General features: G+C 42.7%; 1 protein-coding gene and 1 non-coding gene across 2 annotated transcripts; one reads left to right on the top strand and one right to left on the bottom strand.

Annotated features, from left to right (window-relative positions):
- Positions 1 to 32,410: 32,410 nt before the first annotated feature.
- LOC133793255 (small nucleolar RNA R71) lies at positions 32,411 to 32,517 on the bottom strand. The gene has a single exon (XR_009874708.1). It is a non-coding gene; the product is annotated as a small nucleolar RNA R71 (small nucleolar RNA).
- Positions 32,518 to 46,426: 13,909 nt separating this feature from the next.
- On the top strand, positions 46,427 to 47,524 carry LOC133791997 (uncharacterized). The gene is made up of 3 exons (XM_062229906.1): positions 46,427 to 46,855; positions 46,928 to 47,274; positions 47,362 to 47,524. Exons 1-3 carry the CDS (start codon positions 46,427 to 46,429, stop codon positions 47,522 to 47,524), a joined length of 939 nt encoding a protein of 312 aa, XP_062085890.1.
- Positions 47,525 to 72,089: the final 24,565 nt, after the last annotated feature.

The following is a 72,089-nucleotide window of genomic DNA, read 5'->3' as shown; positions in this document are numbered from 1 at the left end:
GCCCTAGCGCCTCGCGCGCCATGACCCTCAGCAGGCGGCCTCGCGAGCCCCAGAGCCTCGCGCGCCACGGCCCTCAGCAGGCGGCCTCGCGAGCCCCAGCGCCTCGCGTGCCACGGCCCTCAGCAGGCGGCCTCGCGAGCCCCAGCGCGTCGCGCACCACGGCCCTCAGCAGGCGGCCTCGCGAACCCCAGCGCCTCGCGCGCCACGACCCTCAGCTGGCGGCCTCGCGAGCCCCAGTGCCTCGTGCACCATGGCCCTCAGTAGGCGGCCTCACGAGCCCCAGCGCCTCGCGCGCCACGACCCTCAGCAAACGGCTCGCCTAGCCTCGCACAGCTGCGTCATGAGGGCCTCGTAGGGGAGCATCTTGCACCCTTCACCTCGAGATGCATCTTTTATGGAGACCAATGGATACCCCACCATCTAGAAGTGAAAGCCCAAGTAGGATTCAGAGAGGTGATGTTAGTCCAATCTTGTACGGGTATGACTTTTAAGACTCCGTACGCCTGACCATGGCACTCCTGCTAGACAAGTAGTTGGAACACTGAGAGAGAGGACATGGCCTGCATGCTCCTAACTAGATGTCAGAGTCGACACCACTATCACCTGCACCACTCCTCTGACATTCGTACGGTCAAGTAGTGGAGACATTCTCATGGTACCTGGCCATGTACTAGTGTCAACACCACTACCTCTGAGACCACTCACCTAGCAGTGTACTAGCGTACTACCTGGTCCCCTGGACCACATTGTATCAGGGGCCATTAGAGCCCACTATAAAATAAACCCCACTTCCATTTGGAAGGGGGTTGGAAAATTTACTGTAGCAAGTGCATGATAGTGAATGAAAAACTGATTTCACCATTGTTCTTCTGCAATTATTCTTAGAGTTGATACTTAAATTTCCAAGGCTTTTCGATTGATAATATCTATCTTGCAATTCTTTCCAACTTAACTTAGTTGACGAGTTCTCACCGTCAACACATATCATTAGCTTGACTAGGATAGGTGCATGGTGACTGGTCACCAACATAACCTTCCTCATGACCATAGAGTCATAACCCTGGAACATTGTTCCCTAGCCATGTGACAAGTAGTCACCTGGGCCTTATGCCCTGGCTCTCAGTAACTAGTCTTAGACTAGCCAAGCGCTTATAAGTTCATTGACCTTAGGGTCGGTCCAGTGTTAATGCCTTAGAGCCATTCAACACTGATATCGATTAGATCTAATCTTCATTCGGCCCTGCGTTCAACACGCTTATGCCGTTTCTGACTCTTAGGTCAGTGTCCCTGACTAGTCAGTGCCATATACAGGTAATCAACATTCACTAGCATTTAATATGCAATCCATGTCCACATTTATCAATCAACATGCCTCAATAACAATCACGCATGTCATATATACACAGGGTGCAGTTTTCTTACCTCAGATTCGAGCTAGAACGATTAAAAGAACGACCCTTGAGAACGATCAACCTTTAGTCCTTTAGCGGTCACCTAGTCATAACCAAATACAGTACATCATTAATAATAATGATCGACATAGGTTTCCAAACCATTATCTAGCCTCCAGGAGATCAATCCAAACTAATCCAAGTAGTAGGAATGAACCCGAGGCCTAAAGCTATGTTCCCAGGGTCAAAACATGCAATCGAGATGAAAACTGAGCAAGGGCTGTGGCCTTAGCACCTTGGGCCGCGACCCTCAGAACTACCTGAATCAAGGACTGCGGTGCCTAGCAGGCATAACTTCCCCACCTGCTTCTTCAAGGAAGGGTCGCGACTCTCCAAGAACAGGGTCGTGGCCCCCAACCCTGGCTCTTAGTAACTAGTGATATCGATTAGATCTAATCTTCATTCGGCCCTGCGTTCAAGACGCTTATACTGTTTCTGACTCTTAGGTCAATGTCCCTGACTAGTCAGCGCCATATACAGGTAATCAACATTCACTAGCATTTAATAGGCAATCCATGTCCACATTTATCAATCAACATGCCTCAATAACAATCACGCATGTCATATATACACAGGGTGCAATTTTCTTACCTCAGATTCGAGTTAGAACGATTAAAAGAACGGCCCTTGAGAACGATCAACCTTTAGCCCTTTAGCGGTCACCTAGTCATAACCTAATACGGGACATCATTAATAATAATGATCAACATAGGTTTCCAAACCAATATCTAGCCTCCGGGACATCAATCCAAACTAATCCAAGTAGTAGGAATGAACCCGAGGCCTAAAGTTATGTTCCCGGGGTCAAAACATGCAATCGGGGTGAAAACTGAGCAAGGGCTGCAGCCCTAGCACCTTGGGCCGCGGCCCCCATAACTACCTGAAGCAAGGGCCGCAGCGCCCTTCATCAAGGGCCGCGGTGCCCAGCAGGCACAACTTCCCCACCTACTTCTTCAAGCAAGGGCCGCAGCTCTCCAAGAACAGGGTCGCGGCCCCCAACCCTGGGCCATTCCCAACCACGTTTTCAACACTCCAAAGCCTCCAAAATCATACCTAAACATTCCCAATCATCAAATCAAAGTTTCCAAGCTTCCCAATGGTGCAAAACCCTCAAAACCCAAGGTTCAAACGAACCAAAAACTCAACAATTCACAAAGCTTAGAAACTCTAAAAACTCAAAAATTTAAACTTAGATTACCTTCGATTAGGTTGTTTCTCGTCAAATCCTTCGGTCAAGAAGCTTCTAATCTTTCCTAGGATCGCTATGCCTCGATCCTCGCTTGATTCCGACTCCTAGAACTCGAGATTTCTTCGAAAAGGCTCAAACGGTAAAACGAACTGACGAAAGGGAGAACGAGAGGTTTTCTAACGTACGTTCTATCTGACAAGCTACTTCAAGATTAAGTAGCCTCAAATAAAACCTAGTGCCCGGGGTCCCAAAAACCTCCCCGTGGACATTATAGTCAAAACTTCCATAATTCCATCCTGATCTCAAATACTCCCAATTTATCATCAAATAACATTCCTATTACCTAATAATTGACCCTGTTATGACAAAACTGCTAATCCACTATATAGGACCGTTTCACGCCGAATAGCTCGAATATATCTCCATAATAATGGATTCTCATTCACAAATAACAATATGCCCCCAAATATACAATTATACCCTTAACGGGCCAAATTATCAAAATTTCATAATATTCAAATGTGGACCCACATGTATGCATATAAATCATATTATAATATAATTCACATAAACATGCATATTATCATTTAATGGCATGATTAAACAGTTATGGCCCTCCCGACCTACTAATCCCACCATTAAACCACATCAGAGAATTCGGGGCATTACAACTATCCCCTCCTTACAGAAATTTCGTCATCGAAATTTACTTGAACAGCTCGGGGTACTGACTTTGCATATCTGACTCCAGCTCCTAGGTCGCTTCCTCGACCTTGTTGTTCCTCCACAATACCTTAACTAAAGGTATCATCTTAGTCCTGAGGACCTTATCTTTTCTGTCAAGTATCTGAACTGGCTGCTCCTCAAAGGAGAGATCTGACTCAAGCTCCAAATCCTCATAACTCAAAATATGGCTCACATCAGATACATATCTCCGAAGAGCTGAAACATGAAACACATTATGCTCGGCTGACAATGCCAGAGGCAAAGCTAATCTGTAAGCCACCTGACCAATCCTTTCCAGGATCTCAAATGGACCTACAAATCTAGGGCCCAGCTTGCCCTTCTTCCTAAACCTTCTCACCCCTTTCCAAGGCGAGACTCTAAGGAAGACATAGTCTCCCACTTGGAACTCCACGTTCCTGCGCTAGGGATTTGCATAACTCTTCTGCCTACTTTAAGAAGCGAGCATCCGGGCTCTAATCTTCTCAATGGCCTCACTGGTCCTCTGAACTGCCTCAGGACCTAAGTATCTCCTTTCACCTGTCTCATCCCAATGAATGGGAGATATGCACTTCCTACCATACAACATCTCATAAGGTGCAACTCCAATGGTAGACTGATAACTGTTATTGCAGGAGAACTCTATCAAAGGCAAATACTTATTCCAAGATCCACCAAAGTCCAGCACACACGCTCTCAGCATGTCTTCTAATATTTGGATCGTCCTCTCAGATTTCCCATTTGTATGAGGATGATAAGCAGTACTGAACTTCAATTGTGTACCCATGGCCTTCTGCAAACTTCCCCAGAACTTGGAAGTAAAAGTAGGGTCCCGATCTGACACAATCGACCTAGGCGCTCCATGGAGGCGCACTATCTCTCTCACATAGAGATCTGCATACTGGTCAACTATATAAGTAGTCCTCACTGGCAGAAAGTGAGCTGACTTGGTGTAGCGATCCACTATCACCCAAATAAATTCATGCTGACCAACAGTCCTGGGTAAGCCCACCACAAAATCCATTGTGATGTCTTCCCACTTCCACTCTAGGATATCCAGAGGCTGCAATAACCCTGCCGGCCTCTGATGCTTAGCCTTGACCAGTTGACATGTCAAGCACTTAGCCACATACTCCACTACATGTCTCTTCATCCCTGGCCACCAATACAACGATCTCACATCCTGATACATCTTCGTGGTGCCTGGATGCAAAGAGTAAGGTGTAGTATGAGATTCATCCAGAATCTCTCGCCTCAATGCAGTGTCTAATGGAACACATATCCGCCCTTTGTATCTCAACAAACCTATCTCAGACATTGTATAATCTCTGTACACTCCAGCCAGAACATCCTCTCTGATCTTGATCAGCTGTGGATCACTCAGCTGACCCTCCTTAATTCTCTCCAACAGCGTAGACTGTAGCGTAATATTAGCCAACTAGCCCACCAGCAACTCTATACCAGCTCTGGTCATATCATCTGCTAACTCCCTGGCTATCAGCCTCATACCATAAATCTGTCCTGGACCTTTCCGGCTTAAAACATCAGCTACCATGTTGGCTTTTCCAGGATGATACAAAATCTCACAATCATAATCTTTCACTAACTCCAGCCAACGCCTTTGTCTCATATTAAGATCTTTCTGAGTGAAGAAGTACTTCAGGCTCTTGTGGTCTATATAGATCTCACACTTCTCTCCATAGAGATAATGTAACGCCCTACCACCTTAGAGCCGTTACTAAGTAAGTTTAAAATGTGCAATCAGCCCGCTAAACGAGGTTTTAATAATAAAAGTGTAATTAAATAGAAATCTAGGCTGTAATCTTTGAAAATCCCTTAATTCATTGAAAATTCCAAGTGTCTTACATTTGGGATCCCAAAACATGGTTTATAAAATATTTACATCTCAAAACAAGTCTATAAGAAGTTAACCACCAAAATTAGGGTTTATACAGCCATTTCTCAAAAATACCCCCAAACCAAAGCAGTCGGGCAGGCCAAACATGTACTCGCCGCCCCCACACTCTCCGTACTCATGGCTGGTTGACTTTCTCTTTGCCTTTACCTGCAACACAGATCACTTGTGAGCCGAAGCCCAGCAAGAAAACTCACACAACATATAAATATGCATATCATATAATCAACACATTAGATAATCCACAGACAAAACAGATAGCCCATCAGCCTAAACAAGTACGGCCATGCCGTCCCGGAAGCGTTACCAAAGCCCGAGATCTCGGTCCTCACCGTAAGGATATCCCATGTATCCATTGGGGTCTCACCCTAACCATAAGCACTCTATGTACTAAGTGATATTCTCGGCCCCACTGCCGTTCTCGGCCCTTCGCCGTTCTTGGCACCTTGCCATTTCCGGCTCCTCTGTCGTTCATTCTACTATAACCACATATAGCATACTAACATATAATAACTCAATCAAGATTACATCCTAACAACAACACAACTTAGGGCCACGCTCTGAAACAATACTATGGGCCCGTGCCCTGCTCTACGGGTGCTACAGTTTTCTTACCTGTATCCCGAGCTTTCCGATGCGCCAAGGTCACAAGCACGGTCCTCTATCACGGGCCTCTCCGAAATCCTAGTCACAACACATATAAAACACTTTTAATACTAACCAATCCAAAAACCACTTCCCGGGACCAATCCCGTACTCTCGAGACCTCTAATTTCCTAGAACAATGTATTGGAACCATCCCCGAGCCCCCGGGAAAAAGCCCTTAAAATGCAAAATTACACTGTCAAAATTTTCCTAGGGCCGCGGCACTCCCATCAAGGGCCTAGCCGCCCAGAAACTTTTCCTGATCCTGATCCTAATGCAAGCCTGCGCCGCGGCACCAAAGAACAGGGCCGTGGCGCCCCTACGCGAACCCAGATTTCTGGGTTTTCCCCTGCATTTTTCCTGAGCCAAAACAACTCCAATTCAACCCAAACAAGTACCTAAGCCCCAAAATCAATTTAAAACCCCAAATGAACCCTTTAACAACCTATAAACATAAAAAAAAAAAATCTCAATTGCACAATCACACTCAAAATCCACTCTTGAGTTTCAAATTTCAGAAACTCAAACCATGGCTTCTAAGACCTAAACCAGAGCTTGAAAAATATAATCCATGCCTCTAAAATCTCAAATCATACCAGATACGAAATTCAAACATGATAAAAACCCTTACCTCAATCAAGAATTTAGCTTGAATTCACCTCAATCCCAACTTCAAGCCATTCACCCCTTGATTATCCAAACTAAATTTTCCAAGCCAAACCAGCCATATTTCCTTTAAATTCAACACTTAATCTCTGAAAATCAAACTTAAATTTAAACAACAACAGTGCATAACTCTTACCTCTGAATAATCCCAGCTTAAGCTTGATTTTGGTTGCCTCAAACCCCTTGTTTCTCCTCCTAGGTCTCAAATTCAACTTTCTCCTTTTTCTTCTCTTTTCTTCTAGCTTCCACTTCTAAATTCCAGCATAAACCATCTATAATCAAGTGTAATACGTAATTCCCCTTTCCTTCAGCTGAAGTTATCTATCCTTGCCTAATGACCACTCTACCCTTCCATAGAATTCTTTCCTAACTAAACCTCAAGGGCACTTTTGTCAACTCACCTCTATTGCAATTCTACCATTTTCCTATCACAACTTGTTACTCTCAGCAGTTACTAATGGTTACTCAAGTTACTCAATTACCAATTACCATTAACTCACAAAAACTCAATTTATAAAATCCCCAAAATACCCCTAGGCTCCTCCCGGGCCGGGTATTTAATCCCGTTGTGACTTTTAAACTAATTAGCTCCCTAGGACCGTCTCGGCACGTGCATCACAATAATATCACCACACTCACGTGGTACAAACCACATAATAAAATTATCACATTTATGCCCTCAGCGAGCTAAAATTACCAATTTACCCCTAGCATACAAACGGGGGTCCACATGCATATTATACCACCTAAACATGCATTCTAATCACATATTCATTCAAATTCATATATTATCATATTCATTCACTTATTGCCCTCCAGGCGCGCTAATCAAGGTCCTAAACCTTATTAGCAACTTGGGGTATTACAGATAATGCCTCCATATCTTCAAAGCGAAGACCACAGCTGCCAACTCTAAATCATGAGTAGGATATCTCTTTTCATACTCCTTCAACTGACGAGAAGCATAAGCTATTACCTTCTCTGATTGTATCAAAACACAGCCCAAACCCTGATGAAAAGCATCGCAGTAAATCACAAACTTCTCCTGAACTGTCGGAAGACTCAGAATCGGAGCTGTAATCAATCTCTGCTTCAGTTCCTGGAAGCTGTTCTCACATTTATCTAACCACAAAAACCTCTGACTCTTGCTCGTCAGTTTAGTCAAAGCACTAGCTATCTTTGAGAACCCTTCCACGAAACGTCTATAATAGCCTGCCAATCCAAGGAAACTCCTAACCTCAGAAGCATTCTTTGGCCTTGGCCAATCTCTGACCGCTTCAATCTTTGCTGGGTCTACCTTAATCCCCTCCTTACTGACAATGTGCCCAAGAAAGGATACCTAAGATAACCAGAACTCACACTTCTTGAACTTTGCAAACAGTCTATGTTCCCTCAGTCTCTGCAGAACCATCCTCAAGTGATACTCATGTTCTGACTCTGACTGAGAATATACCAGAATATCATCGATAAAGACGATCACAAATTGGAACAAATAATCCTTGAACACTTTGTTCATCAGATCCATAAAATCAGTAGGGGCATTAGTCAATCCAAATGACATAACTAGGAACTCATAATGCCCATACCTGGTACGAAAAGCAGTCTTGGGTATATCCCCATCTTTGACCCTCAACTAATGATAACCAGAACGAAGGTCGATCTTAGAGAATACCTTCTTACCTTGCAACTGGTCAAACAGATCATCTATCTTTGGTAAAGGATACTTATTCTTAATTGTCAGCTTATTCAGTTCTCTGTAATCAATACACATTCTCAGAGAACCATCCTTTTTCTTTACAAACAGAATTGGCGCACCCTAAGGTGAGAAACTAGGTCTAATAAAACCTAAATCCAACAGTTCTTGCAACTGCACTTTTAATTCTTTCAACTCAGCTGGGGCCATGCTGTAAGGCGCTCTAGACACTGGCTCCGTCCCTGGTTCCAATTCTATAACAAACTCAATTTCTCTGTGCAGTGGCAACCCTGGAAAATCTTCTGGAAATACATCCAGGAATTCACAAACAAGTCTAGTCTCTTCTGGTCTCACTGGCACGACCTGAGTGGTATCAACCACACTGGCCAAGAATCCAATGCAACCTCCTTGCAATAGATTCGTAGCCCTCAATACATAAATCATAGGAATGCGGGGTCCATGCACAGTACCAACAAACACAAAAGGATCCTCACCTTCAGGCTCAAAGGTGACCATCTTCCTTCTACAATCAATGGTTGCCCCATACTTTGCCAACCAATCCATACCCAATATCATATCAAAGTCAGCCATAACCAACTCTATTAAATCCATTTACAACTCTCTGCCCTCTACTGTCACTGGCAAATATCTGACCCATCTCCTGGATACCACTAACTCTCTAGTGGGTAACAAAGTTCCAAACCCCACAACATAAAAATCACAAGGTCTACACAGTCTATCAATAATACTACTAGCAACAAAAGAATGTATAGTACCAGAATCAATCAACACATTATAAGGGGTTCCAGAACTAAGAAGGTGACCTGTAACAACTGAGGGAGAAGCCTCAGCTTCTGCTTGAGTCAACGCGAACACTCAAGCTGGGGCCGGGTTGTCCGCCTTTCTGGGTTCTTCTTTTGTTGCCTTAGGGAAATCCTTTTTAAGATGACCCACTGCTCCACATGAGAAGCATGCCCTTGCCCTACACTCTCCCAAGTGATGCCTCTTGCATCTAGGGCACTCAGGAAAAGACTTCCAGGCTTCACTACCACCTGGACGACCCATAGAAATACCACGAGGCCTCCTGTCAGGACCTGGAACTGGGAAGGTGTCAAGAACCTTCCTCTTCTGATCACTGGGGCCTACACCCCTACCTTAACCCATAAATGGAGGACCTGGCCTCCTAAATTCCTTTCTAGCTGCATTGTCACACCAGATTCTGTTCTCTGCACTCTCAGTTGTGAGTGCCTTCTCAACCACCTGTGCATAGGTAGTAACCCCAGCCACAGTGGTGATACATACATCTCGGGCTAATTTGGGCTGTAGCCTCTGAAGGAATCTCTCTCTCCTGGTCCCATTAGTGGGCACCAATTCCTGGGCAAACTTTGCCAAATGATCAAATTTCAAGGCATACTCAGTGACTAATAAGTTCCCCTGAAGTAGCCTAATGAACTCCTCGGCCTTTGCCACTCTAATAGCATCATTATAATATTTTTCATTAAATAGAGTCTGAAACTCTCCCCAAGTCAAGGCATTCACATTCTTGGTCTAGGTAATCACTTCCCACCAAATCCGGGCATCCTCCCAAAACATATAAGTGGCACAGGCCACCCTCTCATTACCAATTACCCTCATAAAATCAAGGATAGTGGTAATCATGCTCATCCATTGCTCAGCCTTTGCAGGGTCTGCACTGCCCTCAAATACTGGGGGTTGCTACTTCCTGAACCTTTCATAGAGAGGCTCCCATTTATTTCCAACCTTAGGCAACTGCCCAGCTACTGGCACCGACACAGGAGGTGCCTCTGATACACTAGCCACTGCAGGAACTTGCTGTTGTTTCAAGAGACAAAGCTCTTATCCTTGTTTTAGTATTGTAGCCTGCAGATCGCTGACTATCTGTTGCCAGTTAACAGGAGTTGGCTGTGGAATCTGTGACTGGTCATTTTCCTGACCTTGACTGTTATTATTATTCTAGCCCTGATCACTCTGGGCAGTTGAAGTGTCTGTCTGCCCTGGATTCATAATTCTATCACTGATACCTTGCTGAAATAATGATCAATACGGCCAGTCAGGTAGTAATAACTAAACCTCTTACCGCCTTACGGTCCAAGAACAAGCAGACAATTATCACATTCCACAGTCATACAATATGTATAGGCAGATACATGTTTATAGCATTTAGCACCTAGCATGCATCACATAATAGTTCACAATTCAATCATACTTATAAGTATGTTCTAGCAATCCCAGTACTAATAAGCACACAGTTGCTAAGGATATAATATTTCAGGGCACAGGTTTAACATGGTGTCTCCCGCATACAGGTAAAGCATATATACCATATTTAAGCAGTTATACATATAACTACATAAATAGTTACCAAACCATGAGTCGAGCTTGACTTCAGTGATGTGTGTACTTGCCCAGCCAGTCTACAGGAACCTTAACCTTGGCATTGCTCTGATACCAAGTTGTAACGCCCTGTTTACCCCCAGAACAGTTACAGTGATCGGTGAACCGGAAATTTGACCCGCTACCTGAGTCCTTTGGTTAAAAACGTGTTCTAAGTGTTATTAACAGGCTAATGTGAACAATCAATAAAAAGGAAAGGATGTGTTTTATTTAATACATAAAACTGTTCATGGGCCCACAAGAACATTTACAAGTTATTTACAACTCAAAAAGGTCATTACTGTTTCAAAATTACAAACCCCGCCGACCTAAGCGGAAAAATAGGGTAATCCCCCTAGTTCCTCTGAGAACTCCTTGGCTGTGGTGGTCAAGCGGCCGCATATGTACACATCACCACCTAAGCTCTCCACTCAAGGCTGGGTGAGCTTTTCTTTCCCTTTACCTGCACCACATAGCACCCATGAGCCAAGGCCCAGCAAGAAAACACGATATAGCATGATATAATATCAACAATGATCATAATAATCATTCAGGACTATCAATCCAAAACAGATAGGTGACAGTCGCAAAAGACACTAAATTGGGAATAACTCCCTCAGCCTTGTGACGATAGGGTCACCGGGGCTTAACAGATAAGTAAACCTATCATTAGCTTGACCAGGATAGGTGCATGGTGACTGGTCACCAACATAACCTTCCTCATGACCATAGAGTCATAACCCTGGAACATCGTTCCCTAGCCATGTGACAAGCAGTCACCTGGGCCTTATGCCCTGGCTCTTAGTAACTAGTGATATCGATTAGATCTAATCTTCATTCGGCCCTGCGTTCAAGACGCTTATACTGTTTCTGACTCTTAGGTCAATGTCCCTGACTAGTCAGCGCCATATACAGGTAATCAACATTCACTAGCATTTAATAGGCAATCCATGTCCACATTTATCAATCAACATGCCTCAATAACAATCACGCATGTCATATATACACAGGGTGCAATTTTCTTACCTCAGATTCGAGTTAGAACGATTAAAAGAACGGCCCTTGAGAACGATCAACCTTTAGCGGTCACCTAGTCATAACCTAATACGGGACATCATTAATAATAATGATCAACATAGGTTTCCAAACCAATATCTAGCCTCCGGGACATCAATCCAAACTAATCCAAGTAGTAGGAATGAACCCGAGGTCTAAAGTTATGTTCCCAGGGTCAAAACATGCAATCGGGGTGAAAACTGAGCAAGGGCTGCGGCCCTAGCACCTTGGGCCGCGGCCCCCATAACTACCTGAAGCAAGGGCCGCAGCGCCCTTCATCAAGGGCCGCAGCGCCCTTCATCAAGGGCCGCGGTGCCCAGCAGGCACAACTTCCCCACCTACTTCTTCAAGCAAGGGTCGCAGCTCTCCAAGAACAGGGTCGCGGCCCCCAACCCTGGGCCATTCCCAAACACGTTTTCAACACTCCAAAGCCTCCAAAATCATACCTAAACATTCCCCAATCATCAAATCAAAGTTCCCAAGCTTCCCAATGGTGCAAAACCCAAGGTTCAAACGAACCAAAAACTCAACAATTCACAAAGTCCAATTCAAAGCTTAGAAACTCTAAAAACTCAAAACTTTAAACTTAGATTACCTTCGATTAGGTTGTTTCTCCTCAAATCCTTCGGTCAAGAAGCTTCTAATCTTTCCTAGGATCGCTATGCCTCGATCCTCGCTTGATTCCGACTCCTAGAACTCGAGATTTCTTCGAAAAGGCCAAACGGTAAAACGAACTGACGAAAGGGAGAACGTGAGGTTTTCTAACGTACGCTCTATCTGACAAGCTACTTCAAGATTAAGTAACCTCAAATAAAACCTAGTGCTCGGGGTCCCAAAAACCTCCCCGTGGACATTATAGTCAAAACTTCCATAATTCCATCCTAATCTCAAATACTCCCAATTTATCATCAAATAACATTCTCTTTACCCAATAATTGACCCCGTTATGAAAAAACCGCTAATCCACTATATAGGACCGTCTCATGCCGAAAAACTCGAATATATCTCCATAATAATGGATTCTCATTCACAAATAACAATATGCACCCAAATATACAATTATACCCTTAACAGGCCAAATTATCAAAATTTCATAATATTCAAATGTGGACCCATATGTATGCATATAACATCATATTATAATATAATTCACATAAACATGCATATTATCATTTAATGGCATGATTAAACAGTTATGGCCCTCCCGGCCTACTAATCCCGCCATTAAACCACATCAGAGAATTCGGGGCATTACACAAAAGCAATCACCGTCTCTGCCTGCATAAGGACACAACCTAATCCTTGTCTCAAAGCATCACAATAAACCATGAACTTATCCTGATATGTCGAAAGACTCATGACTGGGGCGGTAATTAAACGCCGCTTCAAATCCTGGAAGCTATTCTTGCATCTGTCTAACCACACAAAATTCTAACTCTTGCGTGTCAGCTCTGTCAGTGGGGTAGCTATCCTCGAGAACCCCTCCACAAACTTCCTATAATAACCTACCAATCCAAGAAATCTCCTAATCTCAGAGGCATTTCTTGGCATTAGCCAATTCCTGACAGCCTCAATCTTAGCTGGGTCTACCTTGATCCCATCTCTACTCACAATATGGCCCAAGAAATTCATCTGAGGTAACCAGAATTCACACTTCTTGAACATCGCAAATATTTGTGCTCTCTCAGCCTCTGCAAAACCAATCTGGGGTGTTGCTCATGCTTTTCCTCTATTTGTGAATATACTAAGATATCGTCGATAATGACGATCACAAATTGATCCAGATAGTCCTTGAAACACTTTGTTCATTAAGTCCATTAAAGCTGCTAGGGCATTAGTCAAACCAAATGACAAAACGAGGAACTCGTAGTGCCCATATCTGGTACGACAGGCTGCCTTTGGTATGTCTTCCTCCTTGATCCTCAACTGGTGATAACCAGATCAGAGATCTATATTCGAGAACACCATTTTACCTTACAATTGGTCAAATAAGTAATCTATCCTTGGCAAAGGATATCTGTTCTTAATGGTCAATTTATTCAAATCCCTTTAGTCTATGCACATCCTCAGAGAACCGTCCCTTTTCTTCACAAACAAAACTGGTGCGCCCTATGGCGAGAAACTGGGTCTGATAAAACCCAAGTCTAACAACTCCTGTAATTGTACCTTGATTTCCCTCAACTCTGCTGGGGCCATTCTGTAAGGTGCCCTAGACACTGGTTCTGTCCTTGGTGCTAGCTCAATAACACATTCTATCTCCTTGTACGATGGCAACCCTTGTAACTCCTCTGGGAACACATCTAGGAACTCACAGACCAACCTAGTCTCTTCTAGCCACACTCGCATGACCTGATTAGTATCCACCACACTGGCTAGGAATCCTATACAACCTTCTTGCAGTAGATCTCTAGCCCTTAATGTTGAAATCATAGGCACTCGGGGTTCATGCACACTACCAACGAATACGAAGGGTTCCTCATCCTCAGGTTCAAAGGCTACCATCTTATTTTTACAATCAATGGTTGCCTCATATCTAGTTAACCAGTCCATCCCCAAAATCATATCAAAGTCAGTCATAACTAACTCTATCAAGTCAATCGACAACTCCCCACCATCTATTATCACTGGCAATGATCTGACCCATCTCCTAGAAACCACTAACTCCCCAGAGTGTAATAATGTCCCAAACCCCACAGCATAGTAGTCACATGGCCTACACAGTCTATCAATAATCTTACTAGAAACATAAGAATGTGTAGCACCAGAGTCAATTAGCACAGTATAAGAAATGTCAGCGCTAGAAAGTTGGCCTATGACCATCGAGGGCTTAGCCTTGGCCTCATCCTGAGTCAATGCAAACACTCGAGCTGGAGTCGAGCTGTTTGCCTTCTTCGGTTCCTCTTTCTTCATTCTTGGGCAGTCCTTCTTGAGATGCCTCACAATCCCACATAAAAAGCAGGTCTTCGCCTGACACTCCCCTAGATGACATATTCTACATCTCACACACTATGGATATGTCCTCTAGTTCTCATTACCTCCCTGGCGGCCAATTTGTGCACCTCGTGGCCTCCTATCAGGAGCGGAAGCCACAACAGTATCTGGGGTCTTCCTTTTATGGTTACTGGGGCCTCCGCCCCTACCTGATCCCACAAAGGGAGGTCTCGTCCTCCTCATATCTCTTCTGGATGCTTTCAGAGTGTATTCGGTCACCAACATATTCCCTTGTAACAGTCTACTAAATTCCTCGGCCTTTCCAGCTTTAATGGCCTCATTATAATATTTCTCAATGAATAGAGTTCTAAACTTTTCCCATTTCATAGTCGTTACATCCCTGGTCTGGGACACCACCTCCCACCAGCTTCGGGCATCCTCCTGAAACATATATGTGGCACAGACCACCCTTTCGTTGCCCACCACCTTCATAAAGTCTAGGATGGATGTAATCATAGCCATCCATTGTTCTGTCTTAAGTGGATCTGCACTACCCTAAAAAAACTGAGGGTGTTGTTTCCTGAATTGTTCATATACTAACTCCCAACAGTTCTCTAACTCTGTCTGGTGCTGTACGGCCAGTACTGGAGCAGCAGATGGGGCCACTGTAACGCCCTAAACTCCAGGGACCATTACGGTGTGCCTTATAAACAGTGCTAAACTCGCTAATCGAGTTATTTGGCCAAAATCGTGTAACTAAGCATGATTAGCAGTTTAGAGATTAAAAATTTTGGTTAAGATATAACGTTTCATTAGAACGTCTACCTTATACATTGGGATCCCAAAAATATAATTTAAAGGTTTATTACAACAAAATATTTACAACCAGCCGATCTAAGTGGCAAAACACGGTTTAACCCTAGTTCCTCTCCTTCAAACCTCGGTCGTGGCGGTCGAGCAACCGCATATGTACACATCATCACCTAAGCTCTCCAACTCAAGGATGGTCCAGCTTTCTTTTTCCTTTACCTGCACCACATAGCACACGTGAGCCGAAGCCCGGCAAGAAAACTCAATATGCTCATGAACAGTAATAACATGTCATCAAATCATAAGGCACACGCCTAGCAAATATAGCCCTATTCAAGCAGCAAATAAGTTCACGTAATGATGGGTATCCAGGATAAGGAATCCTGCCCTCCTGAGTAGATGACTATCAAGTTAATCCTAATTAGATAAGTGATTTAACACTGGTGGTTCTGGTAACCATGTTGGGCTTATAGCCCTAAATAGAAGAGTGACAGTTGTAAAAGTCACTAAGGTGGGTTCCGTTCCCTTTATAAATAAGTGATCCTTTCACTAGCTTAAACAAGATAGGTATCTGGTGAAACAATCACCAGCATAAACCTACCGAGTGACCACGGGGTCACTAACATGGGATTCTGCTCCCTTAGCCATGTGACGATAGGGTCACCGGGGCTTTATAGATAAGTGATCATTTTACTAGCTTAAACAAGATAGCTGTTCGATGAACTAGTCACCAATATAACCTATCACATGACCATAGAGTCACAACCATGGGATTTCACTCCCTAGCCACGTGACAAACAGTCACCTAGGCCTTTGGCCCTGGCTCTGAGTAACAAGTCCTAGACTAGTCAAGCACTTAGAATTTTCATCGACCTTCGGGTCGGTCCAGCATTAATGTTCCTAGAGTCATTCAACACTGACATTGATTAGATCTAATCTTTTATCGGCCCTGCGTTCATGACGCTTATGCTGTTTCCAACTCTTAGGTCAGTAATGTAACGTCCTACGTTTTCGGGTACCTTTAAACGACTCGGGTCAGGATTTTTCCCCCGGGTTAAGAATATTATTTTAAATAATATTATATTTTGTTTGTAAGTATTCCATGAGTTATTGCTAGCCAAAATATGAATTTTGTGATTTTAAAAGTCAAGATAAGACTTTCGGTCCTGGACCGACACAAAAACCCTGATCGGGTAAAAATCTCGGAAAATAAAACGAAAAATCATGGCAATTATATTTTGGGCATAAAATACATTCATAAAAGTTAAATTTTGGTCAAAAATAATAAACCTAAAAGAAAATGGAAATTTTAAGGCATTTTGTGGTAAATGCCTAATTTTGCCGAAATGGGGAATTTTATTCCATGAATGGACCTTAGGTTAAATTTTATTATGTGATTAATTAAATTAAATGTGAGAGACATTAAATTTAATTAATTAATGTTAAGTTTGGTGATTAAATCTTAATAAGAGTGAAAAAAGGTGTCAAAAGCCAATTTGGACTTTTCTTCTTATGAAACCTTTATTAACCTTTAAAAAAAAAAAAATTAATGATCATATATGGCAAAGGGTGGCCGGCCATGTGGTCTTTTAGAGTTGTGTGAACCCAATTTTATAAAATTCAAATCCCATTTAATTAAGTAGTCAAGTGGGCAAGTGGGTAGAAAAGCACTCAAGTGTTTTGTGATATTTTGAAGAGTATTGTGAGCTATTCTAACCCCCATAACCGATCCCCACACTCCATCATTCACACTCATCTGATTTTTGAAGACTCTCTCAAGTGTTCTCTCCATTTTCAACCCCAAGAACACCAAAGAAACTTGGAAGCTAAGTCTTGGTCTAGGAAGGGTTTTCCCTAAGGTAAAGTTTCATTAATCTAGACTTTTGTCAAGTTTTAATCATAGAGTTTCAAATAGCTAATTACCTATGTTTTTGGGGGAAGTTGGTTAGGGTTTTTGAAAGGTTTTGGAGGAGCCAAAGCTAATAGGAAGGTCAAAACCTTAAGCAAGAACACCAAAGAGGTAAAAAGTTTACTCTTGATGATTTTGTTGTAGGGTTTTTAGTTTTAAGCATTATTTTGTATATTTAATGCTTAAAGTTTCTTGTTGGTGATGTAATAAGGTTATGGTAGTTGTTTAATAGTTTTTATGATGCATGTGTATTGATTTTTTAAAATGGGAACCAAAACCCCCAAGGGTTTTGTAGGATACCCTAAAACAAAACATGTTTTAAGCTGTGACTTCCAAGGGGTCAAGCAGCCACTGTATATTGTTTTTGTAAAATTAAATTGTACTGTGATGTTGTTGAGATTGAGTACATAAAATTGAGCTTTTGAAACACTAAAAAATGTTTAGAAATGAGTAAGTTATGCTATTTCAAAGTTTAGGTAAAAAAAACAGTTTTTTTTCGTATTCTTATTTTCGGAACCAAGTTTGGACAGCCACTGTTTAGGGCAAATGAACCCAGTTTTTTCTAAAATTTTGTGGACATATTTCTGGCATAACCTATTAGTCCACTGTAAAATTTGGTAAGAAAATATTAAACGGTTTGAAAGTTATTAACTGTCAAAGTTTGGAAAAAATAAGGACTTGAAAATAAGGTTATTTTTACCTCATTGTTGGAAAATGATTTCACCAATCAAAAATGCTCATTTTGACCTAAGATTTTACAAAGACCTAAACGGCATAACAAAAATATAATTGGGAAATTTTGGTAACAATTTGGTAAGTAAATTTCAAGTTATGAACTAACGAAGTATGTAGTTAAAAATGTGAAAAATAGGCTTTTCACACTTAGTGTAAAAATGAGATTTTGGAACATAAGGTAAAAAGTAAAATTTTGTTTATTTCAAGATATAAAACGGTAAGTCTTGAAATCATATTTTCACTCAAATTACCCCTTTGAGTTTAAATGAATTATTTTTATTAAGGAGCTTTTAATTCTTTTTAAAAATAAGAGATTTAATTTATTATTAGGTAATAAATTAAAAGAGGGTTTAAAACCCTATATTTTGAGAAAATAATTAAATGAATTATTTTTCTAGTAAGTAAAAAATTGATTAATTGCTTTTGGAAAATTAGTTAGTCAAGATGATAAATTTATAATGGTTTTCCTAATTAAGACAAATTAGGCAATTTTTTTAAATTGGTTTTTAGATATTAAAACCTTAAGAAAACTAAAAGGAAATTTTAAAGAGTTTATTTTCTTTAAAAATAATTAAGAAATTTATTTGTATTTTCTGGATATAATACCGGCTAAAATCTTACATATTTTAACCGACTAGTCGAAAGTGCGGGTTAATAGTGATACCTTGAAAGAATAAGATTTTTAGCGGGTTGTGGGGAAATACCATTGTGATACCCGAGCCTAGGTATCGAGACCTTAGGATAGGTCTCCCCGAGACTTAGGGTTTAGTCTCGAATATTTTGTATGACTTTCCTTAATAGGTTTAAAACCAAGTAAGGATTATAAATCCTTACAAATAACTTTTATTAAAATGACCAAACTGCAGTATTGGCTAAGCGTAACTGGACTGAACGTTGGAGGGTGAAAACCTGCTGAGCGCTAAAGACTCCAAGTAAGTCAACTTATATTGTATGGCTGCAACATGAAATGATTATTGTCTTGTATGTTAGTATAGGGATACATGCACATATATAGGCTGTCATAGAAAGTTGCTTGGAGACGTTAGTCTAGTGAGTGCTGATTTAGAAAATATGAACGGTAGAAGTCCGTCATATCCTAGACGGTTGATCCCCGTCACACTGCTTGATTTTATTTATGTCCGGTTCATTACCGCGACGAGTGGCCATGAGAAGAGGATAAGCTGGTTAAACCTAGGGGCGCCAAGATAAATGGGACCTAGGGGCCCTCATGCTTACTTAATCATTGGACGGTTAGAATCCGAGCAAGTGCTCTGATAAGTTATTCCCGGATAGCAGCCGTGAATATTGACCATTCAGTGAGAGTGCCTAGAGATACTAGGGGTTGCCAAGATTGAGTGAGGCTGAACACCCTAGGGGCAACTGCTCACCAGCACCACTGATTAACATAGAAGTCTCCGTAAAACCGTGTAAATTGGATTACACTCTTGAATAAGTAGCAATGCCCTAGGTAACACGATAGTTACCCTTGATGAGAATATTTATTGGCTAGATCTTAGTGTGGAGACTCAGTTCTCTTTTACAGATTAGCAATTATGTTGGAGGGCGCGTTACGCATGAATTGTTGGAAATTGTCGAGCGTTGGTCTCGAATTATATTGTGATAGAATATATCTGCTTGCTCTGGGATTTTCTGAGTGCAGGGATATAATTGTTGGTAAGATATAGTTGTGATATAATATATCTGCTTGTTCTGGGATTTTCTGAGTGCAGGATTTTTATCTAGATATGAATTAATTTATCCTTGGTTATCAGGCATGACCATAAGTTTGCCAGGACGCTTTAGCGTTCTTGAAATTGATTGTGTAGGGTCTGGATGGGTCCAGATCCCTAATTCTCTTTATGCTTGTTTGAAAGTTGATCTTACTAAGCGTTTTCGCTTACCTAGTTGTTTCATGTTGTAGGTAAGTGCAAGGGCAAGGCAGAGCAGTGAGCGCTGGAGTCTTCCTTGCAAATGTACATGTGGACCGACCTTTTGGGAAGCCTTTTTATTTTTGGAAATGTTGTGTAATTTTCCTAAACTAGGCTCACTCTAATCTTTATAAAACATGTTTGTAACTAAATGATAAGTATGGCCATACGACTTTTTAAAAAGTTTTTTTTTATACGGGTTTTTGAGACATTTTGTTAAATGAAAACATTTATATTTCCGCATTATCGAGTCTTGAAAAATCCGGGTCGTTACAAGTAATACACGACCAATGCCAACCCTGACTAGTCAGTGCCATGCACAAGTAGGCAATGCTACCAAACATATATCATATGTCAAATATCCGAATATAGGGCATTCAGCATGCTTACTTAGCAATTGCTAGAATAATTAGGATCATGCATAAACACAGAGACTCAAGCTCTGAACAATCTCATATTCAATATTCATAGCATTACCTAATCACATGTTTCTCGTGCAACACATGCATCACATTTAATCACTTGACATGCCTCAACAATAACCATGCATGTCACATTTAAACATCCACCATGCATCAAGAATAACCATGCATGTCACATATGGGGTGCAGTTTTCTTACCTTTGGTCCAAGCACAAGTTAACAATAAATGAGCCACAAGCACGATCCTAACTTCAAGCCCCTAGTGATAACCTAGTCACAACCATAATATAAAACCTCATCAAAATGAGTAAATAAATACTTCCGGACCAAGTCCTAGCCTCCAAGACGTCGAATCCTACCAAACTGGGTAGTAAGATCAATCCCGAGCCCTTAGGTTTAAGTTCCCATGATTAAAAACCCATTTTGGCCATTTTTCCCCTTTTGAGCCGTGACCCTAAAAATTAGAGTCGCAGCCCCACTCAAGTCAGGCCCAAAAATCCTCTCTAATAGCAATTAGAGCCGCAGCTCTACCCAATAGAGCCGCAGCTCAAATAGCCCAACAGCCCCAAACCACCAGCTTCTTCAAGCTTGAGCCGCAGCGCCCAAGAACAGAGCTGCGGCTCAACCTCGAACCCAGCCATAAAACAGCCATTTCTTCATTTAAAAACCTACCCAAACATATCCAAATCCCAAAATCAAAGTGCCCAAACATCCCCATGATCCAAAACCAACAAAACCCAAGCCTCAATCAAATCAAAAACTTATCAAAACACAAAATCCAATTCAAGCTTAAAAACTTTAAAAACTTGAATTACCTCCGATTGAGTTGTTCCCAACTAAATCCTCCGGCTAATAACCTTCTAATCTTCCCTAGAATCGCTATGCCTCAATCCTCACTTGAATCCGAGTCCTAGAACTCAAGTTTCCTTTGAAAATGCGATCAGGAGACAAAAATGGAACTTAGAGGGAGAGAGAACGTTCTGAACATTCTTTTTATTTCTTAAAAGTTTACTTCAAGCTTAAGTAGCTTCAAACAAATCCTAATGCTCGAGGTCCCGAAAACACCCCCGGGGACAAAATAGTCAAAACCTCCAGAATTTCCCCCTGATCTTACTAACTCCCAATTTATCACCAAATATTAATTTTCATTACCCAATAACCCGGTAATGCTCTAAATATCCCTCGACTCACTCTGAGTCAAGCATAAATCCCGTTGTGACTTTCCCACTAGCTTACCTCCTAGGATCGTCTCGTGCTGAGTAACCATGCCATAACCAAACAATAATAAAGCACCACACACATTCACATATATGCCAAATATGCCCGAAATGGCCAAAATATGAAAATCACTCAATTACTCATAAATGAGTTCACATGCATATTTAATACACCTAAACATGCATATTATCATTTAATAACATAATAAATCAATTATGGCCCTCCCGGCCTCCTAATCAAGGTCCTAAACCTTATTAGGAAATTTGGGGCATTATAGCCACTGATGCAATGTTCCTTGCCGGAACATGTTGTTGCCTCAACAGATAGATCTCTTCAACCTGTCTCTGAAGCCTAGCTTGCATGTCAGCAAGCCACCGTTGCTAGTTTTCAGGGGCTGGCGGAGGGTTCTGACCCTGGTCATTACTTCCGACTTGATTCTCATCGCCGTCTAGCTCATTAGATTCCCTTGGAAGCATACTTCCAAGTCTATTTGCAATTAATGACTTGGCTTATCAAGCGGTAATAACAATATCTCATGCCAACCCATGATTCAAAACCGATCGAATAAGCATCCACATGCATTGACAATGCTAATAAGCATCCCATTAATTCACACATAAACAATCATACTAATAAGCATGGCGATTCATATTCATGCTCAAACAAGATGCTAGCAAGCACGTTCTTGGCATGCATGGACAGATAATGATGCTAATAAGCTTTCCTATAAACAGTTAACAATGCTAATAAGCATATTCTGGCATACAACCACGCATAGCAGCGCTAATAAGTGTTCTGACATTTGAAAGCAACAATGATTCTTATAAGCAATCCTACCGCGTTTACAAGCGTTTATTGTGCTAATAAGCACATCTTTAACATACATACAGTAATCAAGGGCCATGCCCTATCATAATAGCTCATGCTTTCTATTTAAGAAAACAGACAAGGCATGCACTGTCCATTTAAGCAAGTACACACCCACAACCCTGAGTTGACCTTCTTTAGCAGTGAGTGTACATGCCCAGTCCATCTTCAAGAAACCTTAAATCTTGGTAGCTCTGATACCAAGTTGTAACGCCCTGCTAATTAGGGTATGTTACCAAGTGTGTTTAAAATTAGTGCTGGACTCACTAAACAAGTCATTTGGAACAAAACATGTGATTAAGCCACTAAAGGTTCAGGTATTTAAAATTTTGGTCAAGACATAAATGGTTTCATTAACAAAGCTTTACTCTTTACATGGGATCCCAAAATACAAGTTTAAAAAGTCGGTTACAACCCAAAGGTTTCAAAATAAGCCAACCTAGGCGACAAAACTGGGTCCAACCCTAGCTTCCTTGTAATTTCTCGGCCGTGGCGGTCGAGCGAATTGCATATGTACATGTCACTGCTATCGCTCTCCAACTCATGGCTGGCCAAACTTATCCTTACCCTTACCTGCACCACAAAGCACCCGTGAGCCAAAAGACTTAACAAGAAAACATATCAAACAATTCATGGAGTACAACAGTAGGCTTAGTAGTAATAACTGGAACTAAGCCTAACATTATACAGATTAGCAACCATAGGGTTACACAAGTGTATGTTGCACTCCTTCTTATTCATATGGCATCCAAGCTAGTCAAGTGCATAAGGCACTCAAAAGGTGGCCTAGCCATAATGATCTACACACAATGCACATCACGACGATTACGACTTATAAACTAAGCCTTACAACCCTTTGACTTATAAGCCAAGCCTTACAGACCCTCGACTTATAAGCCGAGCCTGAAAAACTCTTGACTTATAAGCCAAGTCCTCTTTTCTACCAGAATTACCCTTGACTAGCAGGTCAAGCTTGAACAGATACAACAAACAGATTCTCGGTTAATAAACCGAGCATCCTAGCCAGAACAGACATCCACACAATACAATCATTATACATGAAGATACAATGCCCTACTGAATACTAAGCAGATATGCACAAACACAATTATAATCATGCTCATTAGCCAGGCCCGAGCCCTATTCGTATTTACATTTAATAAATGGGCCAACCCCTAATCACATTACATTAATAGTTGGGCCGAGCCCCAATCATACATTCCACGTATTTGGGGAGGTTTTTTACCTCAAATTCGAGTGCTTTGGTTAATAAGAACGATCTTCGAGCACGATCCTGCTCTAAGCCCTAGCGAACACCTAGTCATAATCCATAAATAGTACTTCGATGAGTTTAAATTCAAAAGCCAAATCCCGGGACAGATCCCGCATTCTCAGGACCTCTAATTCCACCAAATAGGGTGGTGAAATCGTCCCCCGAGCCCCTAAGCAAAAACCCTAAAAAGTACCCAAAAAAATCAAGTTCTGAAAGCTGAGTAGCGCTACAACGCTACCTATTGGGCGCTACAGTGCTAGAGTCAGAAACTCTAACCCCCAAAATGCAGCCTAACACTATAGCGCACCCAATTTAGTGCTACAGCGCCGATACCAAAAATTTGATTTTCTAGGTTTTCCTCTTCGAATTTCCCCGAGCCAAAGCTCTAAAAATCCATCCCTCAATACTCCTAAACCCATAATTAACCACTAAAATCAGTTCTGCTCATCAAAAGCAACAAAACCCAACCAAGTTTTCCCTAAAAACTTCAACAAATTTCCAAGATCTATGATCAAACCCTCAAACTTAAGAACACACAAAGAACACTGAAAACTCAAAGATTTAAAGGTTAAAATTGTTACCTCTATTGCTATGAATGACCTTAGGTTGCTGCTACACAAATTCCTAGTCCCAGGCTTCCAAATTCCAAGCTTTCCTCTTTCAAAATGGCAAAATTTCAAGAGAGAGAGAGAGAGATACTGGAAAGAGAGGGAAATGGAGAGTGTTTGTTTTGTTTCCTTCCTTCTAGTCTACAACTTTCTACTTTGGCTAAGTATAGAAAAAGCCCACAAAAGAGTTAAATGCCCTTAAGTCCAAAGCTTGCCCTTTAATGCCCATAGGGGCAAAATGGTCATTTGCCACCATTTCTCAACATTTTCTTAAATAAATCTCAGCTATCTTCAATAAAAACCAAATAAATATTCATTACCCTATAATCCTCGATAATGTACTAATTTACCAAAATACCCCTAGGCTCACCCCGAGCCGGGTATTTGTTCCAGTTGTGACCTTTTTGCTAATTGCTCACTAGGATCGCCTCGTGCAGAATAATCCAAATGCATCCACATAATAATGTGGTCTCACACTTATATCAGATATATATATTCACATATATATTCAAACATACCCATAACGGGTCAAAATTACGAAAATGCCCTTTTAATAAGAAACAGGCCCACATGCATATTTAATACACCTAAGCATGCATAACTAGTCATATTAAAATATAATGGAGTACTCACCAAGAGAACATGGCATGGTTGGTGAAGATTGGGCTTTGGCCTATGATGATAGATAAAAGAAGAGAGAGACAGTCCAATTCATACAGCTCCCAGACCCCGACCCCACTCCCAGTAATCAAGTAATTTGACGATGCCCATATGACATTTCTATGGATTGTAGCGTCAGATCTAGTTCCTACTTTAGGCCACAGTTAACTCACATAATCAAGTAACGATATACATATATATCACATATACACATAAATAACAATTAATTCACATTTAATCATATAAAACTCGTAATTTGTCAATATGGCCCCCTAATCAAGGCCCTAAGCCCTATTAGGAAATTTGGGATGTTGCAGAATGTAATGTTTTTCCTAAGTTAAATAGATCGCTTAATGGGTTGTTTCTTGGTAAAAATAATTAATTAATGAGCGCTTGTCTTTAATTAATTATAATAGGAAAATTGAGATAATTGACTTGCTTAAGTGTTATTAGCAGGGTTAATAGTGTAATTGGGAATAAGAAATAATATTTGTCATTGTTGATTGAATGATTGTTGAAGGTGCAGAATAATTCTTAACCGTTCTTGTTCTTTGCTTGTTACTTTATCTTATGTTATTGAATTTTGAAAACAAAATTCTCTTTTTAATTCTTGTTTCTATTTTGAATAATAAGTTGATCAATATTCTTTGGGGTTCGACATGTATTTACCATTATATTAAATAGGAAATACTGAAACTAAAATTATAGTAAATTTGATACGGCATACGATACGCATCAACAGATCTGTCAAAGAAAACTCAAATCCATTGTGAATGAAAACCTAAATCTAGTAACCTAGTTCATTACCTATCTCGTACAGCCCAATCATCACTCAATCATATTCATTTCCTATATCTCATAGCCCAGTTGTAACGCCCTACTTCCTTAGAGTCATTACTAAGTGAGTTTAAAACGTGCAATTAACTCGCTAATCGAGGTTTTAAGACAAAAGTGTAGCTAATCCATAAAAAAAGTCTCATAATTTAAAAATATATCCATTCATTAAAAATTATAAAGCGTTTTACATTTAGGATCCCAAAATACTGTTTAGAAATATTTACAACTCAAAAATATAATTAAAGTCGACTAAATGAAAAAATTAGGTTTAATACAAGCGTCTCCCAAAAATACCCCTGGCCGTGGTAGCCAGGCAAGCCAAACATGTATGCGCCGCTTCACGCTCTTTGTACTCATGGTTGGTCGACTTTCCCCTTGCCCTTACCTGCACCATAGAGCACCTGTGAGCCGAAGCCCAGCAAGAAAACTCACACAAACAGATAACATATGCATATCTTTCACTTAACACATAATCAAACCGCCAACAGGCTAAACACATACGTCCATGCCATCCCAGACGCTTTACCAGGCCCTGGGTTCGCGGTCTATACCGTGAGGATATCCCAGGTATCCTATAGGGTCTCACTCTGGCAACTCACACTTCGCGTGCTAAGCGCTGCTCCCGGCCCCCTTGCCGAACTCGGCCTTGCCGTTCCCGGCCCTCGCCATTCTCGGCCTTCACTGTTCCTGGCTCTTTCCGTTCATTCACATATATGCACACATAGCATAATTAAACAAATACGTAAACACGTATTAACATATTAAATGGGGGCTACACCCTGCAATACAATCATATAGGTTCGGGCCCTGCAACACAAACTATAGGGCATCGCCCTGCTCTACGGGTACAACAATTTTCTTACCTGTGTCCCGAGCTTCTTGAGCACTGAAATCCCGAGCACAGTACTCTAACCCGAGCCTCGCTAAAAACCTAGTCACAACACATAAGTAACACTCTCGTTACTAACCAATTCATAATTTTATCCTGGAACCAATCCCGTGCTCTCAGGACCTCCCGTTTCCCCACACAAGGTAGCGAAAGCGTCCCCCGAGCCCCCTGAGCAAAAACCCTAAAAACACAAAATTTCATCTCCTGAAATTGGCCTAACGCCGCGGCATAGCCCTATAGGGGCCGCGACGCCCAGCAAGTCTCCCCTGTCCTGATTCAACCCAGCGTCGCGACACAGAAGAACAGGGCTGCAGCGCTTATACGCGAACCCAGAAAATTGGGTTTTTCCCAACATTTCTCCCAAGCCAAAACTCATCCAAATCATCACTAAAGTACACCCAAGTCCCAATTCGGCCTAAAACCCCAAATAAATAGTATAGCAACCCATAAACACCAGAAACACACCCAAACACTCAATCAAACTCAAGAATCACCTAGTGGTTCAAAATTCAAAAAAACTTAAGCCACACTTCACAAAGCTTAAACCACCCTTCAAAAAACTTAAACCACACCAGCAAATAAACTTAAGAGATGCATAGAACTCTTACCTCAAGTAGAAATTCGACCCTGAGCTGCTTTCCCAATCCAATTCTGAACTCAAATCCACAAATCCCCAAGCTTAACCTTGCCAAACTTCATCCCAAGAATCCACAAAGAAAAACAAAATTTAACTCACTAATCTAACATTTCCAGCAGAAATTGAACAAAGAATTGACTAGGAAACTTACCCTTGATCTCAATTAAGCTTTTGAATTCTTGAATCTCTAGCCTAGGATCCTTCACAATCAAGCACCATAGAGAGGGAGAGAGAACCGAATGGGGGAGAGCTGAGAGATATTTCTATTCTTTTCCTCTGTTTTTCCTAGATGCGTCTAGAATTCCCAGCTCCCATTGAGTATATCCCTTTGCCCAAAATGACCTAATTGCCCCTTTAGTTAGCCTAAGTCCTCAAATATCACCAAGGGTAGTTTAGTCATTTGACACATCCCGCTAAATCCTCGAGTACACCTAAAAATCCTTGTTTAATCCTGACATACCTAATTATTGATAAGCTACTAACCATTACTCAATAATTCTCGAACACAAGTTATATTCCCAAAATACCCCTAGGCTCCCCCCGAGCTGGGTATTTGACCCCGTTTCAACTTTCTAGCTAAACCGATATCTAGGACCGTCTCGGATTGTGCATCACGAATATATCACCACTCACATGTGGTATCAATCACAATATGCACAAATATTACATTTTGCCCTCTGCATGCTAAAATTACAAACATGCCCCTAGCAACCAAATGGGGCCCACATGCATACTTAATTCATCTAAACATGCATTTCTAATCACATTTTCATCAAATTCACATATTAACATAATCAAACAACTATTGCCCTCCAGGCATGCTAATCAAGGCCCTAAGCCTTATTAGCAAATTTGGGACGCTACACTAGGCACACCTTGTTGTTGAGTTTTTTCCCAACCTCCACGAAGCTCCAGTTCAGACCCAATGCCCAACACCATTTATGTGAGGTTTCTGCTCAGAAATGATGCCTTGTCTTCATTGTAGGAGACAAATACAACGTTGAGCATCTCTAGTGATAAGGTCAATTTTGTATTAATATTTTATAAGTTTTTGAATGCTTGGATGATGTTATGATATCATTTTTTTAGTAGTTTTAACTTAGTTTCATGAGTCTACAACATATTTTCTACTTTGCATTTTATGATGATAAATCTGACATTTTGATGGCAATTATAGTTTATGAATCATAGGTCAAAAAAGACTCACTGAGATGAGGTTAAAATGAAGTTTTAGGAGCATTCCAAGCTTTTGGGATTAAAGTGTTCTAGTGGCGGCAACGTACAAGCTCTGTAAGTTCGAGAATTGAAGAAATTGAAGCTAGGTCGCGATCCATAAAATTCAGGCCGTGACACTTTAATTGGAATTGACGTTACAGATTGCATGTTCCAGTCGGGTCACTACCCAAAAAAAGTAAGTCGCTACCTGCTGTGTAGGAAAGTGAAGTTGGGTCGCTGCCCATATTCTTCAGGCCGCAGCTCACTTTAATTATAACATAAGGTTTGATTAATATAGCTGATTATGAAGATGATATTTATTATACTATAAGGTTTAGATAGACCCAATAAGATAATGACACTTGTCATGTGCATGATTATTAAGAATTGAAGTATTTTTTAGGAATAGCAGTTTATTAAGAGTAATATTTGAAAATCCCATAGTCTGCCAGCAGCTTTGAAAATCGTTATAGGACTTAGTCAAAGTTGTTTACTCAATTCAAATTAGGCTGAAAAAGTGCAATTACGTGTATAATATTTCAGCGTATGCCGATATATCCCAGCTCTAGGGGGCGATATATCGCCACTCGGAGAATACGAAAACACATGAACTTCACACGAACACTTCGATGAGCCTCGGGAATATCAGCCCAGGTGATATATCGCCTAGCATGCGATATATCGGCTCTAGGGCATGATTTTTGAATAATTTTGAAACCGAGCTCATTTTATTCCATAACCTCTTGATAAGTCCAGGATCTTTTTGACCGAGTCTTAAGCCTCTGCTGAACGAAAATTCAAATGTTTTTCAATTAAAAAGTCATTATTTTTATTCAAGCTAAATGAAGATATTTTCATTCTTGAACTCTATTAATAGGACCTAGTACCCAGCCATTTCTTTCATTATTCAAGCTGAGTTCAGAGCCTTCAAGCAGCTAGGTTTACTTTAGAGTGTTAAACACTTGGGTTGGGGTTATAATCTTTATCACTCTAAGCTTATTAAACACTTAGGAAGTAAGGATAATAGTGTGTATTCTGATATTGAGGTGTAATTCGGTTATAGTGCATTCAAGGTATTCCTATTTCTAGTTTCTTTATGTATTGTTTCATTAGTTTTTATAGTTTTTCTCTACTCAATTCCTAACTCGCTATTTTCATTCGTGGTTAGGCATCTAAGTTCTTTGAACTTGAGGTTCTTGTTGGTAAGTACCTTCTCGGTGGTTTAGTTCATTCATTTTCATCTCTTTCTTTTAGAATACTCACCTTTCTATTAATGGTTTTTAGGAGTGATCCAAAATCCCGTCCTTGTTCTCACATCTCGGTATTTGGTAAGGAAAATAGGATAGTATTATATGCTTATATGATTATGCTATAGTATGTTTTTATATGTTATGATATATGATGGGGCTTATAATTGCTTAAATAGCAAACCCCAACACTTTCATGTTTTTGGGGCTTATAGTTGCTTAGCTAGCAAACCTCATTGTATTTTGAGGCTTATAGTTGCTTAGTTAGCAAACCCCAATAGTTACCATGTACATGGGTTAGAATTATGATATATGTTTATGTATATGTTCCATGCTTGTAGTAGATTTTCCTTACTGGGCATTAGGCTCATTCATTTGATTTATATGTGCAGGAAAATAGTTATGGCGGTGGAAAGATTCTTGGTAGCTTGGGATTGTGTATTAAGGGAGGATAGATTCGGTGGATTGCGTGAACGATTCGAGGATGAAGTTGCTTTTAGTCATTTTATTATGTTTCTATGTATTTTCCGCACTTTGTTTTGTAACGAATTTTAAGATTTAAGTTATGCTTTATTTTATTTTCAAATAATGGGATCCCATATCCTACCCCGAATTTTATGTATTTTAACCTTGGTTTTACAGTTTTTAATAAAGTTATGACTATTTCATATGTATGTTTTCTTAAGATTAGTATCTATGTATAGTAGTTATTAATGGTCCAAAGTCTAGAATTAGTAGGGTCATTACAATTCCATTTTAGGCTGGGGCATGCAGAAATCCAGGTCGCGGCCTACGACACTATTTTTAGATTTTTAATTAGATTTTAAATGTAATTTAAAGGGGACTATAAAAGATTTTTAGGGTTAATTTGAGATTAAGTTTTATTACGGTTTTTTGAGAGAAAAAGACTCAGAAAGGGCTAGAGAGAAGACTACAACATTATTGTTCATCAATCTAGTTTATTTTCTTCCCTTAATCTCTTTAATTTTATTTTAATTATAATTATGTTTGTGATTATGATTGCTATTATGGAGTAGGTCTTTTTAGGTTAAGGGTTAATTCAAAAGCCCAAGACATGAATTCTTAATTATTGATAATGAGTATTAGTCTTTAATTTCTCTCAGTATTAAATTGTTTCTATTTTTCCAATTGAATGTTATGAATTTTGTGATTGCTTGTTAGGTGGCCAACTAATTAAGATTTTACATTGTTCAATTGTCATCTTAGAATTACTAATCACCTTATAGTTTAGGATTCTAAGTGTATGTGATAAATTACAATTGATAGTAATGTCAAAAGAATTGTTGATTGTGATGAAAAATGGAACCTAGGTTAAATGAATTATATGCTTAATTAATTTATTGTGTAGATTAACTTGTGGTCATAGGATTTAATGTTTTACCTAAGCTAAATAGATTGTATGCTTCATAGATTTATTGCTTGCCTAAAAGAGTTAATTATTGAGCGCTTCGCCTTGATTACTTGTAATAGGGAGATTGAGATAATTGTCTGCTTCAACATTATCTGCAAGGTTAATAGTTTAATTGAGAAATTGGAATAATATTTATTATTAATGATTGGGAATGATTGTTGAGAGTGAAGATTAACAGTTAATTGTTTCTTAATATCGTAATATCAATATTTATTTTCTTTCTAGTTTATGTTATTTAATTTTGAGTTCGAAATCTAAATCCCCCTTTAAGTCTTAGTGCTAATTATTGAATAATAAAGTGAACGATAGCCCTCGTGGGTTCTACCTGTGCTTGCTATTATACTAAAATAATTGGAAGTATTGAAAGCTAAATAATTGTTAAATTTGTTGTGGTATATGACACACATCAAATTTTTGGTGCCGTTGTCGGGGCCTATTGTTATTCATTTTATTATTCATATTTATTTTTCTTATACTAACTAGTTTCACTCGGGCAATTTCAGATGTATATGTCTGGTGAAGATGATACCCAAGAAAGGTTATTAAGGCTTAAACAATATCTTAGGTCATCGTCAGCTTCTCGTTCTTCAAGAACTATCACCGATAATCCACTCGTTCAATGTCTTGCTCAACAAGTCAATTCTGTTAAAGTGCTATTACCATCTGACAACGACTCTAATTCAGAAGATTCAGTTAAGTCTTATAAGACAATGGCTCACAATAGGACGTTGAAAGAGTTGGTTGCGCCAGATCTTGACCAACAGCTGCTATGCATCCATTATCCACCTTTGGATGTAAACTTTGAGCTGAAGTCGGGCCTCATCCACTTATTGCCTTCTTTCCATGGGTTGCCCGGTGAAGACCTGAATTAATATTTGAAGGAGTTTCATATTGTCTGTTTTAGTATGAAACCTGCTGCAGTGACTGAAGAACAAATTAAGCTGCTAGCTTTTCCTTTCTTCTTGAAGGATGCATCTAAGGAGTGATTTTACTATCTTCCACACGGTGCCTTTGAGACCTGGAATGGTATAAAGAATATGTTCTTGGAACAATATTTTCAAGCTTCAGAAAAGAGATCTGTGGTATAAGGCAATATTCGGGGGATTCACTATATGAGTATTGGGAGAGGTTCAAGCGGTTGTGTTCCAGTTTCCTTCATCATAAAATAAGTGAACAACTCTTAATCCAGTATTTTTATGACAGATTACAACCATTGGATAGGAGTATGATTGATGCAGCCAGTGGGGATGCACTAGTTGATAAGACTCCTGGTGCAACCAGGAGCTTGATTTCTAATATGGCTGCCAACTCACAACAGTTTGACATTCACCAAGATCCTAATCCACCACCAACGTCAGTTAATGAGGTGAGCAATTCAAATGAGAACTAGCTTGGTCATCAATTGGCCCAATTAACTGTAGTGGTACAACAACTTGCTTTAAGCCAACAGGTGCGGCCATGTGGAATCTGTCAGGTTGTGGAGCATGCTACTAATACTTGTCCTACACTGTTTGAGGAAGAGATTGAGGGTGTTAATGCTGTAGGTAATTTCCCAGGTCAATTACGCAAGATGTACTATGAACCTTTTTCACAAACTTATAATCCTGGCTAACATGATCATCCAAATCTTCGTTATGGGAATCACCAATAAGGTGCTCCACAGTCTACACCTATTAGACTGCCTGGTTTTTCTCTTCAACAGCGATCTCAACCAAACTATGCACCTAGAACTATGCAAGTACCACAAGCTACTCAACCACTGAGTACAAAACCCTCTACTAAAGATTTAATCAATGCAATTGCTACAAATATGCTTCAGTTTCAACAAACTACCCAAGCATCCATCAAAAGTTTGGAGAATCATGTGGGACAACTAGCGACATCATATAACAGGTTGGAAGCTCATCTTTCTAATAATTTGCCTTCACAACTTGAGAAGAATCCCAAGGAGAATGTAAGTGTGATAACACTGCAAAGTGGTATATAATATAAGCCACCCACACAACATTCATCGCCAGCTTCAGTGCAAAAGAAAGTAGTAGACAACTCCATCCATGATGAACCATCAATGCAAAAAAAGTCACATAAACCAACTATGCCAACCTATGTCCCTCGTCTGACTTTTCCAAGAAGATTGAAAAAGTTTAAGAAAGTGGAAGCTGACAAGGAAATTCTTGAGACTTTTCGCAAAGTTGAGGTAAACATTCCATTACTTGATGCTATTAAACAAGTTCCACATTATGCTAATTTTTTGAAGAAGTTGTGCACAAATAATAAGAGAATTGAAGAGTGATGAAAAAATAAGTGTGGGGGAGAACGTCTTTGTTGTTCTCCAAAAGAAGCTGCCAACAAAATGCAAGGATCCTGGATCCTTTACAATTCCCTGTATGATTGGGAATAAAAGGATTGAGCGGTGTATGATAGATTTGGAAGCATCGATTAATGTCATGTCATATTCATCATATGCTTCTTTAAATCTTTGGTCATTAAAGGAGACATGAGTTATTGTTTAGCTAGCCGATCGCACTAATGCTTATCCTTTAGGGGTAGTTAAAGATGTGCTGGTAAAGGTTGATGGACTTGTCTTTCCAGTAGATTTCTATATACTTCAAATGGGGGATGCATCAATACCCAATCCGACACCGATTTTATTTGGGAGGCCATTCTTGATGACAACAAATACAAAGCTGGATGTTATAGCAGGAATGCTGACAATGAAATTTGATGGTGAAGTTATCAAATTCAATGTGTTTGATTCTCCTGGTAAGATCAAATGGAAGGAGACTTCATTGAAATACCTAACATAAAGATCTTGAGAGCAGCATTCAGTTGAGCTAACGACGTTAAACAAAGTGTACTAGAGGGAGTTTTCTTTTCCTTGTCTTTTGTTTTATTTTCATTGAGGACAATGTACTGTTTAATTGTGGGAGAAGGGAACAATTTCATTTTTTCTGTTGTTGGGTTTATTTTTTTCTGTTATTTTTTCAGTTTTTCGTTTTTTTAAGTCTGTTTTTTTGTGTATTTTCTTGTGTTGGTCTTGTTGAATGTAGTGGTCGATGATGAGAACTATGGATTGTACTGAATGTGATGCTAGATAATGATGAATTCTGTATGATTTGTGTGCTTAATCCATGTGTGATTTCTACTTAAGCTTGAGTTTGTATTTTGGAATTTATGTACACAATTGATTTTACTTCTTATTTGTATTGGAAACAATTTTTTCATGTTAGAAATTTAAAGTCTCTATCACTCTAGAAAGCATTGATTAATTATTTGAAGAGAAATCATGACAACACACAGTTAGGGAGATGATTAAGGCAAGTTCTTTGGATCATTTGAGCCTTTCTAGCCTACCCTTATTTGTTATTCCATAGTTTTCCATTTTTGAGCCATAATTACTATTTTTTTTCTTCTATGAACCTAGAGTCTAGACCTTTGCAGCTTTGAAAATTTTAATCCTTTCTTGTAACCCATTGCACCATAATCATAAGTGAATGTTGGATGGATATTATAAAGAAGGGAGGAAAATTATGTAATGGTTCTTTTGTTTGGATTGTGCTCTGAATGTAAAGGATCTCCTATTTCCCTATGAAATGTGAATTGAAAAAAGAAAAAAAAAAGTGTGCAATGAAAAATTTCATATATATATATTGCAAAAGAATAAGTGTAGGGGATATAGTGAGATCAATGTAAATATAATAAGATAAAAGATTGTTTATTCTAGGTTTGTATAGGAAGTTTATGGGAAGAACTAAAGATTAGAAGAAGAAAAATGTATGCTATGGTGTGAATTGAGTCTAAATGTAACTTTTTCATCTACTTCTAACCTTAGCCTTACATTACAAGCTTATAAAGACCTTTTGATTCTTGGTTATGTGTATTTATATTAGTGGAGAATAATTGGTTAATGTCTATGGAGTGAATGTTCTTTCATGAGAAGTATTTTCTATACAAGGGACACATATATATATAAATAATTGACATGCATGGATTGATTTTGATACATCTAAGTGGGTAAGATTGATTGTGAATGAGGCTATAAAGATTGAATTTAAGTAGTGATTCACTCTAGGTTGAAATTCTAATGAATGTGGAATTTGAATTTATTCTAGCATTATAAATTTGTATGATTCTCAGAGACATTCAAGCTTTTGACAAGACCTGTGTCTAGTGAGTCTAGATTAGTTTGTATTATTTTTATTTTTATTTTTTTTATTTTAGTGTTTTGCTAAGGGGCTAGCAAAATTCAAGTGTGGGAGAATTTGATAAGGTCATGTTGACACAGTTTTTCGCCAACAGTAGATTAAGAAATTTAATAAGGATATTAGTATTTGTAAATCGTAATGAAATAATAAGAAAATTTTTGTACACACACAAAGTTTATGTGGTTCAGTGGTTAAAATCCACCTAGTCCACGAGATAGTATTATTGCTTTTCTCTCACAATTTCTACAGAGTTTCAGTAATACAAAAAGAAGGTAGTCCCTTTCCCTATCAATTATCCCTAATAATTATAGGGGAATTTTCTGGACAGGTTTGGGTAATTGCGTGAATAAATATGGTATACATTTAATATAGATTATTCCCATTTAAATTGGGATATGATTTGATAACATAATAGAAAATAATCCTGCTATCTCAGATAATAAATGATAAATATTAATACAGCCTGGGCATTAATGAGCATATAAAGAATCTCTGAGTCTCTTGGGATCCCTCAGTATGTGTTATGACAAGATTTCCACGAGCTAAATATCTTCACCAAGCTAGAGATCCAAGGCTATCCGAACCTTAGCTCAGCTTAACTTTAGTGCGCCCAAAGGAGGATTTGGCCACTATAGGTCTCGAGCTAGATCGTTACCCTAGAAGGCGGCCTGAAAATAACATGAATGTCATATTGTTGAGTCCCAACTCGAGCTGCTCACATCATTGTTAACCAGAGGCTCTACTTTGATGCTTTTCCACGTATTCATCTACCAACTGTACTTCGAGTTGAGTGACTAAACTCGTGGTAATTTTTAGGGTACAACATTTTCCCCCAAGCTCCTACTCGTGCTTGATGTCGTCACTTTCTGCCATGTAAAATTGTGCCTGCCTACTACTCGAGTACTGGACACTTGGCGGTATGTAATTGGCGTCCGTTCGAGTTTCGAGGACTGTGACAACTATCCTATCAATTTTTTTTCATCGTATGGTTCATTATTCTTGGCCTTTGGATCTCGAGCTGACCCAATCGAATGGCCCAAATTAATTCCCAGAGTTTACGTATAAATATGGTGATCAGACCTGAACCCTTACCACCTTTGCATTCAAAAAGTTTCCTTTCAAAAACAAAATTTCCCCTTTTTCTTCTCAAACTTCTCCCAAAAAACCTTCATCGTCTTTCAGACTCTCAGAAGCTTTCAAGGAGCTTTCTGTGGACGTATCAACATTTTCTTTGAATCAAACATATAAATTGTAAGTATTTCCTCACTTGGTTTGAATATTTCAATTCTTTACTTTTTAGTGAGGTTTTTGTTTTAGAAAGACATTCTTTGTTCAAAATTGCTTAGGCTATGTCTGAGTTTAGATGTAGAAGCCGAAAGGGTTTTAGGTTTGGTTCTGGGTAGCTTAAGGGTCACAATATTAAACCACTTTCAAAAGAAAAGTAGTGGGTCTGACTCACGAATCTCGAAATATCAGGGAATTTCACGAAATCAAAGCGCGTGGCCTAGGGCCACGCATGGAACCACGCGTTGAGGCTAGAACACACATTAGCATGTGTAAATTTTAGATCCCAAAAGTAAACCATTTAAACCCTCGGATTTTCGTACCTTTACAACCGTAGCTAGTAATTTTCTTAGGTCGCCACTAATAGGCCGCTTTGTCATTAAGTGAGCTAAATCATGGCCCCTCCAAAGAAAAACGTTGCGAGCTCCTCTGCTCAGAGCAAGAAAAGGGCAAGCAGGTCGCATCTGACTCTCCAATTCCTCATTTGGGCCCTGTGGTGGAGAAGGAACTCATCGTCGACCCCAACGCATTCTTTGAGGGCGAGCACATAGTGTCCTGGATATCGACTCAGGGGAAAGTTAACAAGATCCTACTGAGTCATGGGACTGAGATGGGAGCTGATGGCCTCCATGTCTGACCTCCGTTGGAAAGAGAGCGAAGTTGTGCTCCTCTCCAAGATGACTATGGGGCTTAAAGTGATGAGCACCTGAAGGCATGTGCCTTCCTCCCACTGGACCAGTATTTCATAGATTTTGTGAAACTGGCTCTGTTCCAGATCCCGCCAAACTCATACAGACTTTTGGCGGGGTTAAAATATATTTTTCTGAGGCACGAGTGGGAGGTCCCCACCCCGGCAGATATTATGTATTTTTTCTGCCTTAAGGCCAATCCTGACCAGAAGGGGCGAGGTGACGGTTTTTACTACCTCACTCGTTTTCCCAACTTAGCATCCATCATCGACCTCCCCAGCCACCCAAATGACTATAAAGATATGTTCTTTATGTCAAATGGGTTCAAGAACTGCGAGCATCGATACTTCAAGCGCCCTCGTAAGTCTTCTATCTTTATGAATTTGGCACGTGAACTTTCTTATCACTTTCACACATTTTTTTGTTTAAGTGTTCTAATTGATTTCATTCCTTGTGCAACTATATTTGCGAGGACAAGGCGGTCTGAGACCCATGGGGGTCAATATGAGACTTTGTCTCGTCTTCCTTCGAAGGAGAAAGACTTTCATCAGGTTATGAATGATGCCACCATGGTGGCCTGCAACTTGATCAGTAAGGGCCAAACGCTGGCCCTCAGGACCTGAGCTACTCTTCCTATTATTCTCGAGCTCCCTCTCCTCAAGAAGCCTTGCCAGCCAATGAAGACATCGAGGAGGAAGAAGACATGGCACCTCTGGTGCGCAAAAGGCAAGCTCCAGAAGATAATTAGGGGCCTGATCCAGAGCGAGCTGCATCTGGGGCAGCAACCAGCCCCTCCGGCCAATGTAACCCATATAGAGAGTTAGATTGAGTTGCTGCCAGTTTTAGGCTAGTTCGCTTCAACTCCAACCAACTCGTTAGTCACCACCCTACTGACCCGGTCCTAAACACAACACTCCTTCAGTGGATAATTTTTTGGTACGCTATGACCATAGCTACCCCAAATGTACCATTGTGGTTGACAATACTCTCCATTTTAGGTCCTCCATATTTTAGGAGTATGATACAAACCATAGGACCTGGTCTTCCTTGCGTCGGGGTATATATGCTCCTGGTTTTAGGCAGTATGTAGATGAGTCCAGTCCCAAAGAAGGACCTGAACCCCCTAGGACCTAGGAGGTAGTAATTTTAGATTCTCCCCCACCTCCATCAATCCAAGAGTTAGAGGTTGTGCTTGGCCTAGTCCATAACCCCGAGCTGATCGTAGTAGATTTCTCCCCTAGCTAGAAGGGTAGGGTTCTTTTTATTTTTCTTTTTCTTATCTTTACATTACTTTGATTAATTATTTCTTATATCTGAATCTTCTGCTCGTTCTTTTTCAAGCAAAGAGATGGAGCTGCCAGATGCCCCGGGTTTGAGGGGTGCTTTTAAGGTCGGCGGGGCCAGAGCTGGTACTGTAGTGAAGAGGGCCAAACTAACAAAGATTCAAACTCCCAAGAATGGAGCTTCCACCGAGTCTCCAGTTAAAGACAAGGGTGCCAGCTCCACCTGGGAGTAGCCTAAAAAAACTCTTCCCCCAGCTTCGGTGACAACAGTCACGGTTCTCCAAGCTCCGCCTCTTCCTGCTTGGCATGTACCTCCCTCAGTTCCTCAAGTGATACAAGGCAAGGCTCCCACCATCCAAATTCCAGTTAAGCCACTTGACCTGGCCAGGATCCCCGAGGCGTTTTAGGGTACTATGTACGAGATGGCAAGCCATATGGTTGGCCATGCCTACAGAGAAAATGCCATAGACCTAAGGACTATGGAGGAGAGTACTCTTGAGGACGTCCTCGAATCTGCTATAGGGATGAACCTCACTGTGAGTCCTTCTCATTCTTCTAACTTTTCCTTTTCTTTTCTCGTTAGTTTTCTTTTCTTTTTTTATAAAAATAATCTTGACCTGCCATGTCCTTTTGCAGTTTGTCCTGGCTCAACCCCAAGGAATTGCTTGGGTTAAAGCTAGGGATGAGGATCCTGACCTCCCCAGTCACTCAAGGGTTAGGTCCTTGGTCTTTAGGTTAACTAGGGGTTGTTCAATAACTCCCCTCCTATTGTACACGTTTGATGGGTTGTTGTCCCTCCAAGCTCGAGCTTGGTTAGGTGGGACATTCCCATTGTCGCGCATGATAGACAAACCTCCCTCATGTTGCGTATAACTCATATCATCATTGCGAGTTGGATACCTTCTTTGCGAGTTCAAATGATCGCCTAGGTCAAGTTGTTGATCCTACTGATGACTTTATGTTGAGCTAAGTTGATTTCTCAAGTTGCTCTCAAACCTGCCTCCATGTTGGCTCCCCATCTAGTAACTTCCATTTGCAAAACTTATAGCCCACGGCTGAGATCGAGGACCTGGATTCTTAGCATGTGCCTGTGGGGCATAAGTATCTACTAATGGGGGAGGATTTCTCCTACTATTCTCATGAGCTGGAGCATCTCATTGTGGGTGTGGTGGTGTAGGATGTCTAATCGGTGATGGCAGATGCATTTTTGGCAAGGCTATCCTCGTTCCATCAGGACGAATTAAATTCGCCTGCCTTGGCTCTACCCTAATGTCATGAGTTCTCTGTGCCTGGGGTTTTGCTCGCGGAACAGATGGACTCGTTGGGGCATTTTTTCTCCATGAACTTGTTCCAGCTCGTCCTGGCAGGTTGTTGTTAGCATTCCTGGGAATTTTTGCAGAAGGCATGGAGCTGGGGGTTGCAATTCTAACCGACCGATTGACATGTTGATGATGGTTCCTGTGGTGACCAGTGGGCTGAGCACTTCGGTGGTTTCGCTCTGAAGGTACAGAGCTTGGAGTGGCAGTCCTGACACAACGACTAGGTTTGGACCAGTTATTCATGTGGGACTTATGAGACCCACTTTGCCTCTTTCCGACATTCACGTCGGTTGTAAGAGGGGGTAACCGAGCCAGAACCTCCTCAATCTGTCTATTTTCCCTAGAAAGATGGCTAATTAATTGGGCATTCTCCATATCGACAACAGTTAAATATCCTGGATTAGGATTTGATGGGAGTGACGCCGAACTCCCAGCGTCATCTTGTCCCACCGATTGTTTCCCAAGACGTTGCTGAACATTTGGGCCCCTTTTAGCAGGAACAGCGGTATGATGGGCCTCCTACCCACAAGACTGCTCCATTTCATTATCATACATCGATCTAGTAAGCACCATGATGAATGTTGAATGAAACTTGTAAAGCACTAATTTCCTCTCAACGAAAGTACCAAAATGTTGACGTGGTTTTTCGCCAACAGTAGATTAAGAAATCTAATAAGGATATTAGTGCTTATTTGTAAACTATAACTAAATAATAAGAACCCTTTTGTACACACAAATTTTACGTGGTTAAGTGGTTAAAATCCACCTAGTCCACGAGACAGTATTATTGCTTTTCTCTCACAATTTCTGTAGATTTTTAGTAATAAAAAAAGAAGGCAGCCCTTCTCCCTGTCCATTATTCCTGATACTTATAGGGGAATTTCCTGGACAGGTTTGGGTAACCACGTGAATAAATATGGTATACATTTAATACATATTATTCTCATTTACATTGGGATATGATTTGATAACATAATAGAATATACTCTTGCTATCTCAGATAATAAATGATTAATATTAATACAACATGGGCATTAATGAGCATATAAAGAATCTTTGAGTCTCTTGGGATCCCTCAGTGTGCATTCTGACAAGATTTCCACGAGCTGAATATCTTCACTGAGCTAGAGATCCAAGGCTATTCGAACCTTGACTCGGCTTAACTTCAGTGCACCCAAAGGAGGATTTGGCCACTATAGGTCTCGAGCTGGATCGTTAGCCTAGGAGGCAGCCTAACAATAACATGAATGTCATATTGTCGAGTCCCAACTCGAGCTGCTAACATCATTCTTAACCAGAGGTTCTACTTGGCTGCTTTTCCACGTATTCATCTACCAACTGTACCCTGAGCTGAGTGACTAAACTCGTGCTAATTTTTAGGGTACAACAGGTTAATTTTGTATTAATATTTGATAAGTTTTTCCATGCTTGGATGGTGTTATGATTGCATTTTTTTTAGTAGTTTTAACTTAGTTTCGTGAGTCTACAACATATTTTCTACATTGCATTCACTACTACAAAAAAGATTTTTTAGGGCTCGCTTTGCGAGTCTGAAAAAAGTTTTTAGGACTCGCAGAGCACGAGTCCTCTATTTGAGAGCCTTAAAAAGTGAGGTTTTTTAGAACTCACGTTGCGAGTCCTAAAAATTTTTATTTTTAATTTTTTAAAAATGAATTGGTAGCCAAAGCTCTCGCTGGAGCTCCGACGACAGTGGCGGTGCCACCATCCTACGACGGTGGTTCGAGAAAATGGTGATTGGCTTTCGAAGCCTAAGGCTCGGGGAACGTCATGGTGGTGGTGGTTCTTCGTGGAATGGAATGTGGTGGCTAGATTGGAGGTAAAAAGTTTCGGACTCCATAGATTTCGACGAACACCAAAAATGAAATCTGGTGACTTCTAACCCAATCCTTGATTGGGTTTTGCTCGCATGAAAGTGTTGAGTACGATGGTGGTGGCAGCTCGACTCACAACGACCCAAGGTGGTCGGAATCTCGTCATAAACTTTGGGAAAACCCAATATTGAAGGCTCCGTTGTCCCTCTTAGGTGGCGCATGAGGGCTCGAGTTCGCTGGGGTCGAAGCTTCGGTGGCCTCCGAAGCTCCCTGGCCGACGCATGTTGCTGGTGGCGGTGGTCGAGCTTGGAAAAGTTTCAAGCGAGTGAGAGGGAAGGAGAGAGAGGAGAGTGAAAGAAGAGGGGGCTGAGTGTGGGTTTTTTTTTAATTTAGTTATTTATAAAACTTTAATTTATTTTTAGGACACGCATCAGTTTTTAGGACTCGCACATTCTTTAAGGAATCTCAACGCGAGTCCTAAAAATTCTAGGAGATTGGAGGGAATTTGTGATTTTTTAAAATTCAAACTTTTAGGACACACATAAGTTTTTAGGACTCGCAATGAGTGTCCTAAAAAGTCCAGGAGGTGTTTGTTAAAAAATAATTCAAACTATTTTAGTACACACATAATTTTTAGGACTCGCTCTGCGAGCCCTAAAAGATGCGAGTCCTAAAAACTCCAAGAGTTGTTTTTAGGACACGCATCTAGGTGAGTGTCCTAAAAAATTGTCACAAAAGAGTGTTTTTGTAGTAGTGATTTTATGATGATAAATTTGACATTTTAATGGCAATTGTAGTTTATGAATCATAGGTCAAAAAAGACTCACTGAGATGAGATTAAAATGAAGTTTTAGGAGCTGTTGACCCTCGTTTTGGCCAACTGACACGGAGTCAAATACTTGGATGAAAATAATGTGACAATTAAGATCTAATGGGAAAAAAGAAAATGACACCAAAGATTTATAGTGGTTCGGCCCCAAAGATTGGAAATGACCTACGTCCACTTGATGCTATTATTAATGTTAAGCTTCAAAGGTGTGATCAAAGAACTAGGGTTCTTGAGTTTCACAAACCTTAGATGGAGTAAAATACAGAAGATGGATGATAGCAACACAATTCTCTTTTTCTCATAACAGAAAAGAGGATTTGGAAAGAAGATTCCCCCTTGAGCTATTTCTTGTATATTTATAGGCTCAAGGAGGGTTACATTAGTCAATCAATCATATCTTTCCTTAATAAATGGATATTCAGGTTATAATGAAGAGATATTCTCAATTATCATTACAACTATACAAATTTATACATAAATAGACGGAGTATACGACCAGGCTGGTCGTATATAAATCTTGAACCCTGCGTATGGAAGTGTCTCTGGTCGATAGGCGAGCAGCATCTCTGCCACGTGTTGGCCACGTGTTGAAAATTATTGCCACGTCATCCACTGCTGCTTTTTGGATAAACATTTGCCCCCCAAGTTTATTTATTGCGACCAGCAATAAGTAAACTTAGGGAGCTGACCTTTCGAATACCCCACGAAATCTATCAGAGTCACTCGTGCTTCCTCGAAAAAGGTGACCTAGTCATGTCCAATCATGCCTTTTCGGATTCCAAGTAACCCTTCTAACGGCTATTGCACTTCCCCATGCCTTGAAAAAGGTAACTCATGATTACCCCTTTTTATCACATTTCAGCCATTATAAATTGTACGCCCTGATTTTCCCACGGGCTGATTAACGAGCTGGGATACGGCCTAATCATGACTACCACGTTGACATCCCCAAGACCGGAGCTGCCATCATAAGATCCTACCTCCTTAGCTCGAGGTAACCCAAGGGTTCTCCAAGATTGCTTAAGGACTGAGTCTGGACTCTGAGGGTCGCAGGTCGAGGAAAGCATCCAGCTCGTGGTACGAGCTAGAGTTGGAGCTGTGACCTTTTGTAAAGTCAACCACGCAAGGTAAACGTGCATATATCAGACATCACGTGTCTGATATATCCCTGACTTCTCGGACACGCAGCATGAACGTGCGTATTCAGACACCCACGACTGGGTTGGGCAGTGCGGCCCATTATCCCCTTACCTATTGATTTGACCACACTTATGTGTCAGGTTTAGGAATTAATCATGAATGTCACAGAGTTGACATGATAGGTAAGAGGGTCACGGGATGACCTTCTTACCAACTCTCAGGTGCCTTCTCCTATAAATACGGAGACCCTAGGAGTTACAAAGGGTTAGATTCTATTATGTAAAAAATACCCTGTAAAAGAATACCCAGTATATAGCAATAATACTGACTGGTGGAGTAGAAGGATTTTAACCTTTGAACCACCTAAAAAACGTATTTTGTGTCACCATTCCATTTCCAAGATCATTCATCTATTTCGGTTCAACATAAGCACTAATCCCTTCCTCTTTCTTTTCTTAATTACCTGTTGGCGAAGAACCGCGTCAACATAAATAATCCCCAAATTTACCTTTTCACTTTTTACTTGTCATTTTCTTTCCAAGAACCCTCAAGAACTTCAACCCAGAGCTTAGAAACTTTTAAGATCATTTGTCGCTTGTTTTAAAGATCCTCTGTTCGCACGCCCAAAGTTGCTTCATTTCAGAACCTCCAATCTTCATCTAGGTAAATTTCTTCAACTTTCACGCTCTCTGACATGCCATGCATACTGTTATATGCTTGTTTTGAGTTCTGAAATTTTTCGTGTTCTTGGGTAGAAATGCATGAGGATTTTGTGTATACCGATTGATGCTTGATAGGGTAGCGTAGTTTTGCTCTGAAGGAGTTAGGAGCCAATTTGATAGTCAAGATCGTAAGTTTAGGGCGTAAAATCGAAGTAAAAATTCAATTTTTAGGCTAGTTGAAAAATTAGGTTTTTCCTACCCCTTTCTAGGCCTTTCGTTCTCACCTCCCCCTGTTTCTGTTCGCAGCTTTTAATGCAAGATATGTGGGGAGGTGAGAGGCCTATCAACGACGATCTGCTCGCACAACTGCTCAAGGACGAAGAGAAACCATCGCAGCGAATCCAGGAGATCCCCTTCTCTCGAGCCTCACCTCAAAGACCTCAATCAACTCCTGTAAATATGGGTAGAGTTAAGTCCACTACCCAAAAGAAGAAAACCCCACATCCTTCGACCCAGCCTGATTCGCAGGCTGGGACTCCTTCGACCAGTGGTCGAAAGAGAAACGTTCCCGAGCCTTTTATTCAAACCCGAGCCCGGCCTCGACATGTTGTTCAACCAGATGTTGAATGGTATGTAGTACCTGAGAGCCAAGTGAAGATCAGAATGATCACCAACTACATCAAGAAGTATGGACTCACGAGGGTAACATTAGTTCAACCCAACCAAGATCAACGGGCGAACTTGCCCGGAGGCGCCTTCAGCGCCTGGTCGAGGTTCCATATTAAGGCAGGGGCTACCTTGCCTCTTCATTCCTTCTTCCAAGGGGTGGCCAAATATTTTGGAGTTGCCCCTTTCCAAATAACTCCTAATGGATATAGAATGCTCGCTGCACTCTATATCCTTTACAATCACAAAAAATTTCCCGTGCCAACTCCTCATGAGGTTAATTATTTGTTTGACCTCAAATCCAACCCCAACCAAGAACGTACGGGGCTCTTTCACTTTTGCCACCAGGAGATTGGACGCACCTTCTTGACCGACACCACTCACATATCGAACATGGGGAGGTACTACCAGGAGTATTTCCTTATGACCGACATGATCGCGAACAATCTGGCCTTTGCTGAAGGAGGTAAAACCTTTGTACCACTGGCTGTTAGTTCTTCAATTTTTTCTCTGCACTTCCTTAGAATATTTTACCCTTTTCAGGCCCATGGTTGCGACCAGAACCTACTCCAGACATGGAGTTAAGGTCAGACCTTTTGGCCAGCATGACTGACGTGGAGAAAAGCGTCAAACATCTGGTCACGGAGGCTAACCTTAGGCTGGTTGGCCTTTTGGCCCCTCATCAGGACATGAGGGAGTCAACAGCAGGGAGTACTACTGGTGGAGAAGTTCCCGAGCAGCACCCGGATGTGGAGCAAACTCCTTCGAGGAGGGCCACCGGAGTGACAATCAGGGAACCTTCCAACACCCCGCGGGCTATCGCTCCCCTTGTCCCACAGGGAAAAGGGAAAAAGAAAGCTACCGAACCCCTCGAGCCCCTCAACGAATCTTTAGATGAGAACGGTACTGATATTTCACTCTTAGATAGCTTGCCAATTCCATGTCACTTATTCGACGGGGACGGAAATTTTAAATATGCTCCAAATTTAGGTCCAGACTTCTTCATGTCAGAGAGTGAGTGTGTGACTAATAGAGTCTATAGTATAACGACCAGTAATAATAGCTCGGGTATTTAACTTTGCAATCTTTCTATATTTCTTTTCCTGATGTAATATACTTAGTCATTCACCCTTCCTTACTGCTCGTATATTTATTTTTCTTGCAGAAATGGACTCAGAAAATGTGTTCGACATTTACAGCGCCCCTAAGGCTCCCACGGCTCCCTTGAGGAAAAAGAAAACAAGCAAGAGGCATCCTGGTGAAAGCAGTAAAGCGCCTCAGGCTAAGAAACCTCACACTACAGGCGTCCCAAAGGACGGACCCTCAGTCAATGCAACTCCACCACCTTCTCCCCACGAGCAGCAGACTCCCCCTGCTCCTGCTGGGTCGACACCATCTCCACCGGCCCCAGCCGACCATACTCAGCAGGCCAATCCTGCTTCCACAGGCAGTGACATATCGAGTCATGCCTTAAGATTGGTCAAAGACAAAGTGGCCAAGATTTTGAAGCACGAACGATGCCAAGAGGCAATGGCTGGGACGGAGACGATGGACGTCGACCAGATCTTAAACTACGCCTTGAACGAGTTTGCCAGTGTAAGTCATCTTTTGTTGTGGAGACAGCCCTTCTATATTCTACAGTTCGTCTAACCTTTGCTCTGATCGCAGACAATGCTGACCCTTACTACCGACTGTCTCCAATCGGGTGCTGTTACTAAGCAGGCCAAATCTTTGGAGCAACGACATGCTAATGAACTCAAAGCTGCCGAAGCGAAATATGCCGAACAGCTTGCAAAAGTGCTCGAGGAGAAGAATAAACTGGCTGAGTTGAGGGAGAAGCAAAATTCTCTGGACAAAGCCATCGAGCAGAGGGACCAGTTCAAGGAGTCTAACCGCGTCAAATACCGCGCAGCTAAAAAGCTCGAGGAGGACTTGATTGCGAGTAGACAAGAGACTACAACCTTGGAGGGCTGGATCAAGGAGCTTGAGAAAGCCAATGCCAGCAATTTGGAAAGGTAAAAGAATGCCACACTCCGGTGCTTCTATGATTTCTGGAAGCACAATCAGGGTGCCAACTTCAATTACCTTCCTAAGAATGTAAGAAACGCCGAGCTTGCTCGTTGTGCTGCTCGACTGGCAGAGGAAGAAAGAGCGAGGATTCCTGCTTCCCCTGAGATCTCGCTGGCCACTGGGATGGACAGAGGAGAAGCTGATGCTGAAGAAGCGGTCAACCAGGATGCTCCCCAAGATCCTCCAATCCCTTAGTCTTTTTCTATTTTTATTTTTTATCTTTTTAATTGCACGACCTACGGGTCGTGATGTAAAGACAATATATTTTTTATTGCTGCATGGGTAGCTATTTCCTTTTAATTAAACAATTACATCCAAGCAATACTGCTCACGGTGTAAAAGGATTCATTTTTTATATTATAATACGTTTTCATTTTATTATAACATTTGTTCACATGACCGAACTTAGCATAGTACTTTGGCTGATTTAACAAAATATAAAATTTTGAAAAATACTCTAAGTACCATAGTATTCTTTCACTTATTTTGCTCATGTGTTTACATACCTTTTGATATGCTTTGCTTACTAGGTTCCTTATATGCCCCCCAAGTGATCGAGGAGCTTTTAGGTCCTTGGTCACTTGCCTTGACCAAAACCTGTGCGAACATTACTGCTCGGTATAAAAACATTAAAGTGGTAATATAGCAAAACAACACACGTAGTGAGCAAATACTTGTAATAAATACAAAGATTGGCAAGAATGACTGGTTGCGCACAGTCCCTTATAATTCTCGTATTAATCGGACAAAACGTGTATGTACGAGTGATCAAAAAAGATCTTACACTTACAAGCGATCAGCCATATAAAATGACCAACCCTTTTTCGAAACTTGTAAAAAGTAAAAATTAATACAAGCCAGTCCTTTAAGAAGGATTGTTCACTGATAATACTTGCACAAGTGTTCTCCATTCCAATAACGAAGAACAAGATCTCCATTTAAGTGTGCAAGTTTGTAGGTGCCTGGATGAAGGACTTCTTCTATCTGGTAAGGTCCCTCCCAATTAGGTCTGAGTACTCCAGCAGCTTGGTCGTGAGTGTTTAAGAAAACTCTTCGAAGTACTAGGTCTCCGATGTTGAATTTCCTTTCTCTTATTTTAGAATTGAAATATCGGGCGACTTTTTGCTGGTACGCAACTACTCGGAATTGGGCTTGTTCACGTTTTTCCTCGACTAGGTCTAGGGACTCCATCAATAGTTGGCTATTAGAGTCTTGGGCGTATGTTAATCTGCGATGCGAGGGTGGATCCAACTCGACAGGAAACATAGCTTCATACACGTATGCCAAGGAAAATAGGGTATGACCTGTTGCTGTTCGGTGGGAAGTCCTATACGACCAAAGAACTTCAGGCAACTACTCTGGCCATGCTCCCTTAGCTTCTTCAAGTATTTTCTTCAGGGTATCCTTTAAGGTTTTGTTAACTGCTTCGACCTACCCATTCGCTTGGGGATGAGCGACGGAAGAAAAGCTTTTGATAATACCATGGCGTTCCCAGAAGTCTGTGAATAGATCACTGTCAAATTGGGTGCCGTTATCCGAGACGATTTTTCTTGGCAATCCATATCGACAAACGATGTTCTTGACTATGAAGTCAAGCACTTTCTTGGTCGTTATGGTTGCGAGTGGCTCAACCTCGGCCCATTTGGTGAAGTAATCGACGGCAACCACTGCATACTTTACACCACCTTTCCCTGTAGGAAAAGATTCGATTAGATCTATTCCCCAAACTATGAAGGGCCATGGACTCTGCATTTTCTTTAACTCATTGGGGGCTGCTCGTGGGATTTTGGAAAATCTCTGTCACTTGTCATACCTCCGCATGAACTCCATTGAGTCTTCATTCATCGTTGGCCAGAAATACCCCTGCCTCAGGATCTTTTTTGATAAACTTTGCCCCCCAGTGTGGTCTCCGCAAAAGCCTTCATGTACCTCTTTCATCAATTCTTTGGCCTTTTCTGGTGAAACACATCTAAGCAGTGGCATAGAGTATCCTCTTCGGTATAGAATTCCATCGACCAGGATGTACCTAGCAGCCTGTCATTGAAGGGTCCTGGCTTTGTTTCTGTCTGTTGGTAATACGTCGTGCATAAGATACTCTACGTATAGTGCCATCCACATGTCTTCCATCTGGATCACCATAGTTCTTTCTTCTGCTCGGATGCTTGGTGTACACAGTCGCTCAACTAGCACTATATTTAAAGTGTCAGCATCCTTTGAACTTGTAAGTTTGACCAAAGCATCAGCATTGGAATTCTGGTCGCAAGGTACTTGCTGGAGGGTGTATTTGTCGAATTGTGCCAGCAGATCCTTTGTCTTGTTCAAATAGGCGACCATTTTTGGGCCTCGTGCCTGGTATTCCCCAATGACCTGATTCACCACCAACTGCGAATCAATGTAAATGTCCAGCACCTTTATATTCATATCTCTGGCCAACCGTAACCCAGCGAGTAGGGCTTCATATTCGGCTTCATTGTTAGAGGCCGTAAAGTCAAACCTAATTGCACAGTGAAATCGATGCCCTTCCGGCATTATCAATATCACTCATGCTCCTGCGTGGGATTCGTTGGATGAACCGTCTGTGAACAATTTCCACGAGGGAGCTTCAGAGTGAGGCCTAGGCTCATTAGGTTTTTCACTCTGCTCGCTATCTATGAGTTCAGTGAACTCTGCAATGAATTCATCCAAGACTTGCCCTTTTATTGCTGCTCGCGGCAAGTAGGTTATATCGAATTGCCCAAGTTCAACTGCCCATTTCAACAATCGACCCGCAGTTTCTGGCTTTTGCAGGACTTGCCGTAGGGGCTGGTCAGTCAAAAATGTGATCGGGTGAGCTTGAAAGTAAGGACGTAACTTCCTTGAGGCCAGAATTAAACAATAGGCTAACCTTTCGATGGGAGGATACCTCAACTCTGCTCTGATCAGCCTTTTGCTTACATAATAAACAACCTTTTGGCACCTTCTTCCTCCCTTACTAACACAGCACTTGCAGCATATTCTGTGATTGCCAGGTAGATGAACAAAGTTTCCCCATCTACAGGTTTTGATAGGACGAGTGGCTACGCCATATGAGCTTTTAATGCTTGAAATGATTGCTCGCACTCCCCTGTCCACTCAAATTTTTTGTTGCCTTTAAGTAAATTAAAGAAAGGAACGCACTTATCTGTTGATTTTGAAATGAATCTACTGAGTGCAGCAATTCTTCCTGTTAAACTTTGAACATCCTTAATCCTCATTGTCGATTTCATATCGATCAGGGCTTTAATCTTCTCGGGATTGGCTTCGATTCCTCTTGAGTTGACTATGAATCCCAAGAACCTCCCTGATCCTACTCCGAAGGAACATTTGAGAGGATTTAGCTTCATTTGATACTCGTTTAAGACGTTGAAGCACTCCTGTAAATCCTTCACATGTTCTTCTACCTTTTTATACTTAACCAGCATGTCGTCGACGTAAACCTCCTTATTTGTATCGATCATCTCTTTAAACATGTGGTTGACTAGTCGCTGGTAAGTCGCACCAGCATTTTTCAAACCGAAGGGCATTACTTTATAACAGTAAAGCCCTATATCGATTCGAAAGCTAGTGTGATCCTCATCAGGGGGATGCATACTAATCTGATTATACCCTGAGTATGCATCCATAAAGGAGAGGATCTCATGCCCTACAGTGGCATCGACCAACTGGTCGATCTTGGGGAGTGGGAAACAATCTTTAGGGCAGGCTTTATTAAGGTCTATGAAATCCACGCATGTTCTCCATTTGCCATTCGGCTTAGGAACTAGCACAGGATTAGAGACCCATGATGGATAAAACGCCACCCTGATGAACCCATTCTCCTTCAGTTTTTCTACTTCTTCTTTTAAGGCTTTTGATCTGTCTTTATCGAGCAGCCTTCTTTTTTGCTTCACAGGTGGAAAACTTTTGTTGATGTTAAGGATATGGCTGATGACTGCAGGATCTATCCCAACCATGTCTTTATGCGACCAGGCGAAGACTTCCTGGTTCCTCCTTAAAAATTCCACTAGTGCTTGTTTGGTTGTTGTTTCTAAGTTTTTTTCGACTTTCACAACTCTGGTCGGATGTGCCTCATCGAGTTGGACCTCTTCCAGGTCCTCGAAGGGTCCTATTTCTTCTTCAAAATCCCCAAAGCGAAGATCCAAGTCCCTATCCTCACTTTGGGCAACGCCCTATTTGGTGACATTATCACCTGAGTGGGTCTGAGCACCAATGGCCAGTTGCAACTCCTTTGCAGGAACATTCCTCGACACACCCTTCTTTTCCTTGGTGATCAAGGCATTATAGCACTCCCTCGCTTCCCGCTGATTACCGTGTACGCATCCTACCCCTGCGTCTGTTGGGAATTTCATGGCCAGGTGCCATATAGAGGTGACGACTCGAAGGTCGACTAGTATTGGCCTTCCAATTACAGCATTGTACGCCGAAGGACAATCAACTACTATAAAAGTAGCGACTAATGTCCTATTAGCAGGTGCAGTACCTGCTGTGATTGGGAGTCTAATCGACCCCATTGGGGCGAGTCCTTCACCAGAGAAACCATAAATGGTTTGGTTGCATGGTTCTAAGTCCTTAATGGACAACTTCATTCTTTCCAGTGAATACTTATATAGGATGTTGACTGAACTTCCTGTATTGACCAGTACCATCTTCACCATCATATTGGCAATTTGAACATCCACGACCAGTGGATCGGAGTGTGGGAATCGCACATGCTCGGCATCGTCATCAGAGAAGGTTATTAATTCCTCCTCTGTTTGAGCCTTTTTTGGTGCTCAATCCTCAACACTCATCATCTCGATGTCCTAGTCATGGCGTAGGGTTCGAGTGTATCATTCCCTTACCTTTCCACTATTTCCTACAAGATGTGGGCCTCCACAGATGGTGAGTAATGTGCCTGCCACAGGATCTGGCTGTAAAGGTGGCGAGCGCTGGCGTGTGGGCGCTTGCTCGTTGCCACCTAAAGCCTCTCGCTGGGAACCTCCTGCGGCTCGCACATATCTTCTCAAATGTCCCTGTCTGATCAGGAACTTGATCTCGTCCTTCAGCTAGTTACATTCATTGGTATCATGCCCGTAGACGTTGTGAAAATGACAGAACTTGGTTGTATCTCTTTTTGAAATATCTTTTCTTATGGGAGTGAGTCGCTTCTAGGGCACACTGGAGCTTGTAGCCTGATACACTTCTGCTCGAGATTCGATGAGGGCGGTGTAGTTGGTGAATCTCGGCTCGTAACGATTGCCCTTAGGGCACTTACTCTCAGAGGTCGAGGGTTCATTATGCACCCGCTTTCCACCATTCTTACCATTGCCATTCCCATTGCCTTTGTCGTTGCCATTGGGATTCGACCCGTTGGCGGCTTTGGTGGGTTCTTTGGGCCCCTTGTCTTTATTTGGCGAGTTCCCTTCATTGGCAATTGCATCTTCGAGCTTGATGTATCGATCAGCCCGATCCAAGAACTCCAGGGTACTTTTAACCCCATGCTTTCTGAGGCTACTTCAGAGGGGTGAATGGCGCCTAACTCCTGCAGTTAGAGCCATCATCTTGCCTTCATCACCTACTGTTTTAGCTCCAGCTGTTGCTCGCATAAAATGCTGGACATAGTCTTTCAATGATTCCCCTTCCTACTGACGTATTTTGATCAGTTGTTTTTCCTCAGTAGGATGTACACGAGCCGTGTAGAACTGTCCGTAAAACTCCTTCACGAACATTTCCCAGGATACTATACTCACAGGAGGGAACTTAAAGAACCACTCCTAGGCGGCATCAGAAAGTGTTGCTGGGAAGATCCTGCAACGAGCATCTTTAGATACTTTCTGAATATCCATTTGTATCTCAAACTTGTTGACGTGAGATACTGGGTCCCCATACCCATCAAAATTCGGAGGAGTGGGCATTTTAAATTTATTGGGGGTTTCAGCCACAACAATCCTCTGTACGAAGAAGGTGCCTCTCCTCCGATCGTACTCAATGTGGGATGATCGCCCCCCGACCAGCTACTGCACCGCCTGGTTCAGGGCATCAATTTGAGCCTGATCAGCTTCTGGGATTGCTGGGATCTCTAGTGCTGGGGGAATGTACTCACCGTGCCTTTCTCAGCAGTCATTAAGTACGTCCCTCAGATCATCGTCTCTTCGCCGCTACTCGTTGGCTCCCAGCCGACTAAAGACATTTTTTTGCCTAGGCTGCCCCCCAGCGTTATGGCCCGCTGGTCGATCTTCTCTAGGTGGGGGCTCCTGCCTCCACCTCTTTCTTCGTTCCTCTGACTAGCATTCCTTCTGCCAGAGTCGGCTTCATTGTAGTCGTGGCCATCTCTGAATCGTGTCTGACTATGGTGCGACCGACTATTTACTTTGTTGCCTCATTGAGCAGGCATTTCTCGAGTGTTAGGGGGAGGCCTGCGCTGGTCAGTAGGTCCCCATGCATTGTTATGTTGTGGGGGGGCCCTGACTGCAGAGCCTGTCTCTGAGTTCCTCCTGTTGGCAGAAGGACGCTTGTAACGCCCTGGATAACCAAGACCGTTACACTGTGTGTTTGAAATAGTTCAAGACTTGCTAATCAAGTCATTTAAATCAAAATGTGTATCTAACGACACAAACAGATTAGGTTAAAAAGAATTTTGGTTATAAACGCTTAAATTTTATTAAAATACATGGTTGGTACATGGGATCCCAAATCAAGGTTTAAATAACGTAAATACAAAATTCTCAATAACAAATAAATAACCAAGCCACTCTAATGGAAAAATATACGTGTTAGGTTCCCGTCCCTGTACAATTCCTCGACCATTGGTGGCCGAGCAGCTGACAATGTACACCTCGCCCCCAGAGCTCTCCAACCTATGGTCAACTTGCCTTACCTGCACCATGTAGCACCCGTGAGCCGAGGCCCAGTAAGAAAACATAATATCATAACATAACAGTATTAGCAGCTAAACAGTTCGTAGAGCATAATCCAATAATTACAAGGAATTAATCAGTTACCAACAAGCCATAAAATACATTCAAGGCAGCACATTGGTCAATAACCAATAATTCAGCTCCAGATACTCATCAAGTCATACACAATAATCAATAATAAAACATATGTCAAGCAATAACTAGGGTTAATGCCCGTAGGCCGCACCCTCTATTTAATTCACTGTCTTTGGCTCGCTTAGGCCAAGCCCAGTGACATACCTACTGACTCCGGCCAGCTTAACCGAGCTCAGTGACTAATAAGCTGTCCTCAAATACCAGTGTCCGAGCCGCGCCATGTGCGCAAGTATTGATTTCGGCACCCTTAGGCCGTTTATCACATGTCCCGGTGGCATAATACCACCTCATGACATTCATACGATTATAGGGAACTCTTAGTCCCAACATATTCACATAACAACACATACAAATATAGGGAACACTTAGTCCCATCCTATCCACCTACACAGGTGCAGTTTTCTTACCTTAATTCCAAGTGCTTTAATTAGAAAGGACGACTCCCGAGCACGATCTGTTTCCCGAGCCCTAGCTTATCACCTAGTCACAACCAAGGTAATGGATTCCATTAATATTCAAATATAGGTTTTCGAGTACAAAACTTGCTTCCAGGAAATCAAATTCCACCAAGCACAGTGGTGAAATCGATCCCGAGCACTTTAGGTTAGATTCCCGTGCCTAAAAACCCCAAATGTTCAAGTATACATCTAAGGGCTGCAGCCCTTGAAGCCTAGCCGCGGCCCTGCCCTAAAACAGAACCTAAGCCCTCCCTGGAAGAAGACACGTGTCGCGGCCCTTGCTTTGGGCGCCGCGGCGCTTACCCCTGACCGAGCCTTCCTGGCTCATCTTCATCCTAGGGTCGCAGCGCTCTAGAACAGAACCGCAGCCCTTCCCTTCGAGCCCAGAATTTCCATCATTTCCAACCTCTAAACCTTACCCAAAATCATCCCAAAGCTCCCTATTTCAATATCAATCATTCCCAACACTTTTAAGATAACTTTAACATCATAATTCAACAGAAAACCCAACCTAAAACTTATTAAAATCCATGTTTCAATTTCAGAAACAAAAGAACTTCAAACACTAAAACCAACCAAACAAAACTCAAATTTAAGCTTCTAAATCATGAATTAAAGTTTACCTCCTCAGCTGAACCCATTCTCTAAGCAGAATCCTAGTTAATTCCCAAGCTTATCAGCTTCAATTTAACCTTAAACATCAACAACACAATCATCTTACTACTCAGCCAAAAGCTCAAAGTTTCTAACTTCAAAACACAGTTTAATTCTCACCTTGGCTTTGATTAAAGATTTCTTGGATAATCCTTGAACTGAGCTTCTAAATCCCCACTAAATTCTCAGCAATTCCCAGCTCAATCCACTTAGTTTTCTCCTTTTTCTTTCCTTGTGGTTTTGCCTAGTTTCCTTGAGAGAGAGAGAGAGAGAGAGAAAAGAGCTGAGAAGGAAGAAAAGGTCGGTTTATTTGTGTTCTACTATTTTCTTAAGTCTAACCTTATCATTTAGGTCAAACCCGAGGCTCGGGGTGCCGAAACCGTCCCCGAGGGCAAAACGGTAAAATTCCCCAATATTCTCGCCTATACTTCCTAACCTCAAATATATCTCCATATATTTATTTTCATAACCCGATAGTCTAAATAACTACCCGATACCTAAAATACCCCTGACTTATCCAAAGTCAACTGTTAAACCCCGTTGTGACTTTTCCCGCTATCTAGCCCTAGGATCTCCTCGTGCCGAAAGCTACAAACACACATATATACATATATATTTATATATATCTACCTATCCACATAATAATTTGGTCTCAACAATTTATCACACACAATCAAGTTTATGCCCTAATGGGCCAAAATTACAATTATGCCCTTACCAGCCAAACAGGGCCCGCATGCTTATCCAATACCCATATTCATGCTTTCTTACCATTAATTCTCTTAACCTCTAATTATGCCCTCCCGGCACACTAATCAAGGCCCTTAAGCCTCATTAGTAATTTTGGGTCGTTACAACGCTTCTCCCTGCTCGGTGGATGTGGCTCCTCATCCCCTAGGTGTCTAGGGCTGCGGAGCGGTTGCCCGGCCCTATTCTGCCTCGAGCGCAGGGGATTGCCTTAATCAGCCTGGGATGGAGGCTGCTGCTCAAGATCCCTAGGTGGGACATCATCCTGAGCCACAGGTGGCTGCTCCGGCCTTTGAGGGCTTACTGTTTGGAGCGGAGGACTAAGGTTGGGACCCCTTTGAGGTGGCCCGTTTGGTGGCTGATCTGGCTGGGAGGCTGGCGCAGCCTGATTCCTAGCCAGCTGGATGGCTGCTTCAAGGGCATCCCTGGCATCCCTCTGTCGACGGTCCATCTCAGCCTGCCGCTCGCTCAGCTCCTGATGCTGGCGTTCTATTTCTCTTTGCTGCGACGCCATTATCTCAGCAGAATTCTCTTGATTGGCCCTCAGATTGGCCAACTCATCCTACAACACCCCCAGTGTTGCCTTCAGGGTTTCAGAATCTAACTCCTCCTCATCAAACTCCAAATGCGGTTCGTCCTAAGCCACATTTGGGGGAGGAGGCTGAGATGATGCAGCGTTAGCGGCCTGTCCGATCTTCTTGGATGTTTTTTCCATTATCTTCTTTCACAAGCTCTCAATGAAAGCACCAGAATGTTGACCCTCGTTTTGGCCAACTGACACGGAGTCAAATACTTGAATGAAAATAATGTGACAATTAAGATCTAATTGGAAAAAAGAAAATGACACCAAAGATTTAGTGGTTCGGCCCCAAAGATTGGTAATGACCTACGTCCACTTGATGCTATTATTAATGTTGAGCTTCAAAGGTGTGATCAAAGAACTAGGGTTCTTGAGTTTCACAAACCTTAGAAGGAGTAAAATACAGATGATGGATAATAGCAACACAATTCTCTTTTTCTCAGATCAGAAAAGTGGATTCGGAAAGAAGATCCCCCCTTGAGCTATTTCTTGTATATTTATAGGCTCAAGGAGGGTTACATTAGTCAATCAATCATATCTTTCCTTAATAAACGAATATTCAGGTTATAATGAAGAGATATTCTCGGTTATCATTACAACTATACAAATTTATACATAAATAGACGGAGTATACGACCAGGCTGGTCGTATATCAAACTTGAACCCCGCGTATGGAAGTGTCTCTGGTCGATAGGCGAGCAGCATCTCTGCCACGTGTCGGCCACATGTTGAAAATTCTTGCCACGCCATCCACAGCTGTTTTTAGGATAAACAGGAGCATTTCAGGCTTTCAGGATTAAAGTGTTGAAGTGGAGCTCTTTAAGTTCGAGAATTGAAGAAATTGAAGCTAGGTCGCGGCCCATAAAATTCAGGCCACAGCACTTTAATTGGAATTGACGTTACATATTGCATGTTCCAGTCGGGTCGCTGCCCAGAAAAAGTAGACTGATGCCTGCTATGTAGAAAAGTGAAGTTGGGTCGCTGCCCAGATTCTTTAGGCCACGGCCTGTGTGACTAGTTTTGCCTATATTCCGTTTTAGGTCGCGACCTGCGAAGCTATTTTTAGATTTTTAATTAGATTTTAAATATAATTTAAAGGGGACTATAAAAGATTTTTAGGGTTAGTTTGAGATTAAGCTTTATTATGGTTTTTTGAGAGAAAAAGACTCGAAAAGGGCTAGAGGGAAGACTACAACATTATTGTTCATCAATCTAGTTTATTTTCTTCCCTTAATCTCTTTAATTTTAATTTTAATGATAATTATGTTTTTTATTATGATTGCTATTATGGAGTAGGTTCTTTTTAGGTTAAGGGTTAATTCAAAAACCCAAGACATGAATTCTTGATTGTTGATAATGAGTATTATTCTTTAATTTCTCTCAATATTAAATTGTTTCTATTTTTCCAATTGAATGTTATGAATTTTGTGATTTCTTGTTAGGTGGCCAACTACTTAAGGTTTTACATTGTTCAATTGTCATCTTAGAACCACTACTCACCTAATAGTTTATGATTCTAAGTGTATGTGATAAATTGCATTTGATAGTAATGTCAAAAGAATTGTTGATTATGATGAAAAATAGAACCTAGGTTAAATGATTTAAATAGATTGTATGCTTCATAGATTTATTGCTTGGCTAAAAGAGTTAATTATTGAGTGCTTCACCTTGATTACTTGTGATAGGGATATTGGGATAATTTTCTACTTCAACGTTATCAGCGGAGTTAATGGTTTAATTGAGAAATTATAATAATAATATTTATTATTAATGATTGTGAATTATTGGGAATGATTGTTGAGGGTGGAGATTAACATTTAATTGTTTCTTAATATCGTAGTATCAATATTTATTTTCTTTATAATTTATGTTTGTTGACGCGGTTCTTCGCCAACAGGTAATTCAGAGAAGAAGAGAAAAGGATTAGTGCTGAATCTAGAACCGTCGCAGATATAAAATCTTAGAGAATGAACTAGGTGACTCAAGGCACGTTTTTAAGTGGTTCAAAGGTTAAAATCATTCTACTTCCACTAGTCAATATTATTGATATACTCTGGGTATCTGGTTACAAAGCATATATCTATTCAGAGACTATTTTTTCCAACCCTTATCAACTCCCAGGTTCTCCATATTTATAGGAGAAGGCACCTGGAAGTTGGTAAGGAGGTCATCACGTGACCTTATTATTTGTCATATCAACTCTGTGACATTCATGATTAATTCCTAAACCTGACACATAAGTATGGTCAAATCAATAGGTAAGAAGATAATGGGCCGCACGGCCCAACCCAGCCGTGGGTTTCAGAACATGCACGTTCCTGCTGCGTGTCCGAGAAGTCAGGGAGATATCGGACACGTGATGTCAGATATATGCACGTTTATCTTGCGTGTGTTGACTTTACAGAGGGTCAGAGCTCCGTATATAGCTCGCACCACGAGCTTCTCCCCTGACCCGACCTTCGACCTTCAGGTTCTTTTCCCCCAGTCCTGGGCAACCTTGGCGTGTCCTTAGGGATTGCTCGAGCTAATAAGGTACGACCTCAAAGCGGGAGCTCCGGTCTTGGGGATGTTCACTGACTAATCACGATTAGTCAGTAACTCTGCCTGCTAATCAGCCCGTGGGGAAAATCAGGGCGTACATCTGCCCCCCAAGCTCCTGCTCGTGGTACATGACGTCGTATATAAGACCACTGTAGGGGCTTTTAGACTTCCCCATAGACTCCTCGCATTCCACCCTTACGCAGGCATCTGACACGTGGAACGTCGTGGGTGGTGGTGGTACGCCTTACGAGAACCGCATTTAATGGCCTAGCCTATGCCCAGCCGTCGTTTCGTATTTCGAGTGGAAGGCCTCGGATCCCTCACCAAGGTCATCCAAGAGTCTTCTACACGTGATCCTTCACGTATATAAAAAAGGGGGTGGCCACCGTACGCACGGGTCACCCTTTCATTCGAAATTTTCCAAATCTCCTTTCTTTTTCCCTCTTTATATTTCAGAAGAACGAAACCCTCAACCCTGTTGCTGCCATTTTCATCGTTCACGAAGCTGAGGTGCACGGATTTCTCCGAAGCTTTGGAAGCTACTACACCGACGAAGCTCCTACCAACGCAACGCCCTCGTCCACCTCCCAGCCACACACTGTAAGTTTCCTGACCCTGTTCACTTTGAAAACATGCTACGGTAGCTTAGGTAAAAAATTTCATTGTAGCTGCATGCAAGGGTTTTCTGGGTTGTGTGAATATGGGGGGTGATAGCCCTTTTTAGGTTAGGGCACATTTGTTGTAGGAAATCACTTTAGAGTATGGGTTTCAGGATGCTTTTTCTGGAAAAATTTCTGGGCAGGAGTTTTGGGAATTTTTGGGTGTAAAACCAGGTAGCTTAGGGAACATGCCTTTAAGCGGTTTTGTAATTTTCCGCCTGTTGAAACTTTCCCCCCAAGGCAAGTTCTATTCTGAATCCCCTGACACGCGAATTCCGAGTAATCTGGGATCTGTTGGGAGTATACGCGCGTGTTCACTGAATCGCGTGGTTCCACTCTCCACGGGCTGGGCTTACCTCAGCTCGTGCAAATAATAATTACTTCTTTCTCCTGCTTGGGTCGCCTTTTCTAAAGTGTTTTCTTTTGTTCGCTAGGCGACCAGATGGCTCCAAAAAAGAACCTTCCCCAGAAGAACGTTGGAAGTTCGGCCTCCCGGCAGGAAAAGGGAAAGGCGATGATGCCCAGCTCTCCGATCCCCCGCTTCGGCCCGGCTGTGGAGAAGGAGGTCGAGGTGGCCCCCGACGCATTCTTTGAGGCGGAGAGAATCGTCTCAAAGATAACCGACCAGATGAAGATCAACAAACTCTTCCTCAGTCACAACATTCCACTGGGGAAAGCCTCCGTTATTGCCCGACCTGCCTCGGATGGCGAGAAGAGCTGCACGCCGCTCGATGAATCGTTTGCGGCCTGGAGTGGTGAACACTTCAAGGCAGGGGCCTTCCTTCCCCTGGATCAGTACTTCACTGACTTCCTGAACTACGTGGGGTTGGCCCCTTTTCAACTCCCCCCCAACTCCTACCGTCTGCTGGCGGGGTTGAGGTATTTATTCAAGAAGCAGGAGTGGGAGGTCCCTACCCCTGCCGATATTTTATACTTCTTTTGCCTCAAATCCAGCCCGGATCAGAGGGGTCGAGGTAACGGGTTTTACTATTTAACCCGTTTTCCCAATACGGCGGCGGTCATCGAGCTGCCCAGCCACCCAAATGACTTCAAGGATCAGTTCTTCATGTCAACTGGGTTTCGGAACTGCGACCACCACTACTTCAATCGTCCTCGTAAGTACCCTCCGATCTTAGCTCGCCTTTTAAGTGTTATTTTATCTTAGCTTCTCCCGGATCCCACTCTGACTCCAGCCAATCTTGCAGCCATCTACGCGAGGACCGAAAATTCTGTGACCCTCGGGGGCCAATATGAAACACTGGCGGGCTTGCCCCCCAATGAGAAGGACTATCGCGTGCTCGTGACGGACGAGACGATGGTGTTCTGCAAACTGATTTTCCCAAATCAGACCCTGAACCTGAAGAGGCCCCGGGGGCCGCCTCCAACCCACGACAACAGACCTATCATCGTGGAGGAGGTCGCGGTAGAAGAAGACGAGGAGGACGAGGCGGCCGAAGTTCCGCTCGTGAGGAATAGGAAGAGGGCCTTGGAGGAGAGGATCCAATCCGGAGCAGCCGCGGGTCCTTCCGGCCAAGGTAACCCTTACTTGTTTAAGCATGTAGATAGGGCCACTGCAGACCCCCAGCTAGTTAGGTTCAATCCTAGGCAGCTCGTCCACCGTCACCAAAGGGACCCGGACCTGAACACACTCCTGCTCCATTGTGTTGATCGGCTCGTGCTGGATCACCAAGAGAGCCGGCCTAGGGGTACCGTAGTAGTAGATAACACTCTAGCTTTTAGGTCGATCTTATTCGAGGAGTATGGGACCAACCTACGCACATGGCCATCACTCCAGAGGGGTATCTATGCTCCGGGGCTTAGGCAGTATGTAGAAGAGTCCAGCCCTGAGTTAGAACCGGAGCTAGAACCTGCGCCAGTTCGCGAAATAATCGTCTTAGGTTCTTCCAGCTTGGGGGGTAGGGCTCCCTCAGTATTCACATGCTTTTTAGCTTTAAACTTTTGTCCTTATCTTTGTATGATTGCTAACTTGTAATAACCATGTTTTTTATTGGACAGAAGAGATGTCTCAGCCCGAGGATAGTGTAACGCCCTGGATAGCCAGGACCGCTACACTGTGTGTTTATAAAGTGCCAGACTCGCTAATCAAGTCATTAAAGTAAAAACGTGTTATTGAAATAGTAGAGGAACTAGGGTTAAAAGCGTTTTGGTCTCAGAAGATACATTTTCACTGCTAAACATTGTTTATGTACATGGGATCCCAAAAATGACAGTTTAAAAGCCATACTACAAAAGTTACAAAGTTTATATACATTAACAGCCATACTAAGGCAAAATGAGCAGTTAGGTGATCTCCGTCCTGACACACTCCTCGATCGTGGTGATCGAGCAGCTGGCTATGTACATTTCACTTCGGAGCTCTCCACCTCAGGACTGGTCCAGCTTGCTCTTGCCTTTACCTGCACCACGTAGCACCCGTGAGCCAAGGCCCAGCAAGAACACATATCAACAATAGAACATGCACATTTAGCTGTCAAGTCAATCTCACATATGGCATCTCATAAACTTCAAGCATATCAATAGTCAAGTATTTCATATTCAAAGCATATCAGCTCATATAACACAATGCACAAATGATAACCAGGGCTAGCGCTCGCAAGCTGCTCCCTCTGTTATCCTATTATTTCTGGCTCCCAGTGGCCAATTCGCGCCCCGTGCGCTAAAAATCATGAACGGTACTCTTAGACCGCTTATACGTGTCCCTTGGCATAATACCAACGATGACACAAAACAGTTCTCGGGAGCACTTAGTCCCATCACAATCATACACTCGGGTGCAGTGTTCTTACCTTTCAATTTACTAATTTCCGATGCCACGTAGCCACAAGCACGGTCCTCTACCCCGAGCCTCTCCAAATTCCTAATCAAAACACAAATATAATATTCTTTGTCATTAACCAATCCAAGACTACCTTCCCGGTACCTAATCCACACTCTCGGAACCCCCAAGACCTTAGAATAACACCCCGGAGGCATCCCCCGAACCCCCAGAGCAAAGACCAAAAATTGCAAAATTTAACTCCCCGAAATTTGCCTTGTGCCGCGGCACCCACCTCCAGAGACCCCTAGGCCGCGGCAAGCAAAAGCCATGCCGCGGCACACCATCGCAGACCCAGATTTCTGGGTTTCCCTTCGCATTTTCCCGAGCTCCAACCTCTCCAAATCACCCCAAACTCTATCCTAAGCCCCAAAACCAACTCTAAACCCCTAACAAACCTCACAACAACTCAAAGACATCATGCCCAAGCTCACTCACACCTTCAATCCTAAAATTCACTCTTGAATTTCCCACTTGACAACTCAAACCAGAGAAATTATGAACTGCTTGAACTCAAGCACAACCCACACTTCAAACTCCCTATACCTTAACAAAACAAACCTAATAAACATACAGAGACCTTACCTTAAGTGACAGGTTCAACCTCCAGCTCTTGACCTCCTTCCCCCTTGGTTCCCAATTCTGAAATTACATAAAACCAGCCACCAACTCATCTCAATTCACCTTCCTTAACTAAAATTCAGACTTTAAACTTGGATATAACATAATCAAAATCTTACCTCTGAGTTTTCTTGGCCTAAGCTTGGTTGATAACTTCAAACATCCCTTGATTCTCCTTCCAAGAGTTTAGATTTCTACTTCTCCTTTCTATCTCCTTTTTGCTCTTATTCTAGGTCTCCACAATTCAGCATAACCAACTCCCAAAGTGTTACACGTATATGATATTCCCTCTTCAGCTGAAACTCATCTACTAACTGCCAAAATACCATTTTAACCCTCCATTAATATCACTTACTAACTAGACCTCAAGGGCTTATTTGTCCTTTCCCTAACTTTGCAATTCTACCACTTTCCCAATAAAACCTGTTACTCTCTATAGTTACTAACGGTTACGCAGGTTACCAAATCACCAGTTACCATTATCTAGTTTCCTAGGACCGTCTTGGCACGTGCATCACGTTTGTATCACAGCACCCACACAGTACAATTCACATATCATAATTATCACATAATATAATTCACATAGTCATATAACATGCTTAAAATCATAATCATACATCTTAATCATAATAACCACACATAATTCCCATCTTGCCCTCCCGGCACACTAATCAAGGCCCTTAAGCCTTATTAGTGAATTTGGGTCGTTACAGATAGCTTGCGGGGCATAGTCTTCGGGGGGAACCCCCCAGCTGGGCCAAGAGCGAAAAGGCTCCGGGGTTCCAAGAGCTCTGCCGGGGTCCCCACTAAATCTCCTGCGAAGGAGAAGGAGAAAACCCCGCCAGCCCAGGTCGTGGGCGCGACCCTTCCAGCTGCCGGAGCAGGACAAATGCTCCCACCGCACCAACGATCTCCATCAGCCACCCAGGACGTGGGAATGGATATCGGGACTCCGGCCGTGGTGGCCCCTGAGGTACGCATCCCGGTCGATCCCCAGGACCTGGAGAAGATCCCAGAGGCCTTCCGGGGAACAATGTACGAAACGGCGAACTACACCGTCAGCCATTTTTACAAGTTCAAGGAGAAGGAGCTCCGGGCTATTGAGACAATGAGCCCGGTTGACGTAATAGAGTCTTCAATGGGCATGACCCTAACGGTAAGCTGCCCCGTTCTTTTAAAGCTTTTACCTTTGCATATTGCCTTATTTTTCCACTTAGCCAATTTATCCTTCATTTCTCGTAGGGCGTCGCTGCAATCCACCGGAGCATCACCAGGGCCAAAGCTCAGCTCGAGGAAATGAGGACCGAGCACCAGGCCGCTCTCCAGGAGGCTCAGGCGGCAAAGGATGCGTTGGCGACCTCGAAGGCCGAGTTGGAGAGGACACGCTCGAAGGTTCAAGAGCTCGAGACCTCCCTTGCCACCTCGCGAACAGACCTCGAGGCAGCTAAGATTGAGGCCCAGGCCGCCCTGGAAGCTGAACGGACCACCTCGGAGCAGTCCATGCAGGATCTGTTCTACCATTGCTGGGCCCACAACCCGGAGGCTGACTTCTCTTTCATGCCACCGAGCCTCTGGGCGCGCTTGCTGGTGAAGTTCCAAGCTCGCCTCAACAAAGAGGCGCCACCTTCGGAGACTGGGGAAGCCTCTGGTGCGGCGGAGCAAGGTGAAACGGCGACCTCCAAAGGGCCGAATGACGGAGCTTAGGGCGCTCTTCTCTTTTTCTCTTTACATATTTTGAAGTATTTTGTGTAACCTTTGCATGAGGTGTTTTCACCTCGAGACGCTTTTCCTTTAATCCATACTTTTTAACTTAGGCTTTTTTTCATGCTTTTGGCTACATTATATATATATATTTGAAAAAACTTAGTTCGTGCTAACTTTTATCCATATCTCGAGTTCTTTAAGAAGAACCTCGATCAATAAATTTAAGTTAACCTCCAAGTTTTATGACCTAGTTAAAACCAGGAACTTATTTTGAAAACTTAGTTCGTGTTAACTTTTGTCCATATCTCGAGTTCTTTAAGAAGAACCACGATCAATAAATTTAAGTTAACTTCCAAGTTTTATGACCTAGCTAAAACCAGGAACTTATTTTGAAAACTTAGTTCGTGTTAACTTTTATCCATATCTCGAGTTCTTTAAGAAGAACCACGATCAATAAATTTAAGTTAACTTCCAAGTTTTATGACCTAGTTAAAACCAGGAACTTATTTTGAAAACTTAGTTCGTGTTAACTTTTATCCATATCTCGAGTTCTTTAAGAAGAACCACGATCAATAAATTTAAGTTAACTTCCAAGTTTTATGACCTAGTTAAAACTAGGAACTTATTTTGAAAACTTAGTTCGTGTTAACTTTTATCCATATCTCGAGTTCTTTAAGAAGAACCACGATCAATAAATTTAAGTTAACTTCCAAGTTTTATGACCTAGTTAAAACCAGGAACTTATTTTGAAAACTTAGTTCGTGTTAACTTTTATCCATATCTCGAGTTCTTTAAGAAGAACCACGATCAATAAATTTAAGTTAACTTCCAAGTTTTATGACCTAGTTAAAACTAGGAACTTATTTTGAAAACTTAGTTCGTGTTAACTTTTATCCATATCTCGAGTTCTTTAAGAAGAACCACGATCAATAAATTTAAGTTAACTTCCAATTTTTATGACCTAGTTAAAACCAGGTTAGGACTTAGTTGGCGTTAACCCTTATCCGTGTCTCGAGCTCTTTAGGAAGAGCAACGATCCATAGATAAAAATCAACATCTAAGTCGTTAAGGAGACCTGGTTATATCCAGGTACCATATGCCCCCCAAGTAACTGGGAAAGGGTCTTTCATGGTTACTTTAAGATTACCCTTGCAAATATGCGAAAAAAGCTGATTTTTATTAATACATAAAAAGTGGCCTTCCAGGCCTTACAAGTGGATCATTGATAATATTTCTTTAAGTGGATGGCATTCCAAGTCTGTGGGACGGCCCCTCCATCAAGTCGAACTAACTTATAAGTTCCCTCCCTGATGACTTCGATGACCTGGTAAGGTCCTTCCCAGCTCGGTCCCAAGACTCCATCTTTGGGATCTTTCCCGGCCAGGAAAACTCTCCTTAGGACCAAGTCGCCATAGCTAAAGGCGCGTTTTCTGACCTTGGTGTTCAAGTAGCGAGTGATCTTCTGTTGATAATTGGCGAGCTGGAGCTGTGAATCCTCTCGCCTTTCATCAACGAGGTCTAGGGAATGACATAGGAGCTCTTGGTTCCAATCTTGGTCGTAGGACTGAACTCTATGCGACAGAACCTTAACTTCCACGGGGAGGATTGCTTCACTCCCGAAGGTTAGGGAGAAAGGAGTATGACCCATAGGAGTCTGATGCGAGGTCCGGTATGCCCACAGGACCTGGGGGAGCTGTTTCGACCAGACTCCCTTTGCTTCATCTAATCTTTTCTTGAGGCTCGCCTTTAGAGTCTTGTTGACAGCCTCGACCTGGCCATTTGCCTGAGGATAGGCCACGGAGGAGAAGCTTTTCACAATTCTGTGCCTTTCACAAAATTCGGTGAACAGGTCGCTATCGAACTAAGTGCTGTTGTCGGAGACGATTTTCTTCGGCAGGACGAATCGACAGATGATGCTTTTAACCACGAAGTCGAGTACCTTCTTCGATGTGATTGTTGCCAATGGTTCTGCCTCGACCCACTTGGTGAAGTAGTCGATGGCTACCACGGCGTAACAGACTCTGCCCTTTCCAGTGGGCAGGGCGCCCACTAGGTCTATCCCCCAAACGGCAAACGGCCAAGGGGCCGAGATCATCCTCAGCTCGACTGGAGGAGCTCGGGCAACTGCAGCGAATCGCTGGCATTTGTCGCACTTCTTCACGTATGAGATCGTGTCTTTGGACAGAGTTGGCCAGTAATAACCTTGCCTGAGAACCTTTAAGGCCAGGCTTTGCCCCCCAGTGTGGTCTCCGCAGAATCCTTCGTGGATTTCCTGCAGGATGGCTTTCGCCTCTCCTGGAAGAACGCACCGGAGGAGAGGTAGGGAGTGCCCACGTCGGTACAATAACCCATCAACTATTGTATATCTAGGGACTTGATATAGGACTCGCCGCGCGTCGTTACGTCCTTCAAGCAGCTTGCCCTCGACGAGGTACTCAAGAATGGGGGCCATCCAGGTCGGCCTGGCGTCGACCATCTCGACCTCCGCCCGATATCCTTCTATACTTGGCTTTTCCAAGAATTCTATTGGTACCAACCCCAGGGTCTCCGTCTCTCCCGAGGTGGCGAGTTTGGCAAGAGCATCTGCATTGGTATTCCGTTCTCGAGGAATCTGTTCGATTGATCCTCGCTCAAATGCGGACAGCTCGACTTTTACCTTTGCCAGATAGGCGGCCATCTTGGGTCACCGCGCCTGATATTCTCCCAGAACCTGGTTTACCACGAGCTGGGAGTCACTAAAGCACTGGACGGAGCTCGCCTTTAACTCATTGGCTATCCTCAACCCGGCTAACAAAGCTTCGTATTCCGCCTCGTTGTTGGAGGCCTTGAACCCGAACCTTAGCGCCAAGTGGAACCTATGTCCCACGGGGGATATCAGAATGATTGCGGCCCCGGAGCCGTTCTCGTTGGATGAACCATCTACAAAGATCTTCCACAACGATTCGGGCGAGGTGAGCTAAGATGAGCCTTCTGATGGATCCTCCTGGAATTCCGTGCACTCTGCCACGAAGTCGGCCAAGGCCTGACTTTTTATAGAAGTTCGTGGAGTATAGAAAATCTCGAACTGACTGAGTTCGACCGCCCACTTTAACAAACGTCCCGATGCTTTAGGTTTTTGCAAAACCTGCCTTAGAGGCTGATCGATCATGACGTGTACCGAGTGGGACTGGAAGTACGGCCTGAGCTTTCGCGAGGCCGTGATTAGGCAGAATGCCAGTTTTTCCATCAGTGGGTATCGTGATTCTGCCCCGAGGAGTCTCTTACTGATGTAATAGAGTGGCTTCTGAACTTGGTCCTCTTCTCGTACTAGTACAGCGCTAGCCGCATCCTCAGTGATGGCCAGGTAGAGGAAAAGAGGCTCTCCCGCCTTGGGCTTGGATAGCACGGGCGGTTCAGACAGATGTACCTTCAGGTCGAGGAATGCGCTTTCGCATTCTACTTTCCATTCAAACTTCTTGTTTCCCCAGAGCAGGTTGTAGAAGGGCAAACACTTATCGGTTGACTTGGAAATGAACCGGTTGAGTGCTGCCACTCTTCCTGTGAGGCCTTGGACATCTTTCCGCGACCTGGGGGAAGGAAGCTCGAGCAGTGACCTGATCTTGTCGGGGTTTGCCTCGATTCCTCGGGTATTAACTATGAACCCCAGGAACTTCCCGGATGTGACCCCAAAAGTGCATTTCTGGGGATTAAGCCTCATGTCGTATTCCCGTAGTATTTTAAAACATTCTTCCAGGTCGGAAATATGGTTGTCGCCAGTCTTTGACTTGACGAGCATGTCATCGACATACACTTCCATGTTTTTTCCGATCTGGTCCGAGAACATTCTGTTTACTAGCCTTTGGTAGGTAGCGCCGGCGTTCTTCAGACCGAACGGCATGACTTTGTAGCAATAGACATTAGTCGGGGTCATGAAGCTGGTGTGTTCCTGATCCGCCAGATTCATCGCGATCTGATTGTAGCCTGAGTACGCGTCCATAAAGGACATGAGCTCGTGCCCCGCCGTGGCGTCCACCAGCTGGTCGATCCTTGGAAATGGGAAACAATCCTTGGGGCAGGCCTTATTCAGATCGGAGAAGTCAATGCAGGTCCGCCATTTCCCGTTGGGCTTCGGAACTAGCACGAGATTGGCGACCCAAATTGGAAATTTGGCTTCCCGGATAAAGCCACATTTTTTGAGTCGGGCTACCTCTTCTTCTAGGGCTTCAGCTCGGGTTGTCCCTAAACGCCTTTGCTTCTGAGACTTGGCGGGAACGCTTTTATCCAGATGGAGCGTGTGCATGATGACACTCGGGCTAATTCCTACCATGTCCTCGTGCGACCATGCGAATACATCTAAACTAGCCCAGAGGAACGTAATCAGCTCCGCCTTCCTCTTGCTGCAGAGGTTTTTCCCGAGCTTGACCGTCCGTGACGGATTTTGTGGATCAAGGTTCACCTCCTCGAGCTCCTCAATAGCCTGGAGCTCGAACCTATCTTCGCCTATTCGGGGGTCAATGTCCTCACTAAGGGCGACACTTTCCCCTTGGGCGTTTTGAGGTTTTTCAATCTCAGGAGCCACCAAGGGCTCCTGGGATTCCTCTTCACTCAGAATGGCCATAGCCAGCTGCCCAGGTTTAGATTTTCCCTTCATGGAAATGCTGTAGCATTCCCTGGCAGCGAGCTGATCGCCCTTGATGGTGCAGATTCCTGTTGAAGTAGGGAATTTCATGGCGAGGTGTCGAATGGAAGTGATAGCCTCGAAAGCTATGAGCGTAGGTCGGCCCAAAATGGCGTTGTAGGCAGCGGAGCAGTCAATGACCACGAACTCAAGTAGTTTAGAGACTGTCCGAGATTCTTCCCCTAGGTTGATCACCAGCTCGATCGTCCCTATTGCTGCCGATCCTTCTCCCGAAAAGCCATACAGCATCATGGAGGTCGCCTTTAGGTCGGCGACAGTCAGACCCATCTTCTCTAAAGTGGAGCAGAATAAAAGGTTCACCGAACTCCCGTTGTCCACCAGCACCCTTCTGACTTTCCGATTGGCGAGCTGGACTGTTACAACCAACGGATCATTGTGAGGGAGCTGGACATGTCATGCGTCTTCCTCCGTGAAAGTGATCGGTTGCTTCTCTAATCGTTGTTGTTTTGACTGACGCTGCTCCGGGACGAACTCCACTCCGTTGTGGGCCTTTAATTCATTCACATATCTCTTCTGGGCGCCTCTGCTCGTTCCAGCCATGTGCGGTCCTCCAGAGATGGTGGATATCTCTCCTCCGACCACGGGAGGAGGGACGTCCTGATCTACCCGAGGCCCGGGCTGACTGGCTGAGACTTCCGGAGCGGGTCGACTTGCTGGGACCTTGTTTCGTGAGTATTGCGCCAAGGGGCCTGCTCGAATGAGAGTCTCGATCTCATCTTTGAGATGCCTGCAATCGTCGGTATTGTGGCCGACGTCGTTGTGAAAACGGCAGAATTTGGAAGTGTCTCTCTTTCCCTTATGGTGTTTCAATGGTTTCGGCCTCTTCCAGGGGACCCGAGTAAAGTTGGCCATGAAGATACTTTCCCTGGACTGGGTGAGTTCGGTATATGTTGCGAACACGGGCTTAAACTTGTCTACAGACTTATTCTTCTTTTGGCCTTGCTGATTGTTTTTGCCATTTCCCTTTCTTTTGCCTCCATCCGGTTGGTTGTTCTGAATGGCGCCTGGGGTCGCTGCCACGACCTCCGTCCCTACTCCGGTGGGCTGCTCGGGAACCTGGCTGGTTCCCGCGGCTGAGGCTTCTACTTCTTCCAAGTTTATCCACTCTTGGGCTCTATTAAGGAATTCGTTAACCGAACTGACTCCCTTCCTCTGTATATCCTTACATAGGTCTCCCCCGACAAGGATTCCGATTCTCATGGCCATGAGCTTGGAGCTATCATCCGCGTCCCTAGCTCGGGCAGCGAAGTTCGCGAATCTGCTCAGGTAGGCCTTCAGCGTCTCGCCGGGCTGCTGTCTCACATTGGCCAGGGAGTCGGCTTGAACACGGGCGGCCTGGGAGGCGCGGAAGGCCCTTTTGAAGTCGGCTGAGAAGGCCTTCCAGGAGCTGATTGACTGTTTTTTACTTTGCTTGAACCACTTTCGAGCAGGTCCAGTCAGTGTGGAGGGGAAGATCAAGCATCTCAGCTCCGGGCCAATATTATGCGCCATCATTAAGGTGTTGAACATCGCTAAATGGTCCGACGGATCTCCGTCCCCGTTGAACTTTGATAAATGAGGCATACGGAAACCAGGTGGGTATGTCGTCGCTGCTATGTTGGGGGCGAAGAGTTCCATCTCGTCTCCCGAATCATATTCGTCTTTTTCCTTTTCTGATAAGAGCTTCTTCATCAGTTCCTCCATCTGAGTGAGGCGCTCGAGGGTTTGATCCTGAGATCCTTGGTTATTCCATGGTTGTTCAGCAGCTCTGGATCCATTGTACATATTAGGCGGGTTATTGCCCCTCCTATCTTGAGAAAGGTTATTTGGGACATTCCCTCCGTTACGTACTTCGGATCGCCCCCCCCCCCCCCCCCTCGAGCGAGCCTGACTACCATCTCTAGCCCTGTCCTCTCTGTGAGAGTTGAGGTGATCTCGAAGGTTGCCTCCCTGGGTGGTCTGGTGGCTTTGTGCCGAACTTAGTCGCTGACGTAGATCTCCTCTAGAGAGATCACTCCGGCGACTACCGGTCCAATGAATCCTGCAGGATAGACTTGGAGTCCGTCTTTGGTGGTGAGGACCTGGGCTTTCTTCCGGCGCCCTGCTACGCCGGGAAGGTCCCGCTGATGGTGGGTTTCTCCTACTACTCCCGTAAGCTGGGATGTCTCAGACGGGCCGAGGAGGAGACGGATATCTGATCGGAGATGGAGGATGCCTGATTGGAGAAGCGATCCTGGTTCCATCTGGACGGATC

Source organism: Humulus lupulus, chromosome 7 (assembly GCF_963169125.1).
Source record: "Humulus lupulus chromosome 7, drHumLupu1.1, whole genome shotgun sequence".
In the NCBI taxonomy this organism is placed as follows: Eukaryota; Viridiplantae; Streptophyta; class Magnoliopsida; order Rosales; family Cannabaceae; genus Humulus; species Humulus lupulus.
The sequence above is the reverse complement of the archived record's forward strand: the minus strand, read 5'-3'. Positions and strand labels throughout refer to the sequence as shown.

Bases quoted from the DNA above. Each gene is read 5' to 3' on its own strand.
- LOC133791997 (XM_062229906.1), top strand. From the start codon at position 46,427: ATGGACTCAGAAAATGTGTTCGACATTTACAGCGCCCCTAAGGCTCCC. The intron at 46,856-46,927 runs GTAAGTCATCTT...CTCTGATCGCAG, and splicing joins CCTTGAACGAGTTTGCCAGT to ACAATGCTGACCCTTACTAC. The intron at 47,275-47,361 runs GTAAAAGAATGC...TAAGAATGTAAG, and splicing joins AATGCCAGCAATTTGGAAAG to AAACGCCGAGCTTGCTCGTT.